This window comes from Sinohyriopsis cumingii, chromosome 1 (assembly GCF_028554795.1).
Source record: "Sinohyriopsis cumingii isolate HCF-2022 chromosome 1, ASM2855479v2, whole genome shotgun sequence".
Lineage (NCBI taxonomy): Eukaryota > Metazoa > Mollusca > Bivalvia > Unionida > Unionidae > Sinohyriopsis > Sinohyriopsis cumingii.
The window spans coordinates 100,986,998-101,059,086 of NC_142961.1; the positions used below are offsets into that span (position 1 = coordinate 100,986,998).

Below are 72,089 nucleotides of genomic sequence, written 5' to 3' on the forward strand. Positions count from 1 at the left end.
ATCATGCTTTCCAGTCTGTAAGTATCCTACACGTACTATATCATGCTTTCCAGTCTGTAAGTATCCTACATGTACTATATCATGCCTTCCAGTCTGTAAGTATCCTACATCTACTAAATCATGCTTTCCAATCTCTAAGTATCCTACATCCACTATAACAGGCTTTCCAGACTGTAAGTATCCTACAGTTTGTATGTATCTTACATCCACTATAACATGCTTTACACTTTGCAAGTATTCTACATCCACTATAACATACTTTCCAGTCTGTATGTATCAATCATCCACTATACAAACTTTCCAGTCTGCAAGTATCCTACATAGACTATAACAAGCTTTCCAGTCTGAGTATCTTACATCAACTATAACATGCTTTCCAAACTGAAAGTATCCTACATCCAATATGACCAGCTTTCCAGTCTGTATGTATTCTACATCTAATATAACATGCTTTCCAAACTGTAAGTATCCTACATCCACTATAACATGCTTTCCAGTCTGTAAGTATCCTACATCCACTATAACAAGCTTTCCTGTCTGTAAGTGTCCTATATCCACTATAACAAGCTTTCCAGTCTGTAATTATCTTCCATCCACTATAACTAGCTTTCCAATCTGTAAGTATTCTACATCCATAATAACAAGCTTGCTAGTGCGCAAGTATCCTACATCCATTATAACATGCTTTCCAAACTGTAATTATCCTAAATCCAATATAACATGCTTTCCAGTCTGTATGTTTCCTACATCCACTATAACATGCTTTCCAAACTCTAAGTTTTCTACATCCACTGTAACAAGCTTTGAAAATTGTATTCACTATGAAAACCTTTCCAGTCTGAGTATCATACATCCACTATGACAAGCTTTGCAATCTGTAAGTATCCTACATCCACTATAACAAGCTTTCCAGTCAGTAAGTATCCTACATGTACAATAAAATGCTCTCCAAACTATGAGTATCCTACTTCCATCATGACATACTTTCCACACTGTTAGTATCCAGCATCCACTATAACCAGCTTTCCAATATGTAAGAATCCTACATCCACTATAACAAGCTTTCCTAACTGTAAGTATCCTACATCCACTATAACAAGATTTCCAATCTGTAAGTATTGTACATCCATTATAACATGCTTTCCAGTCTGTATGTATTCTACATCCACCTCAACATGCTTTAGAAACTGTAATTATCCTAAATCAACTATAACATGCTTTCCAATCTGTATGTATCCTACATCCACTATAACAAGCTTTCCAAACTGTAAGTATCCGACATTCACTAGAACATGCTTCCCAATCTGTAAGTATCCTGTATCCACTATAACATGCTTTCCAGTTTCTATGTATCCGAGATCCATTATAACATGCTTTCCAATCTGTATGTATCCTACATCCACTATAACATTCTTTCCGAACTGTAATTATTCTAAATCCACTTTAACATGCTTTCCAGTCTGTATGTATCCTACATCCACCATAACATGCTTTCCAAACTCTAAGTATTCTACATCCACTATAACAAGGTTTCCAAAGTGTAAGTATCATACATTCACTATAACAACCTTTCCAGTCAGAGTCATACATCCACTATAACAAGTTTCCAGTCTGTAAGTATCCTACATCCACTATAACAAGCTTTCCAGAATGTAAGTATCCTACATTCACTTTAACATACTTTCCAATCTGTAAGTATCCTACATCCACTATAACATGCTTTCAAGTTTATGTGTATCCTAGATCCACTATAACATGCTTTCCACCTTGTAAGTATTCTACATCCTCTATAAAATGCTTTCCAGCATGTATGCATCTTACATCCATTATACAAGCATTCCAGTCTGTAAGTATCCTACATGTACACTAAAATGCTTTCCAAACTGTAAGTAACCTAATTCCACTATAACATGCTTTCCAAACCGTAAATGTCCCACATCCACTATAACAAGCTTTCCAAACTGTAAGTATCCTACATTCACTATAAAAAGCTTTCCAAACTGTAAGTATCCTACATTCACTATAAAAAACGTTCAAACCTGTAAGTATCCTACATTCACTATAACAAGCTTTCCAAAATGTAAGTATCCTACATCCACTATAACAAGCTTTCCAAACTGTAAGTATACTACATCCACTATAACAAGCTTTCCAGTCTGAGTATCCTACATCCACTATCACAAGCTTTCCAGTCTGCAAGTATCCGACATCCACTATAACACGCTTTCCATTCTGTAAGTATCCTACATCCACTATAACATGCTTTCCAAACTGTAAGTATCTAACATCCATTATAACAAGCCTTCCTGTCTGTAAGTATCCTACATCCACTATAACAAGCTTTCCAGTCTGTAATTATCCTAAATCCACAATAATAAGCTTTCCAATCTATTAGTATTCTACATCCACAATAACAGCCTTTCCAGTCTGTAAATATCCTAAATCCACTATAACATTCTTTCCAGTCTGTATGTATCCTACATCCACTATAACATCAGTTCCAAACTGTAAGCATACTACATTAACTATAACATACTTTCCAGTCTGTATGTATCTTACGTCCACTATAACATGCTTTCCAAACTCTAACTATTCTATATCCACAATAACAAGCTTTCCAAAGTGTAAGTATCCTACATCCACTATAACAAGCTTTCCCGTCTGTAATTATCCTACGCTCACTATGACAAGCTTTCCAGTCTTTAAGTATTCTACATCCACTATAACAAGCTTTCCAGTCCGTAAGTATCCTACATGTATTGTAAAATATTTTCCAAACTGTAAGTATCCTACTTCCACCATAACACGCTTTCCAAACTATAAGTATCCTACATTAAATCTAACAAGCTTTCCAATCTGTATGAATTATACATCTACTATAACAGGTTTTCCAAACTGCAAGTATCCTACATCCACTATAACAAGCTTTCCAAACTGTAAATATCCGACATTCACTATAACATACTTTCCAATCTGTAAGTATCCTGTATCCACTATAACATGCTTTCCAGTTTCTATGTATCCTACATCCACTATAACATGCTTTCCAGTTTGTAAGTATTCTACATCCACTATAACATACTTTCCAGTCTGTATGTATCTTACAACCACTATACAAACATTCCAGTCTGTAAGTATCCTACATCCACAATAACAAGCTTTCAAATCTGTAAGTATACTACATGTACTATAAAATGCTTTCCAAGCTGTAACTTTCCTACTTCCACTGTAACATGCTTTCCAAACTGTAAGTATCCTACATCCACTATAACAAGCTCTCCAAACTGTAAGTATCATATTTCCACTATAAGATGCTTTCCAACCTGTAAATATCCTACATTGACTGTAACATGCATTCCAAACTGTAGGTATTCTACATTACTATCACAAGCTTTCCAGTCTGTAAGTATCCTACATCCACTATAAACTGCTTTCCAGTCTGTATGTATCCTACATCAACTATAACATGGTTTCCAAACTGTAAGTATCCTACATCCACTATAACATGCTTTCCAGTCTGTATGTATCCTACATCCACTATATAACATGCTTTCCAAACTCTAATTATTCTACATCCTCTATAACAAGCTTTCCAAACTGTAAGTATCCTACATCCACTATAACAAGCTTTCCAAACTGTAAGTATCATACATTCACTACAACGTGCTTTTCAAACTGTAAGTATCCTACATCCACTATAGCAAGCTTTCCAGTCTGAGTATCATACATCCACTATAACAACCTTTCCAGTCTCTAAATATCCTACATCCATTATAAGAAGCTTTCCAGTCTGTAAGTATCCTACATCCCTATAACAAGCTTTCCAGTCTGTAAATATCCTACATCCACTATAACATGCTTTCCAATCTGTAAATATCCTACATCCACTATGACAAGCTTTCCAGTCTGAGTATCCTACATCCACTATTATGTGCTTTCCAGCCTGTAAATATCCTACATCCACTATAATATGCTTTCCAATCTGGAACTATCCTACATACACTATCACAAGCTTTCCGGTCTGTAAATATCCTACATCCACTATCACAAGCTTTCCAGTCTGTAAATATCATACATCCACTATAACAAGCTTTCCAATCTGTGAATATTTTGCATCTACTATAACAAGCTTTCCAGTCTGAGAATCATACATCCACCATAACAATCTTTCCTGTCTGTAAATGTCCTGCATCCACTATAACAAGCTTTCCAGTCTGTAAGTATCCTACATCCTCTACAACAAGCTTTCCAATCCGTAAATATCCTACATCCAATATAACAAGCTTTCTAGTCTGTAAGTATCATACATCCAATATAACAAGCTTTCCAGTCTGTATCCTACATCCACTATAACAATCTTTCCAATCTGTAAGTATCCTACATCCACTATAACAAGTATTCCAGTCTGTAAGTATCCTACATCCATTATAACAAGCTTTCCAGTCTGTAAGTATCCTACATCCTCTACAACAAGCTTTCCAATCTGTAAGTATCCTACATCCTCTATAACAAGCTTTCTAATCTGTAAGTATCCTACATCCACTATAACAAGCTTTCCATTCTGTAAGTATCCTACGTTTACTATAAAATGCTTTTCAAACTGTCAGTATCCTACTTCCACTATAACATGCTTTCCAAACTGTAAGTATCCTACATCTACTGTAACAAGCTTTCCAATCTGTAAGTATCCAACATCCACTATAACATGCTTTCCAGTTTGTATGTATCCTACATCCACTATAACATGCTTTCCAGTTTGTAAGTATCCTACATCCAGTATAACAAATTTTCCAATCTGTAAGTATCCTACATCCACTATAACAAGCTTTCCAATTTGTGAGTATCCTTCATCCACTGTAACAAGCTTTACAGTCTGTAATTATCCTATATCCACTATGACAAGCTTTACGATCTGTAAGTATTCTGCATCCACTGTAACAAGCTTTCCACTCAGTAAGTATCGTACATCCACTATAACACACTTTTCAGTCTGTATGTATCCTACATCCACTATAACATGCTTTCCAGTCTGAGTAACATACATCCACTATAACAAGCTTTCCAGTCTGTAAGTATCCAACATCCACTATAACAAGCTTTCCAAACTGTAAGCATCCTACATCAACTATAACATGCTTTCAGTCTGTATATAGCCTACATCCACTATAACATGCTTTCCAGTCTGTAAATATCCTTCTTCCACTATAACAAGCTTTCCAGTCTGTAATTATCCTACATCCACTATAACAAGCTTTCCAGTCTGTAATTATCCTACATCCACTATAACAAGCTTTCCAGTCTGTAAGTATTCTACATCTACTATAACAAGCTTTCCAGTCTGTAATTATCCTACATCCACTGTAACATGCTTTCCATTCTGTTAGTATCCTACATCCACTATAACTTGCTTTCCAATCTGTAAGTATCCTACATCCACTATAACATGCTTTCCAAACTGTAAGGATCCTACATCAACTATAACATGCTTTCCATTCCGTTAGTATCCTACATCCACTATAACATGCTTTCAGTCTCTATGTATCGTACATCCACTATAACACGCTTTCCAGTCTGTAATTATTCTACATCTACTATAACAAGCTTTCCAGTCTGTAATTATCCTACATCCACTATAACATGCTTTCCAATCTGTAAGTATCCTACATCCACTATAACATGCTTTCCAAACTGTAAGGATCCTACATCAACTATAACATGCTTTCCAGTCTGTAAGTATCCTACATCCACTATAACAAGCTTTCCAGTCTGTTAGTATCCAACATCCACTATAACAAGGTTTCCAAACTGTAAGCATCCTACATCAACTATAACATGCTTTCACTCTGTATGTATCTTGCATCTACTATAACAAGCTTTCCAGTCTGTAATTATCCTACATCCACTATAACATGCTTTCAGTCTGCATGTATCCTACATCCACTATAACAAGCTTTCCAAACTGTAAGCATCCTGCATCAACTATAACATGCTTTCAGTCTGTATGTATCCTACATCAACTATAACTTGCTTCCAGTCTGTATGTATCCTACATCCACTATAACAAGCTTTCCAGTCTGTAAGTATCCTACATCAACTATAACAAGATTTCAGTCTGTATGTATCCTACATCCGCTATAACATGCTTTCAGTCTGTATGTATCCTACATCCACTATAACAAGCTTTCCAGTCTGTAAGTATCCTACATCCAGTATAACAAGCTTTTCAGTCTGTAAGTATCCTACATCCACTATAACAATCTTTTCAGTCTGTAAGTATCCTACATCCACTCTAACATGCTTTTCAGTCTGTAAGTATCCTACATCCACTATAACATGCTTTTCAGTCTGTATGTATCCTAGATCCACTATAACATGCTTTCCAGACTGTATGTATCCTACATCCTTTATAACATGCTCTTCAGCCTGTAAGTATCCTACATCCACTATAACATTCTTTCCAGTCTGTATGTATCCTACATCCACTATAACATGCTTTTCAGTCTGTAAGTATCCTACGTCCACTATAACATGCTTTCCAGGCTATAAGTATGCAATAACCACTATTATAATAACTTACTTTATAAAATGAATTAAATATAAAATGAAAGCCATCTCAGAAACTTCAAAGATACATTAAACATGTTTCTGGATATGTTCGTTTAAGTTTGGCCAACAGGATGTAGATGTTCCCTATAATTTGTGTCTGCTTCACACCCACCCATGCAAATTCTTTCTATCACTTTATCTTACTTGATGTTAAAACAACACCTTCATTTCTCCTTTACACTCTTAAATGGTTATATTAAACAACATGACTAAACATTCAAAGATTCATTAAAAGAGTACTGTGACAAAACGAGCTATTTAATATTATTAACAAGCATTAGTCCCTTTTCTACAAGTATAACTACCATCTTTGTTCAAACTTAAGCACATTTCTCAACCTGTTTGAAATTAAGGACCACATGTATCAAGCAAATGCTAGCGTATTTAAATGTAAGGGGTGCCAATTTAAGAGATTTCAGCATTTTACAGATCAAAATGCCATGCATATGACTTGAACAATATTATGAATAGTTACATTTATTACTTAATAACTTTTAAACACATGGGTTGACGTTTGTAATTTTTCAGTTTGTTTCTTGCATATATTAAATCTACACAAAACAATGCAATTCATAATTTTGTGCCAATATATCATCATGAGAACACCCATTTCCCTTGCTGTGAACAACTTAAAATCCCATGCCAGTACAATGACATGTGTACTGAATTTATATTGTGTACCTGACTTTTGTCATTGCAAGTTGCAAACAAGATGTTTACTAGATTATATTATGATTCTATTTTGTAATTCATCCCCACAAGATGTGACATAATGCATCTTCTCATGCCACATTACATCCCCTACCTGACATAGCTTGTAACACTTCAACCATCGGATCAGAAAAGTACTTCCAACTGTACACATGTTCATTTTCTGTAACTCAGATCCAAGTAAACAACCTATGCATATCTCAATATCTTGTTTTTAATCTACCGTCATGGACCAACTGTTATTCATACAATATAGATAAATGTAATAGTATGAAGTTAAAACATACTTTATCTGCTGTGAAGAACTTATAATAACATGTCAGTATACTATTGTGACAACGCCTATTCCACATGCTGTGAAAAACATATAATACCATGTCAGTATACTCGTGTGACAACACCTATTTCACATGCTGTGGACAAATTATAGTAATATGTCAGTATGCTCTCTTGACAACACCTATTCCACATGCTGTGGACAACTTATAATAGCATATCAGTATACTCTTGTGACAACGCCTATTCCACATGCTGTGAACAACTAATAACATGTCAGTATACTCTTGTGACAATACCTATTTCACATGCTGTGGACATCTTATAATAACATGTCAGTATCCACTCGTGACAACACCTATTCCACACGCTACAGACAACTTATAACAGCATATCAGAACAATATCATGGCAATACATGTTTCACCTGTTTCAGCTAACACATGTAACTGGTTATCTCAGCTTAATTTGAAGGATACTCAGGATACTTTGTTGTTCTATGAAGTGACATGGGTGGTAATGTCAATCACTAAATGAGGAAAACACTTGGACAAAGCATGCATTGGAACAGTTACTACGTTTCCAGTCAGTCTATATACTAGTTACATTAAATTTTAACAAGTATTACTGCAGGTGTTTACTGTGAAATATATACATTTTTTTGTTGTTGTGGGGTTTAACACCATTTTTCAGTACACGATAGGCTATACATGGTGGTCAGTATTAATGGTGGAGGAAGAACCCGGGAAAAACCCTGGAAAGAACCACCAACCCATGAGAAGCTACTGGCAGGCTTTCTTACATACCCACATTGGCCGAATCCTAGACTCGAACTCATGCAGACAGAGGTGAGATGGCAGTGATCCATAACGGAGAGCGCTTTAGACCACTTGACCACTCGGGGCCCCCGAAATATATACAACCTAACTGCTTAGGAGAACTCTGAGATGTCATAATGTCTTTCATATACTTTTAAAGACAATCTTTATAATACATCTGTAGTGAATTCATAAAATACCATATTAAGCAAATCTTAGCTAAATGTTATTTTAAATGAAATCATTAAATTGTTTGAATAATATCAAGTATTGTTAAGCAGATGATTGAAGTCATACAAGGTTTATCTAGTTTAGCTGAATTAAATATGCAAAAATGTGCGATTATATATGCCACACGATTAAAAACTGACCGAGTTAATCAAATCTCAAAATAGCCAAATGATTGAAATGACTTAGTGGTAAATCTGAATATCATGGACCTGACATTAAATGACTTTGAAGGACCTTTGATGTTATGGACTCTAAATGACTTTGAAATACATTTTGATGCTTTGGACTTTAAATGACTGAAGTATATTTAGATGCCATGGACTTTAAATGGCTTTGAATTACATTTGGATGTTATTGACTCTAAATTACTTTGAGGTACATTTGAATGCTTAATGGACTCTAAATGACTTTAAGTACATTTGGATGCATTGGACTCTAAATGGCTTTGACGTACATTTAGATGTTATGGACTCTTAATGACTTTGAGGTACATTTGGATGCCTTGGACTCTAAATGGCTTTTAAGTACATTTGGATGTTATGGACTCTAAATTACTTTGAGGTACATTTGAATGTCTAATGGAGTCTAAATGATTCTGAAGTACATCTGTATGCCTTAGACTCTAAATGACATTTAGATCCCTTGGATTCTACAATACTTTCAAGTACGTATAGATACATATACTGATAAACTGTGGATTCAACTGACATTGAAGTATATTCCTATGCCATGTCTTTTAAGTACGTTTGGATTCCTTGGCCTCTAAATGACTTTGAAGTACATTTTGATTCCTTTGACTCTAAATGACCTTTAAGTACGCTTGGATTCATTAAATTCTAAATGACTTTGAAGTATGTTTAGATGACTCTGACATTAAATAACTATCAAGTAAATGTGGATGTCTTGGACTCAGAATGACTTTAAAGCATATGTTGATGCCCTAGACTCATAAACTTCTATGTCTTTGATGACATGACAATGTCATTTCTGTACTCAAGAGGTGTTATGAAAGATTTGTAATGTGGAACAATATCTATTCACTTAAACACTAAAGTAGTTATGAAATAAATATTTTTATGATATAATTCTCTATCCTTTAAGACTTTTCAGCTACCTTAAAATTTTTTATATATACATTGTAATTATTATTATCATTATCCTCCTTTCTGATTTTCAGTTTTCTGATTTCATTATTATATTGTTTTATAAACTGACCAGTTATATCATATATTTATATTTTACAAACTCATAAAATATTTTATAAATATATGAATGGTGCAAAAATGCTACACAAACCTCTAGGACTTTTTTCAATGATCTTACAAACAAAATATTAATTTAACCACCCTGTATGTATGCTTCTTGCAACTGCACTGAATTCCATAATATTATAATGTTATAAACTCTATATGAATATGTTCTGGTGAATAAATACTGTTCAAACAAAACTGTTTTCAATGGATGATTGACAGAGGAAATCATCTTGAATGAACACAGTTAAGGCTCTGCCACCAGCTTTGAAGTGGAACAACATTAAATTCAGAGAAAGCACAATATTTTCATTTCAGCATAATAGGCTGTCAGGTATTTATGTGTCCTGCGTCATTCATCTTAAATTAAGATGTGACACAAAGTCCATTTAAAACCTCTTTACATACTGAAAATTATTCAATTCTGCAATTTATTATTTTCATGTCATCCGTGTATAATTAAGTTTTCATATTTAAAATTCTGAGGTCCACTCTAAAGAACACACAAATTCGTAGATACAGAATGGAAATTCTATTTTCAGAGTGTGTCTTTAAGGAATACTGATTCTTGGGTACAAAGTAGGACTGCTAAGTTCAGAGTGTGTATCTAATGAATACTGATTGAGTACAAAGTAGGACTGCTAAATTCAGAGTCTGTATCTAATGCATACTGACTCTCATGGGTATAAAATATAACTACTATGTTCATTCAGAGAACAACAGCTCCACAAATACCATTTCGATAAACTAATAACTGGGAGCTAAGCTCACTTATCATAACAAGGGATTTCATTAAAAATAACATTAAGATCATATTTCGTAATTTACTTACAGATGGTTCTGCCATGACACTACTAGTGCTTGCTGTTCCTGAAATATATATTACAGGAAACAGTTAAAGATATATGCATACAACATGCAGACATGTTTTGAAATGTGTTACATTATATGAATATTAAATATTTTTAAAAGAAAGTAGTCATATCTATTTCAGAAAATAATATGGAAAATGGCAATTTAACAGGCAATTTGGCAAGGAACTAGATCTGCATTGATTAATCAAATACATCAAGAGAAATTAAAATTAAATCATATGTTTATATGTTGATGATGTATACCTATAGCAATATCCATTACTATTAAAAACAACATTAATGTTGATGATGTTTACCTATAGCAATACCCATTACTATTATAAACAATATTAATGTTGATAATGTTTACCTATAGCAATATCCATTACTATTATAAACAATATTAATGTTGATGATGTATACCTATAGCAATATCCATTACTATTATAAACAATATTAATGTTGATGATGTATACCTATAGCAATATCCATTACTATTATAAACAATATTAATGTTGATAATGTTTACCTATAGCAATATCCATTACTATTATAAACAATATTAATGTTGATGATGTTTACCTATAGCAATATCCATTACTATTATAAACAATATTAATGTTGATGATGTATACCTATAGCAATATCCATTACTATTATAAACAATATTAATGTTGATAATGTTTACCTATAGCAATATCCATTACTATTATAAACAATATTAATGTTGATGATGTATACCTATAGCAATATCCATTACTATTATAAACAATATTAATGTTGATAATGTTTACCTATAGCAATATCCATTACTATTATAAACAATATTAATGTTGATGATGTATACCTATAGCAATATCCATTACTATTATAAACAATATTAATGTTGATGATGTATACCTATAGCAATATCCATTACTATTATAAACAATATTAATGTTGATGATGTATACCTATAGCAATATCCATTACTATTATAAACAATATTAATGTTGATAATGTTTACCTATAGCAATATCCATTACTATTATAAACAATATTAATGTTGATAATGTTTACCTATAGCAATATCCATTACTATTATAAACAATATTAATGTTGATGATGTATACCTATAGCAATATCCATTACTATTAAAAACAACATTAATGTTGATAATGTTTACCTATAGCAATATCCATTACTATTATAAACAATATTAATGTTGATGATGTATACCTATAGCAATATCCATTACTATTATAAACAATATTAATGTTGATAATGTTTGTCTATAGCAATATCCATTACTATTATAAACAATATTAATGTTGATAATGTTTACCTATAGCAATATCCATTACTATTATAAACAATATTAATGTTGATGATGTATACCTATAGCAATATCCATTACTATTATAAACAATATTAATGTTGATAATGTTTACCTATAGCAATATCCATTACTATTATAAACAATATTAATGTTGATGATGTATACCTATAGCAATACCCATTACTATTATAAACAATATTAATGTTGATAATGTTTACCTATAGCAATATCCATTACTATTATTAACAATATTAATGTTGATAATGTATACCTATAGCAATATCCATTACTATTATAAACAATATTAATGTTGATGATGTATACCTATAGCAATATCCATTACTATTATAAACAATATTAATGTTGATAATGTTTACCTATAGCAATATCCATTACTATTATAAACAATATTAATGTTGATGATGTATACCTATAGCAATATCCATTACTATTATAAACAATATTAATGTTGATAATGTTTACCTATAGCAATATCCATTACTATTATAAACAATATTAATGTTGATAATGTTTACCTATAGCAATATCCATTACTATTATTAACAATATTAATGTTGATAATGTTTACCTATAGCAATATCCATTACTATTATAAACAATATTAATGTTGATGATGTATACCTATAGCAATATCCATTACTATTATAAACAATATTAATGTTGATGATGTATACCTATAGCAATATCCATTACTATTATAAACAATATTAATGTTGATAATGTTTACCTATAGCAATATCCATTACTATTATTAACAATATTAATGTTGATAATGTATACCTATAGCAATATCCATTACTATTATAAACAATATTAATGTTGATAATGTTTACCTATAGCAATATCCATTACTATTATAAACAATATTAATGTTGATAATGTTTACCTATAGCAATATCCATTACTATTATAAACAATATTAATGTTGATGATGTATACCTATAGCAATATCCATTACTATTATAAACAATATTAATGTTGATGATGTATACCTATAGCAATATCCATTACTATTATAAACAATATTAATGTTGATAATGTTTACCTATAGCAATATCCATTACTATTATAAACAATATTAATGTTGATAATGTTTACCTATAGCAATATCCATTACTATTATAAACAATATTAATGTTGATAATGTTTACCTATAGCAATATCCATTACTATTATTAACAATATTAATGTTGATAATGTATACCTATAGCAATATCCATTACTATTATAAACAATATTAATGTTGATGATGTATACCTATAGCAATATCCATTACTATTATAAACAATATTAATGTTGATAATGTTTACCTATAGCAATATCCATTACTATTATAAACAATATTAATGTTGATAATGTTTACCTATAGCAATATCCATTACTATTATAAACAATATTAATGTTGATGATGTATACCTATAGCAATATCCATTACTATTATAAACAATATTAATGTTGATGATGTTTACCTATAGCAATACCCATTACTATCACAAACAATATTAATGTTGATAATGTTTACCTATAGCAATATCCATTACTATTATAAACAATATTAATGTTGATGATGTATACCTATAGCAATATCCATTACTATTATAAACAATATTAATGTTGATAATGTTTGTCTATAGCAATATCCATTACTATTATAAACAATATTAATGTTGATAATGTTTGTCTATAGCAATATCCATTACTATTATAAACAACATTAATGTTGATGATGTTTGCTATAGCAATATCCATTACTATTAAAAACAACATTAATGTTGATGATGTATACCTATAGCAATATCCATTACTATTATAAACAATATTAATGTTGATGATGTTTACCTATAGCAATACCCATTACTATCACAAACAACATTAATGTTGATAATGTATACCTATAGCAATACCCATTACTATCACAAACAACATTAATGTTGATAATGTTTACCTATAGCAATATCCATTACTATTATAAACAATATTAATGTTGATAATGTTTACCTATAGCAATATCCATTACTATTATAAACAATATTAATGTTGATGATGTATACCTATAGCAATATCCATTACTATTATAAACAATATTAATGTTGATAATGTTTACCTATAGCAATATCCATTACTATTATAAACAATATTAATGTTGATAATGTTTACCTATAGCAATATCCATTACTATTATAAACAATATTAATGTTGATAATGTTTACCTATAGCAATATCCATTACTATTATAAACAATATTAATGTTGATAATGTATACCTATAGCAATATCCATTACTATTATAAACAATATTAATGTTGATGATGTATACCTATAGCAATATCCATTACTATTATAAACAATATTAATGTTGATAATGTTTACCTATAGCAATATCCATTACTATTATAAACAATATTAATGTTGATGATGTATACCTATAGCAATATCCATTACTATTATAAACAATATTAATGTTGATGATGTATACCTATAGCAATATCCATTACTATTATAAACAATATTAATGTTGATAATGTTTGTCTATAGCAATATCCATTACTATTATAAACAACATTAATGTTGATGATGTTTGCTATAGCAATATCCATTACTATTAAAAACAACATTAATGTTGATGATGTATACCTATAGCAATATCCATTACTATTATAAACAATATTAATGTTGATGATGTTTACCTATAGCAATACCCATTACTATCACAAACAACATTAATGTTGATAATGTATACCTATAGCAATACCCATTACTATCACAAACAACATTAATGTTGATAATGTTTACCTATAGCAATATCCATTACTATTATAAACAATATTAATGTTGATGATGTATACCTATAGCAATATCCATTACTATTATAAACAATATTAATGTTGATAATGTTTACCTATAGCAATATCCATTACTATTATAAACAATATTAATGTTGATAATGTTTACCTATAGCAATATCCATTACTATTATAAACAATATTAATGTTGATAATGTTTACCTATAGCAATATCCATTACTATTATAAACAATATTAATGTTGATAATGTTTACCTATAGCAATATCCATTACTATTATAAACAATATTAATGTTGATAATGTTTACCTATAGCAATATCCATTACTATTATAAACAATATTAATGTTGATAATGTTTACCTATAGCAATATCCATTACTATTATAAACAATATTAATGTTGACGATGTTTACCAATAGCAATATCCATTACTATTATAAACAACATTAATGTTGATGATGTTTGCTATAGCAATATCCATTACTATTAAAAACAATATTAATGCTGATGATGTTTAGCTATAGCAATATCCATTGCTATTATAAACAACATTAATGTTGATAATGTTTACCTATAGCAATACCCATTACTATCACAAACAATATTAATGTTGATAATGTTTACCTATAACAATATCCATTACTATTATAAACAATATTATGTATCAGAAAAGTATATAGGTATGTTTACAAGTTATGAAGGAAAAGGTATTTCTAAACATTAGGCCCAAACTGCTGTGAGCAAAATGACAAAAAAGAATCTTGAGTTTCATGATTCTAATACAATTATGAAAAATAAAGACACTTATCCTTACAACAGAAATCTAGAGATGGGATATTCGCTTGGTCCATTGCTTATGTAAAGACTCCTACAATTCTCCATATTCTCAATTTGCATATAACTTACACTAGTATGTTATGGTGCAATACTCACATTAAATACTTCCTTCCATTACCACAAGGGCACTGTCAGCATCAGAGGAAGAACAATGACCATCCTTCACTTTGCAGATGATATTAATGGTTTAGCAGGGGATGAAAAAGAACTGGCTGACTTGGTTGAGCGCCTTGACACAACTTCCATGCATACAGTATGGAGATTAGCACCGAAAGAAAAACAACTGATGACAAACAAAACCAATGGCATCAGTGCAGAAATAAGGGTCCGTGGAAAGAAGCTGGAAAGAGTCACGAGCTTCAAGTACTTCGGATCAATAATCACTGATGAGGGCTCCAGAACTACTTTGCAAGATTGCCCAGACAACAGCAGCAATAACATGGGTGAGACTAATATGGAAAGATACCAACATTGCTTTTGGTTCCAAGATAAGGCTGATGTGCTCAATTGTCATATTAATCTTTCTGTATGCTTGTGAAACATGGACGCTCACATCAGATCTACAAAGAAGGATTCAAACCTTCGAAATGAGACGCTACCGCAAGATCTTGGGCATCTCATACATTGACCATGTAACCAACGACGAAGTCCTCATCAGGATCCAAGGAACCATAGGAGCCTATGAAATACACTTGACCACTGTATAAAAGCACAAACTGAAGTGGTATGGTCATGTCTCAACATCATCTGTAATGGCAAAACAATCTTGCAAGGCACAGTGCGAAGGTGCGGAAGTAGAGGCAGACAAAAAAAAGAGGTGGGAAGACAACATTAAAAAGTGGACAGGCATGGGATTTGGAGATTCCCAAAGGGCACTAGAGAACAGGGAAAGATGGGGAGAATTGGTTATAAGGTCAACTGTGGTGCCCCAACGACCTCTTGGTTAAGGGATTGATGATGATGACTCTCAACATATATACATCTGGATGATACAATTTGCTTCAATATGTAATAATAAATACAGACTGAAAATAAATTCTAATTATTTGAAGCAGAAATGTACTCTAGTCTGCCTTTGGTCCATTATGAATAACACAATAATTGCTAACAATTTATTTTTCCAAATTTATAAAACCTTCCACTGATAGGATACGGTCTGGTTTTAAATTTGTAGGTGTGACAGGACTCAACAATCCTCAACTCAACTGTAACTGTGCCAAGCATATGTGCATAAGTTTAAAGACAGGAGTTGAGGTATGATTTATAATGGACCCAAGGCAAACTAGAAAACTGGATGAAATACCTTGAACAAGTTGTGAGCTTTGCTGCAGATATGAGACAGACATACATATGAACTCAAGGATAACTAGCTCCCTAAACATATAAGAAAGTTTGACAAGAATGCGAAGTGGGTCTGACACTACTCATCTCAGAAAATGGCATGCATTTGGTTGTGAAAGACAATTAATACAAAAGCTCAAAAGCTCAAGTGGAAAGAATAGTATGGAACATGTTCTTACCTTGCTTTTTTGACAGGAATTGCTTGGATTCATCTTGGTCATCACTTAATCTCTTCTTCTGTGCCTTGGTACCTGAAAGGTCATATATAATCATGAGCAACATGATAAAATATAATACAGGACACAAGAAAAAGCATAAACCTTATGAACAATAATGCTAAAGGAAGTAAAGATCTCCTGAAACTCATCTTTTCTTTTTATTTCGAGATCCTATGTCAAATAAAATAATAGGCAAAAGTAGGCAGATGATACCAAAGTTGCATGATTCAAATAAACCCACCATCTGTTCTTATAAATATTTAACCAAGAAGAGCTATAACATATTTATTGTGACTAATAATTACATGAGGTAGACTTGAAAGGATTTTCCGATAGATTTTCCATTATAGCCGTTAATTACAAGTTTGAGATATACTCTGTCAATCGGTATGTGCAAAACAAACATATGATCCAAAATGCTGATCAAGGACCCTAACCTGACTTCTAAAACCCTATGTATCAAGGACGTTCTTAAACATGATAATGGGCTTATAACTAGTATTGTTACCATTATTGTTGTTACCACTACCGGCAATGAAGATTTCTATACTCTTTGATAATTTAGTTGTTAGATTATTCACATTTGAATCAGTTACAAGTATTACTTTCTATAGGTACAACCTTAGGTAATCAGTTACAAGTATTACTGGTTATAGGTACAACCTTAGGTAATCAGTTACAATATTACTTTATATTGGTACAACCCTAGGTAATCAGTTACAAGTATTACTTTTTGTAGGTACAACTTCAGGTAATCAGTTACAGGTATTACTTGTTATAGGTACAACCTTAGGTATTGATTAAGTCATCACTAATAGTTTTGGGTGGTAAATCTTCATCCAGTATATTAATCATCTTTACAGTTACATTTTTCATGCTCTCTTAAGCATATTTTTGGCTAATCTATGCAATTATATTACACATATTACATTTAATACCTGTACATACCTCCATAATACTCATAGAGAAGGGTATACAGAGAGTATGGTGTCATGTAAACAGGGATTTGATATTTCAAGTATATTTAGTTTAGTTCATCATGCTTTCCATGAGCTAGTATGAGTGCAATGCTAAGTGCAATACTAAATGTTATAATCCAAAGTAACATAGATTAGTGAATCAGTATCATGTTTACTATAACATGGATGTTAATTTCTTCTAGCTTGACTGACCATTTGTGATTTTTGTCATGTTTGATAGAAGGGTGGTCTGCTTTATGGCTTCCGCAGGCTCACGGTCTTCAGCACATAGCATCATACATCTTCCAGAAGAAGACCCTTACTCCCTCAGGCTTTCAGTTTCTGTTTTTTTTTTCTCTTGGCATTTTTGTACCAAGTTGGGTTTTACAGGGTCGGGTTGCTAGCCCTATGCCTAACCATCCTCCTTTTACACCCGGGCTTGGGCGGAGTTCTCAAGATCATCTGGACTGGCTAAAACAATCTTGCAAGGCACAGTGAAAACGTACAGAAGTAGAGGCAGACAAAAAAAGAGGTGGGAAGACAACATTAAGGAGTGGAAAGGCATGGGATTTGGAGGTTCCCAAAGGGCACTAGAGAACAGGGAGAGATGGGGAGAATTGGTTGTGAAGTCATCTGTGGTGCTCAAATGACAAGTTGGGTTAAGGGATTGATGATGACGTATCTCAACATGTATACATCTGGATGCTACAATTTGTTTCAATATTTGATAATAAATACAGACTGGAAATAAATTCTAATTATTTAAAAGGAGAAATGTACCCTGGTCTGCCTTTGGTCCATTATGAATAAAACAATAATTGCTAACAATTTATTTTTCCAAATTTATAAAACCTTCCACTGATAGGATACGGTCTGGTTTTAAACTTGTACGTGTGATGGGACTCAACAATCCTCAACTAAACTGTAACTGTATCAAGTATATGTGCATAATTTTAAAGACAGGAGTTGAGGTATGATTTATAATGCACCCAAGACAGACTAGAAAACTGGATGAACTACCTTGAACAAGGTGCGAGCTTTGCTGCAGATATGAGACAGACATACAGATGAACTCAGGGATAACTAGGACCCTCAACATATAAGAAAGTTTAACAAGAAGGCCGAGTGAGTCTGACACTACTCATCTCAGAAAATGGCATGCATTTGGTTGTGAAAGAATATTAATACAAAAGCTCAAGTGGAAAGAAATGTACGGAACATATTCTTACTTCGCTTTTTTGACAGAAGTTGCTTGGATTCATCTTGGTCATCACTTAATGTCTTCTTCTGTGCCTTGGCACCTAAAAGGTCATGTATAATCATGAGCGACATCATTAAATATAATACATGACACAACAAAATGCATAAATCTTATGAACAATACTGCTAAAGGCTGTAAAGATCTGCTGAAACTCATGTTTTCTTTTTAATTTGAGATCCTATGTCAAATAAAATAATAGGCAACAGTAGGCAGATTATATTAAAGTTGCATGATTCAAATAAACCCACCATCTGTTCTTATAAATATTTAATCAAGAAGCAGCTATAACATATTTATAGTGACGAACAATTACACGAGGTAGACTGGAAAGGATTTTCTGACAGATTTTCCTTTATAGCCGTTAATTACAAGATTGAGATATCCCCTGTCAATCGGTATGTGCAAAACAAACATATGATCCAAAATACTGATCAAGGACCCTAACCTGACTTCTAAAACCCTATGTATCAAGGACGTTCTTAAACATGCTTATTACATACATATATGTAACTATCGATGTTGTCCAAGGCATATACACATGTAGGAAAATTATAGAAAGTAACCATCTTGGAAAAACAATGGCAAAATGATTTTCCATAACTTTCCAAACAGTTTAGCTGTGTGCAAAACTTAGGTGTTGGTGATAGAGTTTTCACAACAGAGGTCAACATTCATTGGTTCCAAGAAAGACTTAATAATACCAATGAATACCAGAAAAACAAACAAAAATAATGTAATACCCAAATGTGTCATCTCTATTATTCTTTATTAAATTCACATACTGAGGGGTTATTCTGAGTCATGACTAAAAATAAAAATAGTAATGTTGCACACAAATATGAACGTGCACACACAAGTAACAAACAAAGTATCCACTTTATCTACCAAAAGATCTACTTTATCTGCCAAAGTATCAGTTACCAAAACATAAAATGTATATATTTTGAGAAAGAAACTATGGCACACTATACGAGCAGACAAAAGAGTATATGCCATTATAGAGATAAAAGTGATAGTGGTAAAAGTGGTAATTCTAAATCCATATCCTTACTAGCAATCCTATCTCTAATCCTGATTTGGTTGATACATACCGATGATTATCAGGATCATACCAATATGACACAGTGGTTCATTTAGGCTAAAATAGGATCATGATGATGACATCACAAAATGGTTCAATCAGCCTACCATACCTAATATGTTGAAATGGTACATTCAGGCTACCATATTTAGTACCAAGATGATAACATGATATAGTCATTCATTCAGGCTACCTTTGTTAGTACCATGATAATAACATGACACAGTGGTTCATTCAGGCTACCATAGTTACTATCATGATAATAGCATACCATACTTAGTATCATGATAACATGATGATATAGTGTCTTGTTCAGGCTATCATAGTACTATGATGATAACATGACATATTGGTTTATTCAGGCTACCATAGTTAGTACTACAATCATCTCAACATAATCATGATTAAAGATAGGAATATTAACCAAGTTAATGGGTTTATAACTAGTATTTTAACTACTATTGTTGTTACCACTACCGGTATTTCACATTTCTATCTCTTTGATAATTTGGTTGTTAGATTATTCACATTTGAATCAGTTACAAGTATTACTTTCCATAGGTACAACCTTAGGTAATCAGTTACAAGAATTACTGGTTATAGGTACAACCTTAGGTAATCAGTTACAAGTATTACTTTTTGTAGGTACAACTTCGGGTAATCAATTACAGGTATTACTTGTTATAGGTACAACCTTAGGAATTGGTTAAGTTATCAATAATAGTTTGGGTGGTAAATATCTTCATCCAGTATATTAATCATCTTTACAGTTACATTTTTCACGCTCTCTTAAGCATATTTTTGGCTAATCTATGCAATTATATTACACATATTAGTTTAAATACCTGTACATACCACCATAATACTCATCGAGAAGGGTATACAGAGAGTATAGTGTCATGCAAACAGGGATTTGGTATTTCAAATATATTTAGTTTAGTTCATCATGCTTTCCATGAGCTAGTATGTGTGCAAAGCTAAGTGCAATACTAAATGTTATAATCCAAAGTAACATAGATTAGTGAATCAGTATCACTGTTGACTATACTATGAATGTTAATTTCTTCTAGCTTGACTTGCCAATTGTGATTTTTGTGAGACTCTTTCACCATAATTGATGTAATGCTCAGTCAGTCATGACATGAATTATTAAATCAGACATTTATCTACCATTTACTAATAAAAGAGTTTGCTACCTTCAAGGCATTACATAGAACTGTAGCATGGTCTATACTTAGACTACTGGCATAGTCAGCATGGAATATACTAATATTTAGTTATATCAAGGCAGTTTCAATATCTTTTGATAATTATAGATTAATATATCACGGAGTTTATAATACTTGTTTTGCTTCCAAAGTGTGTGTATTATTGAGTCTATTACACTCGTTTTTACTCACAAGTTTGTGTATCAGTGTGTCTATAGCACGTTGTGTGCAAAGTCTCTATATCAATATTACAGCAATTAATATCTGCAAGTATCATCTATGTCCAGACACAACTCTAGGATTTTTAAACTTCTCATATTATCCTTAGGTGCATGCAAAACGATGTGCATTTCCAGACTATTTAAGGATTATAAGTATCATTCAACAACCGGGGTGATGAATTTGAAAAAAATTGGTCTTTTTTTCTTTGTTTTAAATATTTAATTATTATACCATAATTTAAGATGATGTTTACTATTAAAATTTTATACTTTTAGAAATATATGATAATTTGCTTACTCTTACCAAAGAAGCTTTTTTAAGTATTGAAAGTGAGTAACTGCATTTGAATTGTACATTTTATCATTGGTGGTAAATGCTCCACTTCGATCAGTGCCATCTAAGTTGAGCATTCATCAAGAAAATCAGAACTGGCTGAACTTCATGCAATTTGCTGGCATTCAACCAGTACAAAAACCAAGACTAGACACTGATCAAGCTAAAACTCTAACAAATTGCATCTGTACAAAAGTGTGTCAAGCATGCATATTCTTTGGGTAGGCTTAAGTCATGATTTCCTTGTCCTCATTAGAATCAAGCTTGGTTTGAAAGCTGAGAAATAAGTTACTCCTAAATCCTTTAAGCATTAATTATTTTGACCTTCTGATTAGATCAAAAGTCTTAAAGGATCTTGGTAATTCTCCATGGAATTGTTGCATAAATGCCTGATGATGCTGATGATGATCTTGATATATAAACTCACCTTTTCATGGTAGTTGTGTATAAATGCGTATCACATAAAATATGAAGACATAGAACATTACAAAACCCAGAAAATCAGAACGGCCAAGTAAAAAACAGTAGTAAGACTAATTCTGTCTGGAAATTGTTCAATCTAATAATGGCAGGGAAAAGTATTGACATCAATCATTCAACAACTAAATCATGAATGTTCTTGCACAGGAGAAGGACACATACATATATACTAGGTGTAGTAATACTCAGTTAAGGAACAGATAGTAGGTGGAACTAATTGAATCATTAGACATTGACTAGCTTGCAAATGAACCTAAAATGGTAACATAAATATTAGCACTCTAACTGACCACATTTATACCAACCTGCTAGACAATGTGGCAAATGTTAAATACTGAATTATGGTCTTAGTGGCCACTCTTTTTATTTTACTCATAAGAAAAGTAGAATGCAGTGAAAATTGGAACAATGCAAACAAAACTATCGCGTACAGACTGTTCAAAAACTGTAAAAAGAACTGTATCTTGATGACATAAATGAAATTACCCAGAATACAATCCAAAACTTGAAGGCATAAATCAAGCTTTGTGGTGTAGACTGACTTGTTTTAGGATACAGTGGAACAAATTATTAACTTATACAGCTTTAAATCCTTCTCAAAATTTGTAAGTCAACTATAATTACATCATTATATCTCTGTATTGATAAACTGAAAGCTATCGAGGATTAATAAACATTGAAGAATCCAATGAAACAGTATGAACTTCTCATGTTCCTTGTACAACATTGTACTAAAATTTACTTTAATATTCTGTTTTGTGTTAAATCAATTTTCAAGTACAAATTACATTCACAAAAATTGCTGATAATATTAAACTGATTTTATGACAAGTACATAGAGGGCCATGATTCTATTTTGTTTCATCACTGCTTGTATCCCATCCTCATTTTTATATTTAAGTTTTCATGGGGAACATTATTTTGCCACCAAGTTTCTTGTATTGGAAAGACATTGCATAGCTGGTATTTTAAACAATTAAAATATGTAAACTACCTTGGTCACTCTGTTTTGGACTTATAAAATTTGTAGTTAACTGAGAAATTTATAATCATGTACGAAGGGTGAAACTTTATTTCATTATAAATGATCTCATGTGGCTCAAAATATCTAAATGTTTCTGAAACAATCTTAGACAGATAACATTTGGCAGTTCTTTTCAAAGCTATGAGATAAAATTAAGTGCATTGTATTCGTAAGCAATTGTTCACAAGAGAAGTTTCATTACTTGTAGATTTTTCTGACAAGCATGAATAAGTGCATAGTAAGAGTATATTTTATAATTCAAGTAAATATTGTATAAATTACTATTGAAAGAAAATATTCAAGCTGGATAATTACAACAATTTTCATTCTCCATGTATTCAGTGTTACATCGAGAATCAGAAATCTGCGGGACCATTACAGAATTTGATTTTTCTGACAAGCACAGATAAGTACATTTTTTAAAAATGATAATTTATTAGATTTTAGTTTATGCACAACTTGATGATCTCAAGTTATTTTAGGTACATGTTGCTGGTTTAATAATGGGGTTTCTCAGATAATGACATTAAGGGAGGAATTGGTGGTGTGGTAAGGTGATGTATGTCAGATGATAAGGCATAGTCAGTGGCTAACACTAGGATACAGGTGTTGTACATGTACCTTGAAATTGAGAGGCAGACAGTGAATTATGCAAGAGTTTGTTATTAGCCTCTTACTAACTGTCTTCATGGGGCTTTTGCCAGCTGAATTCAAAGAGCCAACTACATTACATAATCTTACGTAACATTGCATCACATATAGTACCAGATGATCAGTCAGTTCTCTGGTTTTGAAAATGTACAGACAATGAACGTAGGGTTCATATCACTGGCTTTTCAAGGTTCATACAATGGATTTTGAGTCTCTGCATCAAACTTTTCTTAGGGATTTTTGCTGGCCCGCCACCACCCCCATCATGACCGAGCAATGGATACATCGTTGGGTTGTGTCTTTATGCTATTCATGCACATGGGCCTGCCATGGGTTGGAATATTGTTCCCCAATTGGACATTCATATGCTATACTAATAATGTAAATGATCAGCCTACCATTGCTTTGCTTAAAGATGGGATCAGCCCAGACTATACTTGAAAACTGGGATCAGCCTAGCACAAATTTTACTTGAGCTGGGATCAGCCCATAATACTGTAATGCTGGGATCAGCCTAGCACCGATCGAAAATTAAGTCTTTCACACTGAGTTGGGATCAGCATGGCACCAATTTTAGTTGAGCTGGCTTCAGCCCTCAACCCAGAATACACTGTAATGCTGGGATTAGCCTAGCACCCATTAGGAATTAGTCTTTCAAATTGAGCTAGGATCAGCCTAACACCAATTCTAGTTGAGCTGGCTTCAGCACTCAACCCAGAATACACTGTAATGCTGGGATCAGCTAGTACCAATTGGGAATCAGTCTTTCACACTCAGCTGGGATCAGCCTGGCACCAATTCTAGTTGAGCTGGCTTCAGCCCTCAGCCCATGATATACTGTCATGCTGTTATAAGCCTAGCACTGATTGGAAATTTGTCTTTCACACTGAGCTGGAATCAGCCTAGCACCAATTCAAGTTGAGCTGGCTTCAGCCCTCAACCTAGAATACACTGTCATGCTGGGATCAGCCTAACACCGATTGGGAATCAGTCTTTCATATTGAGCTGGGATCAGCCTAGCATTTTTCCCCCAATTGGACACTCATAAGCTATCAGCCTAACATATATTTAGTTAAGATGGGATCAGCCCATAATACACTACCATGCTGGGATCAACCTAGCACATAGTTTACCTAAGCTGGGATCAGCCCAGAGTAAACTTGAATGCTGGGATCAGCCTAGCACAGATTTTACTAGAGCTGGGATCAGCCCAGGATACACAATCATGCTGGCATCAGCCTAGCATAGATTTTATTGCAGATGGAATCAGCCCAGAGATGCATCAGCTCAATTTGCAAATACTTTCAGTTGATGCCACTAAAACACTTGTGTGTTCAATATTTGTTTATATCTCTTCCTGATCCATTATGTCAGAGCTCTATTGAAAACAATTTTTTAGACATGTTGCATCTAGTTGTATAAGCATGAATATGTTGCTTCTGAGCTTAATTGTTGTTTTATCTGTGTGAGATGTCAAACTTTTACAGTTTGGTGTTTGAAGGGTCATTTTTATAGCTACCTAAGCAAGCTTGAACCTATTGGGAAATTGTTCTTTTTGGTTGCTATATACCATTTTTCACAGCTCATATATATAAATATATTTTTGGCCACTTCTACTCTACCATAAGATTTATAACTAATGTAAGCTCTGCCAATGTTTCACTTTCTTAAATCGGTGCTTTACTTTTATGATAGATTTCTTATTTGCTCCATAATGCCATACTAGGGTTGCAAGTCCATTAATACTACAGTGTTATGTATAATTAATTTTCATTGTATGACTGATCTTTTTCCATAACTGATTGTAGGAGTTTGGGCCCACCTGACTTATGTCTTTGTTTTTGTTGTTACGACTCTATGCCCTTAACAAAAGGTAAAACTAACAAGTTTTGTGACATTGAAAACACAAATGTATTTCCCTATAATACAAAGTGAAGGAATAAAAAATAACCTACAGTATGGTGAATGGAATCCTAAAATTCTAATTGTTCTATCAATTCCTAAAGTTCCAAAGATATTCCAAATGGTAGTCAGTAATATTCTGATGGTTCAACAATGCAGAATAAGTCACTGATATAATCTCAAAATATCTTTAGATGGATGCACGGTAATTCCAATACAGCTATAAATCCAAATAGTCTGGAAATGAATTCACATACATTTTGTACTACTATTATCAGATTATATATCCAAATAGTCTTTAAATGAGTGTTAGAGCACTATAATTCCACAGATTGACTAAATGAAATAAATAATTTCTTCTCTATCAATAACTCTTCTAAGACTAATAACATACTAAGAATGCTTAATTCTAAGCATTAAATTTTATGCAGAATTCTATTGCACAATAGCAATACGAGGCTGACTTAATAATTTTGACTTTTTGAAATCACTTTACAAGTAAATAAGGATCGCATGGGTTACATGTACAAATCAGAACACATGTACTTGTCAGATCACCAAATGTTTACTTGCACCTATAGCTTGACCTTGGAACCTATGAATGAATCAATTTTTTCATTAGATACATAATTCATCTTACAGTACAAACCTATTTATAGGATATTAGCATTAAAATGTCATTAACTAACTGATCCCTACAAACATTATTATTATGAAAATAATATTCAAAATATAGATATTCATAACATTCTAAACAACATATTATATTTGAAAATTTTTTTAGCTTCAGAAGAAATTATGCAATTGCAGAAAGAGGAAAAAGAAAGACAAATACTAATCTTAAAAGATAACAGATATCTGCAACTGCAGCAAGAAGAACTACAAAGACAAAAGCAATAATAACGGCTTTCAGAGCAGTGACAAGTCCAGTCAAAAAGATCAAAGATTACATCATTCATATGACATTGTGTGAATCTCACTCATTATTGAACTCATCCAAAATTTTGATGCTACAAGCCCACATTTTAAGTTAGATCAAATTGGTATCAGAGATATAGTTCCAAGAGTGGCCATACATACAAATAAAGTGATAATATAAATCCATCTTTCCAACATTATTATGTCAATTGCATACATACAAATAATGTGAAATGTATGTAAATTACTAAAATAATACAAGCTTTACTTGACTTGCCTTTGCAGGCCTGTACAAAGCGTGTTGTTCCATGCACACTAGTTTATCTTCATTCCAAAAGATATCCACTATTCTGTTTTGCTACTGTCACCCTTAGCAACCCATTTCAATTTCTGTCACAAACTGACATAAACTTATTTCGTTCATTCATTTATGCATGAAATAAGTTTAGATTCACAGTATAATAAAGACCTGAACATATATTATCTGAAGTCAACTGTACTAAAACGCATTATCCAAAGTCCACTATAGAACACAAACTAGTAGATTGTTTTCACTACTTACATGTGTAATGTTATGTCATTGTTTAAAACCTACAGACTATTATGTCAAATATACTGATTATAATTCATATCCAACTATACAATGGTAGTACGTTGAACATATTATGATTTGTCAGCAGCAATGCAAATATTTCATATTTTCATTGTCATTCGTAAAATGTTAGGTTTGTTTTCATTTAGTTGCGGAGATAAAAGTAATTGATACATGACATAAAAAGAGCAGTGAAATAAAACAGAGCATGATGGCACTGTATACAAGTCACTCTATGTAATGTACACATTAACACTATAATATATGATTGAAAACAACTTTCTTTTTGTAGCTGCTTCCAACCTGGGCAGATCAGGCCAGGTTGAGAATGCTAATGGAAGATTGTGCTAGCCAGGCAAATCTTGCCACAAGGGCAGACAAATCAGGACATCCTATGAACGTCGGGACATGGAAGCCCCAGTCACATGAATGGTTTAGTTAGGACTAGTTTGAGAGACAGCTGAAGGGAGGAAGTGTGCTTGCCAGGGAATCCTGCCACAATGGTGGACAAACCTGGGATATCCTAAAAACATCGGGACACAGGAACCCCAGTCATTGGAATTACCCTATCATTCGCTACAGTGGAGAAGTCATTGAAAGGCACACCTACACAATGAAGGAGCCATTGGAGGGTGTACCTATGCAGTAAAGCCATTGGAGGGCGTACCTATACAGTAAAGCCATTGGAGGGCATACCTATGCAGTAAATCCATTGGAGGGCGTACCTATGCAGTAAAGCCATTGGAGGGCATACCTAAGCAGTAAAAAAGCCATTGGATGGCGTATATAATCACTGAAAATAATTCAGTGCGGAAATACCAGTGAACATCAAATGCTCTTTAGAACTTTAAAAACAGAATACTTAAGGATGGTTTAACTGCATTTTTTTTTTGTTTTTTTACTGTTGTGCAATATATTTTTTTTTCTATTCATCATAATCATCTAATTAAAAGATCTTAATTTTGTGTGCATGTTGTATCTATATTCTTCATAAGCAGCATTCCAACCACACATTTGTCCATTCTGTGACAGTCTCAATGGGAAATGATTGGCATTGCTACACAATTCATCTACTGGGCAAACGTTACAAACATTGTTCTATTGTATTTAAATATGAAGAAAAAATAGTCATTTTTTATTTTATACATATGAAATTCATAGATATATACATGATCATTTAGGAAATGTATATTAAGTATAATATGACTTTACTTATGATGCCAAAATTTCAATTGACTCGTCATCACCATACAGTTGGGATACAGAATTTGAGCGGCAGCCATTAGCAGCATTTGAACCTGTCTCTATGGACTTTGTACGTACAATCGTGTTGAAGAGTGCACCAAAGTCATGTGAACTTGATCCAATTCCAACATCACTGCTGCTTGAGTTCTTAGACCCAATATTGCCTTCACTGACTGATGTTATTAATACCTCTCTCTCATCTGGGGAATTCCCATCATTTGTCAAAACTGCCATTGTAAAGCCTCGACTGAAGAAACCAACACTAGACCATAACGATTTAAAGAACTACTGCCCAGTTTCTAATCTCCCATTCATTTCAAAAATCTTAGAAAAGATTGTTCTATCCCAGCATGTATCTCATCTAAATTCAAACAGTCTTTTTAGCAATGTACAATCTGCATATTGCCTTTGCCACAGTACTGAAACTACTCTTTTAAAAGTAGTTAATGACATTCTCTCTGCATTGGATAATGGAAAGATTACAGTCCTCACCCTCTTTGAGTTGTCTGCAGCATTTGACACAATAGACCATGATATATTACTTCACCATCTCCAGCATGTATTTGGCATTCATGATACAGCCTTACAGTGGTTCAAGTCATACTTGGTCAACAGGACACAAATTGTATCTGCAAATGGAATACACTCCAACCCAGTTGATCTATGTTATGGTGTTCCACGGGTCTGTTCTTGGACCTGTTCTCTTCATTCTAGACACACAGTCGCTCTCAAGTGTCATAGATCATCATCCAGTGTCTCATCAATTGTACGCTGATGACACGCAAATATACAAAATTAGCCACCCAACTGAAGTTGATGCTACCATCCAAGGTGTAAAGAGGTGCATTTCTGATGTGAAATCATGGATGACTTGTAACAAGCTGTAGATGAATGATGATAAAACTGAAGTCATTCTGATCACAACACAAAGACTTTCTCATTCACATCCTTTACCTAAAACAATAAATATCAGCAACGCCAACATTAGAGTCACACGATCAGTATGAAACCTAGGTGTTACTCTGGACAGTACTCTCACAATGAACGAACATGTCATGAACATAAGCAAGGCTGCATATCTTGAGCTGAGATGCATCAGCTCAATTCGCAAATATCTTTCAGTTGATGCCACTAAAACACTTGTGTGTTCATTAGTACTTTCAAGACTGGACTATTGTAACTCAATTATGTCTGGTTCATCTCAATATCTACTCCAGAAACTTCAAAGAGTTCAAAACACAGCTGCTCGGATCATACTTAGAGTACCACTATCAGAGCACACCATTTGATCCAGAATCAAACACAAAATATGTTCTCTGTGCAACATTTCACTGTCGGACTCTAGTCCAACATACCTATCTGACCTCACTCATCTGACAATCGTATACTCATTATTCCCACTATGAAAACAAAGTCATATGGACAGCGTTCTTTTGCATACCAGGGCCCAGCAAAGTGGAATGAATTGCCCACTGACCTTAGACACAAAGACACAGTGAGCCAATTCAAGAGTGCTCTCAAAACTCACTTATTTCGACAGCAAGAACAAAGTTAAAGACCTAATAATGTTTCCTACCTAAAATATTCTCAGCATGTTTTTTATTTTTTTAATGTTTTTCTGTTGTTTGTTGTTTGTCTCTGTAATAATATTATTATGTTTCTTATCTTATAGGTGTTGTCTAATGTTGTAAAGCGCTTAGAGCTTCTTAAGATTAGGCGCTATACAAAGTCCTCATTATTATTATTTTTATAAATGACCTTAACTGACTTGGGATAACCATACATTTCTGACAGAAGTTGAAAACAGTCAAAGAGGTTCTACACTGATATTAAGTGATATTGGTTGAGTTTCTTGGATTATAAGACAATGTGTCTTGTGAACAAGAGGATAGAAAATCAGTTGTATAATCTAGAGTCTATTTATTGATAATATTATAAAAAGTGCAGAGATTGTTTATCTTCCACCTTTTCTGGTACACCGTGAATGGGTTAATTTGAGTTTTAATGCATAGACTACTTCAGATGTGCACCTATAACAGAAATGCTAGCTCTGTCTGATCATGTTCACTTTCTGGACTTCAAAGTTAAATTGTAAAGAAAGGAACTGATAACTTATTTTTAATATAACTTATTTTTTATCTATTATATATTTTGTAATTAATCATTGCACATTTGAAATATAGTATTATCTACTTTTCCAAAATTATTTACCCTATTTTAATCATTGTTAAAGACGAGACACAGTACTTTAGATTAATTCCAAGTGATGTTTTGAATGTATCGGAGCAGATAGATTGGTTGGATGCGTGCTTAGGTAATCTACAATGCCCATAAGAGTAATATGTAAAGAAATGTGGGCCACAATACACTGAAGTAGAATAGTGATATGCCATCATTCTCTCCATGTTGCATGTTGCAAAATATTTCACATTACACCTGTCATACTTTCCGAAATTTGTAATATTTGTAGAGTGCTCCCTAAATAGTGTTTAGGTTGTGCTTGAATAATACATTCCTAAACTTCCACAGCTGTAAAATTTGCACCATGATTCAAAATGGTTGTTGTGATAGCCATTGCATAATACAATAGTTTCTAGATGTTGATATGATGTAACAAACCGAATCTTTTCACCCTAAAATTCAAGGTCTGGTATATATTATAATTACCTAAAATGGACAGGAAACCCTTCCCTCTGGATGAATTCAAATAAAGAAGCGCTCTGTATTTTTATAGACTTATTTGGCCATGAACTTTACAAATCAGAAAAAAGGATTAAGCAAAGAGATACATAAACATATGATTTATTTTTGTTCCATGATGACTAGGGTTACAACTGCATACTGTACCACACCATACACTATCCCAGAAGTCTCATTAGCAAGCTAGTTAATTATGTTTTGACCTGTATTCATACTTGTGATCTTCAAGGTAATACAATATGATTAAAATATTATTAAACTGTGTTCCAGGGATGAAAATTAAGCAATGCAGCTGAATGTTACCAAGACTATGGATAGTTCCAACATGTTTTGGAGTAAATCAGAATAACATCCTGACAATTTTATTATTACAGAGTGTTTATATTTCTGTTAATATGCAAACTTTCATACTTCGTTCACAGATCCAGGCCCTAAGTATATTTATAAGTGTTAGTTTCAAGATTTAGTTCCACTTCTTTAAATTGTAATTGGAAACCTCTCAGCAGATCGACACTGTTTATGAATAATGCATAACCTATACAGGTTATGGACATGGTTTCCATACTTAGTACTTCTTCACAATGTTTCATAACTTAAAAAGGTGATACAAATGGCAAATGGATTAATTACACCTTCAAAATAATTTCAAATTCAGCATATGATTTCTAACCTACACTGATGATGGACATGGTCTATGATCTAAGTGCATCTTCAAAACAATATATAACCAAAAGAAGGTGATGGACATGATTCACAAACTAGGTACATACTTGAAATGATTTTTTAACCTACAGTGGTGATATACATAGTTTATGGACCTATTTCCCATTTGACTGATATCTCACCTGCACAGGTCATGAAAACTGTTTATAGACAAAGTGGATATCTGAAATGATATATAAGCTACAAAGGAAGTGGACAAGGTTTATATACTAAGTACATCTCTGAAATAATGTGTTATGTCAGCATGTGATGACAATAGTGTATGGACTAAGTACATCTCTGACATAATGTGTTATCTCAGCATGTGATGGCCATAGTGTATGGGCTAGGTACATCTCTGAAATAATGTGTTATCTCAGCATGTAAAGGCAATAGTGTATGGACTAAGTACAAATCAGTTAGTGACTCCTATATTTAACCCAATATCTGCATTTTCTACTTTGTACACAATAGTGCAGACATGCTGATGGTCAGAACTGTACTATTTACATTCAAGACTGATCACGTGCATAGTGCAAAAGGTGTTTCAATGAACACCAAATGACAATGCCACCATTCTTCAAAGAGCAGTAGTGAGAGTTCGATTCTTTAAATGGCCACAATAGCTGCTGTCACAATTTTTATTTAGCCCTGATACATAGTGTGAAAGACTTTAAGGGAAAATCCCATGTTCCCACTAAAGACGGTTTACAATATGTCAATGAAGCAGACATTTTAGAGTTTTCAAAAGTATCAATTTAATCTAGGACGTGAATGCAAAATAGCGATTTAGTGAAAATTCCAAGTTATTACAAACAATAACAATAAAGAGTTGTGATAATAAGGCTAAGAAGATTGCCACCATGGCAGCCATGTTGTTTGTAAGAGCAGCAATAACAAGGTTTAAACAACTGCAACCAAAACTGCCATTACAAGGTTTAGATGTCTTTGACAATGGCAGCCATGCTGGTTTTACAAGTAGCAAGAACAATGTTTAGAGGATTGCAATCATGGCAGCCATGCTGATTTTCTGTGTAGCAATAAGAAGGTTTAGAAGAGTGTTACCATAGCAGCCAGGCTGGTTGTAAGGTTAGCAATAACAAAATTTAGAGGACCGCCAATACATCACCATTTGGGGGCCCCGAGTGGCTGAGTGGTCTAAAGCGCTCATCGTTTCGGATCACTGCCATCTCACCTGTCTGCGTGGGTTCGAGTCTCAGGGTGGGCTAATGTGGGTAAGTAAGAACGCCTGCCAGTAGCCTCTCGTGGGTCAGTGGTTCTTCCCAGGGTTTTCCAGGGTTCTTCCTCCAGCAGTTATACTGGCCACCATGTATAGCCTATCATGTGCTAAAAATGGCATTAAACCCTACAAAACAACAACAACAACAACAACAACAACAGCACCATTTGCATTTAACATCATTTGCTAGTCATAAGAAGTTTTTAATTGAAAACAAACATGTTGATCAATATGGGTAGTGATAACAAGATTTTCAAGTTGGGTGGCATGGCAGCCATGTTTGATGTGCAAGCCAAGGTAAGCCTCTTGTTGTTATGCCCATACACTTAGCAATCAGATATTTAAGATGGCAAACATGGGGGCCATATTGGACGCCTGAAACATATAAATTTCATTTTAAACTAACTGGACCCAAAGAGTAAATTACATGCCAAGTTCCATGACTTTCCTCCATGCAGTTTACAATGTGTAGTGATCACAGATACCTGTTAATAGATGACAGATGCAGGCCCATCACATAGGCTCTTTTGGCCAAAACAGTTCTGATGTTGATCACCTGACACATATAACTGTAGAAAAGTTAAATAAACACGGTTACCAAATTCTGTAAGAAAATACCCCAGTAAGCTACCTCCCATCTTGATACATTGTCATTGTACTAGAAAAGTTCTTTTCAAGGATTAAATGCATAATTATATACATGTATAGTTTCCTGCTCAATAATGATTCAGTCATTCAACACCTTTAACAATGACATTTGCAGACAAAGCACTGTTTTTGTAACATGAATCAGAATTGTTGTTGTTTCAAATGTTTTTTTTAAGGTAACGGGTATCTTTGCTTTGTTTAATGAAATAACTCCTCAGCATATTCAGGTATATTTTATTAAACAGAGCTAAAGGCACAAAACAAAATACTTCAAGTAATTTCCAAGTCATGGCATAGAAGATATGAAATGACCTCAAATATGGCACAGATCAAATTCATTCTGCACTAACCAGACACAAGGATGAAACTGCAAACCAAGTTTCATGACTTTATTTTCAAAGACTTGGGGTGTTCTGGTGGCACCATTTTCAGTTCAGTCCAATAAGAAGTATCTTGGTGAAAACCTGATGATGGCATGACTTTCCATTCAGGCAGATTAGCTTTAGGAAGGCTTTCATAGTGGCTGCTAATGTGGCCATATTGCAAATCAGATTGGCAGAATTTGTTATTAAGACAAAGTTAAAATGTGAAAAACCTATGTTCAAGTTTCATTCATTCAGAAGGAATAGCAATAACAATTTAAGTTATGCAAAATGTTTCTGGTTTAGTTGAGCTAAGCCCACTTTAGGATGTTTTGCCAAGTGTCTTTGGGTACTAAAAGTAAAGTCTCTTACCTAGTGCCTTTGAGGTATAACGGTACCAATTGCGCAAGTCCAGGTGGGCGGAGCTTAAGGTGTATGGAACATTGTATTCAGAATTAAAGAACAACACTAGCTGTGATTGGTGCATTATGTAAGAGCTGTACTTTCTGTTTGGCTTAAAAGAAAGTTGAGCCTCTTGGCAACATGTGAGTTTGTGTTAATTTCTATCTAGATCATATTTTGTATTTTTTATATTTTTAAAATATGGTACACATGGCTGAAAATGTGCTTGTTGTGATTAGATAACTCTTACCCCTGTCTAGTTCCAGTAGAGTTATCTCTCTTAAATGCAATGGAGTACCTGGTTATGTCATTGTCAAATTGAAAACTAGCATTGTTCTATATGACAGTGTGTGACATGCATGCCCAAGTAGGACAGAAAGTATATTTATTTCACAAAACATTAGCATTGAGGTATATGGAAAAACAATTGGTACCATGATACCTAAAGGAAAGAATAGCCTCACAGTGTATCCATAGAAATGCATACATGTGGGCGGCATTTATGAACTATACTAGTCTGATGTAGGAAAACAAATGTGTGCTGAACAGTTTTGGTCAAATATTGAAAGTTTTTTAAGAATAAAATGTATGAAATCTTCAGAAAATAGCACAAGATGGCTTTGGATGGGGACTTTTGATAACTGTAGCTATGATAGATATAGACTTGTGTTACCTAATGCCTTTATGTATGTGCTGTTACCTCCTAAATTGGAATGCATGCAACAAAATAAGTTATGTAAACATAATATAGTTGATTTTGGCCAAATATTGGCTATTTTACCTGCAAAAGATGAAAAATCATGTGTACAAAAACAGCTATCTTGTTCTTGTAAGGCATGCCATAAACAGGGATAGAGAACACTCTAAGTACACTTGTAGATAGATCACTTGTACCATGTGGGATGTTTGTTCTGGCATAAGTAATTTTTAGGTAATTTATTAAGGATATGGTATCCCTTCCCACTTTGATTTGAATTGTCCTGCTCTAATTGTCGTTTTTTTATTATACACTTTCCTGCTTTGAAATTGTTCATGTAGTTAGTTCAGTTCTCTTGCATTCCCTTTTGTTGAAGTAGCAGTGAACACCAACAAACAAGAACAGTTTCCTTAAGTCAGCATTTCCCATTGGCACTTGTATAAGCCCAATTATAATCTACTATTGACTTTCAATTAATCCTATTTCTTTCTGTCAAGCTGCTCTTGTGGAATTTCCATGTTTGGTCCAACATTACAGAATGATAACCATTTTAGTCACACAGTGTGTATTCATTCCATTAAAATCCACAGTTCTTGAAACTTTGCATCCCATCGCAAGAATCCAAATTGGCATGAGATGATACCTGCATGGTTATGGAAGGCTGAATTCTACATGCCAGCATTGTAGAAAATATGAACTATGTGATATGAAAGAGCTGCATTATCTTAGAAATTAAAATTACATGACTCTTGAGGTCTCCACTAAATATAGGAGTCTAAATGTTAGGTTCTCACTTTATCAGTAATGTATTTTGAGATAATTTAATTGCAATGAAGTTAATACAGGTTGTTGATGAACTCATCTATATTACATGGATAATGTATTAGAGGTTACCACACCTTATGTATATCATTCAGTTATCTCCCTTACACCAGTCATAACATTTCAAGGAAATAAAATCCACAGTTCTTGAAACTTTGCATCCCATCGCAAGAATCCAAATTGGCATGAGATGATACCTGCATGGTTATGGAAGGCTGAATTCTACATGCCAGCATTGTAGAAAATATGAACTATGTGATATGAAAGAGCTGCATCATCTTAGAAATTAAAATTACATGACTCTTGAGGTCTCCACTAAATATAGGAGTCTAAATGTTAGGTTCTCACTTTATCAGTAATGTATTTTGAGATAATTTAATTGCAATGAAGTTAATACAGGTTGTTGATGAACTCATCTATATTACATGGATAATGTATTAGAGGTTACCACACCTTATGTATATCATTCAGCTATCTCCCTTACACCAGTCATAACATTTCAAGGAAATAAAATTTCACATTTTCGGTGACTGGTTATGAAAATAAAGAGAAGATTTGTGAAGTATTATATTAGCCCTCAATCTTGATGCAAATGTAAGTAGAATCAATTTAATAGTTTCTCACAGTAAAGTTTACAAGTTTAAAAACTGATAAGGTATGTACTGCTTGGATCTGAGATAAGTTTCTCTCTATCTTATGCCAATTATTATTAAATTCTTATGTAGAAGAAATATACTTTATATGTATCTATATTATCAAAATTATTCACCCTTTTATATTAGATGGAAATGAACACAACTTCACTTGAAATTTGGGTACCTGTAAGGGATGTTATAGCACAGTTGCCTTTGGGCTGTCCTTGGACCTGTTGGGCCCTGCCCCATATATTTGTCCAAGGTAAGGTCATCAAACTTTCACTTCTGATTTTTTGCATTGCTGATTTTGCCTCCTTTAATTCCTTTATCATAAGCTACCTCTCCCTTTTAGATAAACACTTTCCTCCTGTTTTTAACTCTATTTGATATGCTATACTTCGTGTTTATATTTGGCATTTTTCTGTATTTTATTCCCCTAATTTCACCCCCCCCCCCAATCCAACATAACCACTTAGAAGCTGTGATTTACTATATTTGGTGACTGATTGGCTTATTGAAACAATTTTATTCACATTACAAAGGAGGAAAGCTTACTATTTGTGTTACAAAGAGGATGGGTAGGTGGACCTTTGTGTGAGGACTGGTGGTTAGTGACCTCTTGTATCTGCAGATAGTGTAAAGTGGTCAAAGCTTATACTTTATAATAAGATTGGGTCATGTCCACCTGTCTCTGATGTTAAGTTCTGCACCTACCAAACAAATATAAATTCCTTTCTTTTAGGTGAATTGTACATTTTGAAGTAGGACAGGTACATACTATTTGGTACATTGACCTTTGACCTAGTTATTACATAATATGACATAATGTGATTTATCCCATATCACCTATGTGAAGTTCAATAAGTGCTGATATGAATAAGATACAGCTCATAGTTGAAAGAATTCATTTTATTTCAAAAGATGATTTTGATGGTGAAGCAAAAGTTAGAATACAATAGTTCAAACAGCTCAATGACATTTCTATACACATTCATATAAGACATAGGTTAGTACCTCATCAAATTGTTTTTCACAAGTGAGACTAAGTATATTTGTTACTTATGCAGTCCCGAACTATTTCACAGATTATTGGAAAAATTAAGGTTTGCTATAGGTATAACGGTACCAATTGCGCAAGTCCAGGTGGGCGGAGCTTAAGGTGTATGGAACATTGTATTCAGAATTAAAGAACAACACTAGCTGTGATTGGTGCATTATGTAAGTGCTGTACTTTCTGTTTGGCTTAAAAAAAAGTTGAGCCTCTTGGCAACATGTGAGTTTGTGTTAATTTCTATCTAGATCATATTTTGTATATTGTATGATTTTTTTAAAATATGGTACACATGGCTGAAAATGTGCTTGTTGTGACTAGATAACTCTTACCACTGTCTAGTTCCAGTAGAGTTATCTCTCTTAAATGCAATGGAGTACCTGGTTATGTCATTGTCAAATTGACAATCTAGCATTGTTCTATATGACAGTGTGTGACATGCATGCCCAAGTAGGACAGAAAGTATATTTATTTCACAAAACATCAGCATTGAGGTATATGGAAAAACAATTGGTACCGTGATACCTTGAGCAATGAAAGTATAATATATTGTCTAGTGTCTCTGGGCAATGGAACTTCAGTCTCCTGTCTACGTATGCAATAGGGAAATTTACCCAGCCTGAGCCAGGAATGAAGTCCACTACTCCTGCAATGGAATATAGCAAACTAACCAATATGTTACTAGTCCTAATGATGCCTTGATCTCAAGATTATAATGGTTCATCAGTTTTACAAATTATCTTTTGGCCAAATTATTTTATCTACTTAGATTGTTTTTTCTTAAGTTACACATTAAAAATTACTCATTTTAATCCTTGTTGAGTATTAATTAGTTACCTGTATAAATTGCCTAATTAATGTACACATTCTATATTCAAAAGTTTATTTATATCTGGTTTAAAGAGCTCTGATTTGCAAAACTTTTCTTAGTAGTTCATATCATGGGATACTTCCCTTTTCTTTCCAGACAGAGTGAAGAAATGGTTACAGAACATAAAAAATTGATAACTATTTCTAGCTGTGCTAATTTTGATTACTATTGCATATTATGCTTATCATAAAAGACAAGCAGCTTAGCCGGCTATGAGATATGGTGCTCTCTAAAGTTATGTGACACAGTAAGTGGGGCCTTCTAAAGCTATTTGATAAGTCAGCTACCCATCTCATCAACATGCTGATCTTGCTCAAACCTGTGTCATACATCTGGATAATTTAAGACAATTTTACCACATTTGCTCGAAGTTTTGGCTCAAAAATATGGTACTTTCTAAGTTGGTAACAAGTCCATCCAATCAGATGCAATACCACATCATTAATATTAGTTGATTGTATTCATGTGCTCATTATCAAACATATAACTTGATCCTATAACCATATTCCATGTACAATCTATCTTTTTCAGGTAAAAAATATGGCTTCTAGACTGATAATAAACTCAGCCAACCAGATCAAAGAACACTTCATGTAATATCTGTATGTAATACACTATAAAGCTAATGCAAGATCTTGATCATCACAAGTCTACAGTCCAAGTTTGATCATAATCATATTAGAAATATGGATTACAGATTGATAAAACGCTCAGCCACTCAGATGAAAGATCAACACATTAATAGGAATGAAAACATTGGCTGCTTAAATATACACAGAAAGTGTAATGACTAATGAGACATAGGATACAAATTCGTCATGATACAAAGTTAGCAAAATCTTGCAAGTTTTTGAACTTTTTAGCTCTTACATTCTATGTCCATTTTATCAATAAGCAGAGTGAAACATATTTCTTGATTTAAAGGAAAGCTGTCTTTGAATTAATGCAAACAACCAAAAGTTGGCAAGATTTATTCAAAATAGTTCATACTGAAGCAAATTTGACGTTATGCAACCCATTTCCTCGCATGCTCATTAATAGTAAAATTTCTCTGAGTTTACAAAATTCCCTGAATATATCCTGAATTTGTACCAAATTTTCATTTCCCTGACTTAACAATTTTAGTATGGCTTTTCCCATTTTTCCTAATAATTGAAAAATGTCCCGACTTCTCTATGACCCATGAAACCCATCAAAAGCCAAATGGGCCACAAGACAGCCTAGTATGTGTACCAAATTTAAAATACATTGAACAAGTCACATGGGCCACAAGACAATCTTAAATATGTGTACCAAATTTAAAATACATTGAACAAGTCATATGGGCCACAAGATAATCTAGTATGTGTACCAAATTTAAAATACATTAAACAAGTCACATGGGCCACAAGACAGTCTAATATGTGTACCAAATTTAAAATACATTAAACAAGTCACATGGGCCACAAGACAGTCTAATATGTGTACCAAATTTAAAATACATTAAACAAGTCACATGGGCCACGAGACAGTCTAATATGTGTACCAAATTTAAAATACATTGAACAAGTCACATGGGCCACAAGATAATCTAATATGTGTACCAAATATAAAATACATTGAACAAGTAACATGGGCCACAAGACAATCTAATATGTGTACCAAATTTAAAATACGTTAAACAAGTCACATGGGCCATGAGACAGTCTAATATGTGTACCAAATTTAAAATACATTGAACAAGTCACATGGGCCACAAGACAAGTGGCAATCTAATATGTGTACCAAATTTAAAATACACTAAACAAGTCACATGGGCCACGAGACAGTCTAATATGTGTACCAAATTTAAAATACATTGAACAAGTCACATGGGCATCAAGACAATCTAATATGTGTACCAAATTTAAAATACACTGAAAAAGTCACATGCGCCATAAGACAATCTAATATGTGTACCAAATTTAAAATACATTGAACAGGTCACATGGGCCACGAGACAGTCTAATATGTGTACCAAATATAAAATACATTGAACAAGTCACATGGGCCACAAGACAATCTAGCATGTGTACCAATATAAAATATATTGAACAAGTAACATGGGCCACAAGACAGTCTAATATGTGTACCAAATTTAAAATATATTGAACAATTCACATGGGCCAGAAGACAATCTAGTTTGTGTACTAAATTTAAAATACATTGAACAAGTCACATGGGCCACAAGACAATCTAGTATGTGTACCAAATATAAAATACATTGAATAAGTCACATGGGCCACAAGACAATCTAGTATGTGTACCAAATATAAAATACATTGAACAAGTAACATGGGCCACAAGACAATCTAGTATGTGTACCAAATATAAAATACATTGAACAAGTCACATGGGCCACGAGACAGTCTAATATGTGTACCAAATTTAAAATACATTGAACAAGTCACATGGGCCACAAGACAGTCTAATATGTGTATCATGCTTAAAATATCCTCAATAAAGCCACACTGGACATAAGACAGTCTAATGTGTGTACCAAACTTAAAAAAGCGACATGAGCCACAAGACAGACCAAAATGTCTAGCAAGCTTAGAAAGCTATATGGGCCCAAGACAGTCTAATATATTTACAAAGCTTAAATATGCCATATGTGCCACAAGGCACTCTAATATGTGTAGCAAGCTTAAAAAGTTTTATTGGCCATATCACAATCTAATGTGTTTAGCAAACTTAAAAAGCTATATGCACCCCAAGACAGTCTAATATGTTTACAAAGCTCAAAAATATCATATGGGCCACACAACAGTCTAATATGTGTACCAAGCTTAAAATATCCTTACCACTTGTGGACGTGCACTTCAGAAACAACATTGTTCATTTATTGAACTGTATATGTACCAAATTTAAAATAGCATTCACACGTCATATGGACCACAAGAGTCTGATATGTGTACGGTGTTTAAAATATCTTAAATAAAGCCATATGGGCCACAAAACAGTCTAATGTGTGTTCAAAGCTTAAAGTACTTATGGGCCACAAGACAGTCTAATGTGTTTAGCAAACTTAAAATGCTATATTGGCCCCAAGACAGACTATTATGTTTATGAAGTTTAAAAATATCATATGGGCCAAAAAACTGTCTAAAATGTGTATCAAACTTAAAAAGACATACAGGCCACAAGACAGTCTAATATGATTGACCAGCCAAAATGAGCCATATAGGCCACAAGACAGTCTAATATGTGTACAAAACTTAATAAATCTGTATGGACCACAAGACAATCTAATATGTGTACCAAACTTAAAAATACCATATGGGAAACAAGACAGTCTAATATGTGTACCAAATTTAAAAAGACATATGGGTCACAAGACAGTCTAATATGACTGACAAGCAAAAATGAGCCAAGCTTAATAATTCTGTATGGGCCACAAAACAATTTTAAAAGATAAGCATTAACTGCAAAGAAATAAAACTGTAGTGCAAATACACTGGCAGTGAACTAAACATCCCACAAGAACAATGTTTATAATTTTAAGCAGTCTCTTATACCAATGCCAGGTGCACAACAAAACAGCATTTAAAATAAAATGCATGGTGATCAATTAAACTTGTGTGGCTATTTCTAACATAAATAATTCAAATAAGCACATTATTAACTTCCATTAGTTTTGCTTTTTTACTTGTGTCTTGTAAATGCTGTATCACTTTAATGTGTACTGCTTATCAGAGCTATACAAAAGACTCAAATGAATTTCCTTTCTAAAGCAAAACATGTCTCCTTCCTTCCATAATAAATATGTCAGTTTGATGCTCTGGTATTTGAAAGAAGGCAATGTATTAAACTGAGGAATGTGTATGAAAGTAATGTGCAATGTTTACCAAACTAGATATGTCAACTTGAAGTTGTTTTTGCTGCATTGTGCAAAACCTATGTTAAAAAAAGAAGTTAAACAATTTGCCAAAACAAGAGACCAAAGTGAGCCTGATATGGCTCATTACTCAAATGTTAGTCATAATCTCTATGATGATAACCAAACAGATTAAACATATGGCCTCAAGACTTCAAGAGTGGTAACAAGTTCAGTTGAACAGATACAAGGTCAATTCATTAATACAGATACAAGGTCAATTCATTAATATATGGATAAGGTCTAATTACAAAACTGCTCATGATCCTGAAAATATAATCCCACATTTCAAGTTTGATGCATGGATCTCAGCTATTACTGAATCAACCCAAGATCATGCTGATATAAGCATGTATCTCAAGTTCTATCAATATTTTATAACAAAATAGTGCTTCCAGAGTAGCAACAAGTACAACCGATCAGATGCAAGATAACATCAATGATATGGATCTCAATGAGTTTTTAATGATATGAGTACTTATTCCAAGTTTGCTAAATATAATTCATAGATTCAGTCTCAAGAGCAGATACACATCCTTATAACCTAACATGAGAAAAGTCTTTGTGTGGTATGACCAAAGAAATTCTTAATACATATGACCAAAGGAATTCTTAATACATATGACCAATGGGATTCTTAATACATATGACTAAAGGGATTCTTAATACATATGACTAAAGGGATTCTTAATGCATATGACCAAAGGGATTCTTAATACATATGACCAAAGGAATTCTTAATACATATGACCAAAGGGATTCTTAATGCATATGACCAAAGGGATTCTTAATGCATATGACCAAAGGGATTCTTAATACATATGACCAAAGGAATTCTTAATACATATGACCAAAGGGATTCTTAATACATATGACCAAAGGGATTCTTAATACATATGACCAAAGGGATTCTTAATACATATGACTAAAGGGATTCTTAATACATATGACCAAAGGGATTCTTAATACATATGACCAAAGGGATTCTTAATACATATGACCGAAGGGATTTTAGTGTGGGTAAAAAGTAAAACACAAAACGCAAACCACCTAATTAGTGAAAGAATGAAATACTACCATTTTACACATGCATGACTGTAGATTCCAATGCACACTAAAATGCAAGTAAGGTAGGTCTTACATGACAGAGACAATATGGTCAATGATATTTCGAAAATCATTACAATTCAAAATAAGAACGACCCTTATAAACAATTTTGTCTCATCTGGTCACATGGAATGCTTCATGTGTCACATCTGCACCCATAAACCACATCTTTATTTCTGTTAAACATCTGAATTCTCAGATTATCACTATAACAATCTACTCCATCCTATTTGGCTCTCCTACCATGAACTTCACGAAAATGAACACCCTTTCCCAGAATGTATATACCATACACATTTTTTCTATTACTTAATTTCTTGATGCAGTTTAAAAATACTGCTTCACCCTTTTCCTCCTAACCTGTGTCAGCAATTTTTTTCAAATTCCGCTCATTCTACTAGTGACAAATCCTGCACATTCAAAGGCCTAACTGTCAATTATTCTATAAGAGGGAAATCTGAACATTACAAACCTAAGCCAATCTTGTAATGGAAAAAAATTTAAAACCAAATATCCTAATGAACTGGCCTAATTTTGACAATTTTGACAAGAATTGACTCTTGGCTTGCATTAAGCTGGCCTCACAAATATAAGAACAAAGACTTAGAAAGCCAAATAGGAAATAGTTTGGTTCCCTTTGTTGTTAATTTTTGCTTTATTTTGTTATTTTCTCACTCCATGCATGTAATTAGATGGTATTCCATTCTTTTACTAATAACATGGTTTGCCTTTTAGGTTTTACTTTTTCCACACTAAAATCCATGTAATCTACTCTTTATATCCAATATACACACTAGTTCTGTTCACCCTCTCCAAATTCTACACTAATGTTTATCTACATTATTTCACACTATATTTGTCCACTCAGAATATCTATCACTCCATTATGTCTATCAGGTATTCATTCTCTTTACTCCCCATCTTGTATATCTCTGATTCTTATTTCCAACAACATCTTATCTCTGCCATTCCTTTTTTCTTTCTCTGCCTCTGCTTTTCTTTTTGCTTTGTGTCCTTATGCCTTCTGCTGTCTCTTCCACACTATATCTTGCCTCTATCTATATGCCCATTTTGTAATCCCAGACCCTTTCCGCACATTCAGAATATGATTGGCTAACTAGATGAATGACAGCTCCCTTTCCCCATATCATACTATAACTATAACTGAATGGCGCTGAGACAGATGGTATGTGACCCAGTTATCCAGATATGTCATGATGCTGACCTGTTTACCCAGATTTGTCAAAGCCTTCCTAAAACCCTAAACTTTAATTGCTATTGGAATGTTCTCACACCCAACTTACATTAGTTTATATAATGCTGACCTAGTTACCCAGATTTATCATTGCTTCCCTCACATCTGTCTGTGAAATTCCCATATTCACACACCCCACATAATGCTAGTTATTAACCTGATATTGGTACTGCTACATATTTTACTTTTTCCCCACACTAAAATCCCTTTTGTCATATGTACTAAGAATCACTTTGGTCATAGTGGCATAACAATCAAAATCAGTTTATGAAAGAAAAACTAAAGTTCAGACTTTGAAAATCAGACTGCAGTTCAATATCAGTGGTATGGGATGAAAAATGCAGTCCAGACCTTCATCATCATTTGTATTTGATGACGTTTGCAATCTAGACCTTCAATATCAGTTGCATGGTATGAAGACTGCAGTTCAGACCTTCATTAACAGTTGTACACGATGATAACTGCAGCAAATGCCTTAAAATCAGATGTGCAAGATGAATACTGCAATCCAGACCTGCGAGGATACGTTGTTGAAAGATTTACATATAGTAAAGCCTGTGTGGATATAATGTTGAAAGATTTGCATGTATCATAGCATGTGGGGAGGGGTTGTAGAATCATCTACATAAATTATAGCCTGCCCAAACAACATTTTTAGGCAGATTCTGCCTAAATTTTATGTGGATTTGGGGTGTAATTAACCTTAAAAAAAACAAATTCATATGGACTTTAGGCGGACTGGGAATATGGCTAAGGTGAACGACTGAATCCATTGATTAGTTAAGCATATTATTTCTCATATTCCTCCTAAAGGATAACTGTTACATGAAAAAGTTATGATTGTCGAGTTCAATTTCCTACTTAAGACGTATTTTTAACTTAGACTGACTTTAGCAGAAATGTAAGGCATAATTTTGAACTTTATCAAAAGAACTACAAGCCCAGATGAATCTTTGGAAAATTGGTGCAAGGTGGATTTTGGACTTGATCTGATGTTTACTCTGAAAAATAAGCTTTTTTGCTTCCTATTAAAATATGGTCTTCAAATAACACACCCTAGTGAAAATGTGACTGAAATTTGAGTGAAATCACAGTGAAAATTTTGTGACATTCATTCAAATGTCCTTTTTTCACTAAAATTATGGTATTTTGCCAAATTTCAGTGAAATTTCATTGAGATATTACGAAATGTTCTGAAAATATCATTGAAATTTTGTGATTGAAATTTCTTTTACTCTGCCAACATTTCTGAAAATATCAGTGAGAATTTGATTGAAATTTCACTGAGAGTTTGCCAACAATTCTTAAAATATAGTGATAATTTGTGATTGTAATATCAATGACATTTCAATTTTAAAAAACAATAACATATAATAGAATTAAGTTTTTGTTTTCTTGTACAATTTGAATGATTTTCAGCAGCATTTATATTTTCTGTTTCTAATAGCTGTTAATTTTTTGTTCCTTTTGGGAATCAAAACTTTTTTCCGCATCTTTCCTTGTTATGTTTCTCTTTCAAAGTTTTGTTGCATTTTTTGTTTACCTTCAACTGCATTTCACTGTCCTCATGCAAGATCATTTTCTTGTTTTCCGTTTTAAACCAGAATTTTGCTTTTCTCCTGACCTGAATCTGATTTTCCTCGATATGAACACTTTTTTAAATATCATCTCTGAAACTGTTTGTTTTGTTTTTTATAATGTTCTGTCCCATCTCATTCTGCAATGAGCTTTCGAATAAGTATTTTTTCTGTATTTTATTTAACAGATGATTGCTGTAAAGAGCTTTCTGATTGGTCAAAAGTTTGTACTTGCCAATGAATTGTCACGTAATGGAAACTGATGGGAATGAGCATGCTTGCCAAACATGGCGATTCGAATTGTTGTAAAGGATATGAATCTGAATAACCATTTGAAAAATGTGCAGCAATGAGAACAGCTTGATTGCAAAGTCGATGGGAATGTAATTTGTCAATCTGTATGAAAACTGAACACCAGGACTAGCATTCTGTTTTTTGTGCCACAAAGAGCTTTAGAGTAGCAGCTCACATGCTAAATATGACACGGAATTGAATCAGGATGATTTGGAACTTATGTAACTCCAAACTGATTAATTTCCAGAATTTAAGGAGGTATAACGTATAGATCACTGGTGGGAATTGTTGATATTGTTTCCAGATACCCATATCTATCAAAGATAGTCATATCTTTGCAGAGTTTTCTTGGCCCAAAATTAGAATCATCCGTTAATATCGTTAGTGGTATTATTGTGTATATTTTCAAAATATTCTAGTGTTGTGTTTGAATTGAATGTAAAATAAGAGTAATTATACCATGATAAACGTTTGTCAAGGATGCTTATGGAACAAGGACTAATTCAAGAGACCACAACAGCATCATAGTTTGTACATAATAAAAACTCAAGTCTGCAGTATAACTCCCATATCTCATGCCTTGGATGTCATATAATTACAACATCTGTATAATTTTGTTTCATATACAATGAAATATTACCTTATTTAATAAAGTCCGGTTGAATTCATATCCATTATTTATGTGAAACCTTTCGAAATGTTTAAAATTACTTCAAGTTCAGCAAAATATTATATAATGGCCCAAATTTTAGTAAACTTTCACAAAACTTTCAATGAAATCTCACCAGAATGTCAGTGAAAGTTTTGGTCAGAATTTTGTGAAATCTCGCTAAAATTTCAATGAAAGTTTATTACAAATTTGTATGAAATCTCACCAAACTTTCTTTGAAATGAATGCCCTAAATAATGCCATCACAGATTAGGTTTTGTATGCAAGAAAGAAAATGAGGACAAGAAAACCCTAAATCTTATTTGATAATGTCTGTCTAATATAAAATGTATGATCCATTTAAAAATGATTGTGAATAGTATCATTGATACCCAATAATGTCTAAGCATCATTAGACAGTTTAACAGAAATCTGAATCAGATTTTTTATTGGATGATATTTACGTAGACATTTTAGGCAGTCTTTTTTAGACGGACACATAAGGCAGATTTTTATTTCAGAAATCCACCTAAAGTCCACTTGGAATTCGCCTAAGCTTCTTTCAGTTTATGGTTAGGCAGAAAACTCTTAAGAAACCTGTCTGAAATCAGCCTTAAGTCCGCCTGGAAAATTTTGAACCAGGATTTCAGGCGGATTTTTATTTCAGGCAGAAATCTAAGATGGATTCCTTTTATTTAAATGGAATATTTGAACAACTGATTTGCATATTTCGCCTAAATTCTGCCCTGAATTCCACCTGAAGTTTTGCCTAAGCTCCCTTATGGGCAATAATCATTTACGCAGAAAGTGCTTAAAAAACCCATCTGAAATTCACCTTAAGTCAGCCTGGAAAATTCTGTATGGATGTGGAGATACGATGTTGAAAGACGTACATGTATTATAGCCTCATTAATATATAAAACTATTTTTGTGTATCAATCATATTTACTCAAAAGATATATTTCATGAGCTTTCCAACAAAGTTTTCCGGTAGTTTGTCAGGGTTAGGTTTATTTTTTCCTTCATTTTCTTTTTCTCCTCTGCTTTTCAAATATTAACTTTTTGATTACTCATTTTTTTGTTTTACCTTTGAACTGTACAAAATTAGAGCTCTCTTTTGAGCTCCTACTCCATCTTGTGTTGTCGTTAATGTCTGATATGCAGTCTGTAAAGCAATCTGTCTTTCACACATAAAAGCTATATATAAACTGAGTGGACAATAAGGAAAACCATATTTAATACCCACCTGCAGAAAAAAATAATCCTGACTAGGTGGCTGTAATAAAAATGCATGCATACTTACGCAAAGAAAATGAAACATCTTAAACTTTCTGTTCCTTACCTGGCTTTCCTTGGATCTCCTGAAATGTATGAAAAAGATCAATATAGCTTCAAAGAATGTCATAAAATAACTGTATACATAATTACTTAGTATGTAATATGTAATGGACTGTATACTTAATTAACTACTATTTACTATGTAACTGACTATACTTAATTACCTAGTATGTAATACGTAATGGACTGTATAATTAATTACCATGTATGTAATACATAATGGACTGTACACTCAATTACGAAGTATGTAAAATGTAATGAAGTGCATCCTTAATTACCAAGTATATACTATATAATCCATTGCATACTTAATTACCTAGTGTGTAATATGGAATGGACCATATACTTAATTGTCATGTATGTAATACATAATGGACTGTATACTTAATTATCAAGAATGCAACATGTCATGAACTGCATCTTTAATTACCAAGTATGTACTCTTTAATCGACTGCATACTTAATTGCTTTGTATGTAATATTTAATAGTCTGCATACATAATTACCATGTATGAATACATAATAGACTGTATACTTAATTACCAAGTATCTAACATGTAATGAACTGCATCCTTAAATACCAAGTATGTACTATATCATTGACTGCATACTTAATTACCTGGTGTGTAATATGTAAAAGACTGTATACTAAATTACCTAGTATGTAATATGCAATGGACTGTTTGCTTAATTACCACGAATGTAATATCTAATGGACTGTACACTCAATTACCTAGTATGTACTATGTAATGGACTGTATGCTTAATTACCTAGTGTGTAATATGTAATGGACTCTATACTTAATTAACTAGTATGTAATATGTAGTGGACTGTATACAATACTTAATTACTAGTACGTAATATGTAATGGACTGTATACTTAATTACCATGTATGTAATACATAATGGACTGTATACTCAATTACCAAGTATGTAAAATGTAATGACATGCATCCTTAATTACCAGGTATATACTATGTAATCCACTGCATACTTAATTACCTAGTGCGTAATATGGAATGGAGTGTATACTTAATTGCCATGTATGTAATACATGATGGACTGTATACTTAATTATCAAGAATGTAACATGTCATGAACTGCATCTTTAAATACCAAGCATGTACTCTATAATCGACTGCATACTTAATTGCTTTGTATGTAATATGTAATGGTCTCTATACTTAATTATCAGGAATGTAACATGTCATGAACTGCATCTTTAAATACCAATAATGTACTATATAATCGACTGCATACTTAATTGCCTAGTATGTAACATGTAACGGAGTGTACACTTAATTACCATGTATGAATACATAATAGATAGTATACTTAATTACCAAGTATGTAACATGTAATGAATTGTATCCTTTATTACCAAGTATGTACTATATGATCGACTGCATAGTTAATTACCTAGTGCGTAATATGTAATTGACTGTATACTTAATTACCTAGTATGTAATATGTAATGGACTGTATACTTAATTATATAGTATGCAATATGTAATGGACTCTATATTTAACTACCTATTATGTAATATGTAATGGACTGTATAATATACCTAATTACCTAGTATGTAATATGTAATGGACTATATACTTAATTACTATATATGTAATACATAATGGACTGAATACTCAATTACCAAGTATGTAAATTTAATGAAGTGCATCCTTAATTACCAAGTATGTACTATATAATCCACTGCATACTTATTTACCTAGTGTGTAATATGGAATGGACTGTAGACTTAATTGCCATGTACGTAATACATAATGGACTGTATACTTAATTATCAAGAATGTAACATGTAATGAAGTTCATCCTTAATTACCAAGTATGTACTATATAATCGACTTCATACTTAATTACCTAGCGTGTAATATGTAATAGACTGTATACATAATTACCTAGTATGTAATATGTAATGGACTGTATACTTAATTACCTAGTCTGTAATATGTAATGGACTGTATATTTAATTACCTAATATGTAATATGTAATGGACTCTATACATAACTACCTAGTATGTAATATGTAATGGCCTGTGTACTTAATTGCCATGTTTGTAACATCTCATCGACTGTATACTTAAATACGAGGTATGTAAAATGTGATGGACCGTAAAGTCTGATTACCTAGTATGTAATATGTAATAGACTGCATACTTAATTACCTAGTATATAATATGTAATGGACTGCATACTTAATTACCTAGTATGTATTATGTAATGGACTGTATACTTAATTACCATGTATGTAATATCTCATTGACTGTATACTTAAATACAAGGTATGTCAAATGTAATGGACCATATAGTCTGATTGCCTAATATGTAATGGACTGTAACCTTAATTATCTAATATGTGATATCTAATCAACTGTATACTTAGTTACCTAATATGTAATATTTAATGGACTTTACAGTATAATTGCTTAGTATGTGATATGTAATCACCTGAATAGTCCAATTGACTAGTATGTAATATGTACTCAGCTGTATACTTAATTACCTAAGATACAATCAGCCATTGACTATACTTAATTACATGCTATGCATTATGTAATTTCTTGTATATTTAATATCCTATACAATATGTAATGGACTGTGTACTTAATTAGCTACGGTGTAATATGCAATGGACTTTTGAATTTAGTTATCTAGAATGTAATATGTAATGGATAGAATAATTATCACCAGGTATTAAATGCTTTTCATGTGTATTACAAAACCAAATCAGGCTTTGAGAGTAAACAATTAAATAAGACTGAAATGTGATGCAGTTTTTAGTTATTTAATTCAAGATATAGAAATTTTTCAATAATGTAAATCAGATCTTGCGGAGTACAAAAATAAATTTAAATTTAATGCATTCTTATTTATTATGTTGGTGATCAGCTGTTAAAAGGAGAAAGAAGCTAAAATTATGTAAAATAAAATAACTGAAAAATATATCGCGTAAGCTGTTAAGGAGTGGATGAATGTAGCAATAACATATCAATCTTAAAGGTCAAATAAGAATGCCTGTTTTCAAAATTATTTTTTTTTAATTTTCCATACTTGAAAGGTCCATATTTATTATTATAAACCTTTAATGCAGTCATTTATGAATACCTGCATTTAAAGGATGACCCTCACAAAACTTGGATCATGTATTGCCTAACCCTGATATATGCGTAGAAGTAACAGACAATTATTTAACATTGAGATTACAGTGTTCTGAATTTGAAATATGTATGCAGAAGCATTGCATCAGTGTAACAAAAAATTCACTAAAATTCAGATTACAATGTTAGGAATTTATGTTATATACAGGTATGTCCGATTGTTGCATCATCATAACAAACAAGTCATTAACACTGAAATGAAGTGACAATGTTTGTCTAATGGGATAATTGCTATAAAATACATTAAAAAACATATCAGCAGTGATGTGAGAACAGAACAAAAGCTGTAGAAATGAAAGAAAATCGCAACCATATATAGGTGGCATATGAAAATCCATTAATTATTAAAATTTTATAAGGTGACGCGATTAATTTATGAAGATACAAATCACATCACTGGTCAACATTTACTATCAAAGCAAGAATAAATATTCCATTTTATTGTAACGTTCAGTGTTGTGGGAGGTGCATATTCATCACAAATTTATTTCATGACCTATGTACAAAAAGGTTCACCATAAGTTCTATGACAGTAAAAAAATTATTTGTTTTATCATGCCCCAAGATATATGACAAATACAACATGTATATTTGGTTTGTATTGTGTTTTTGGCTTTTGTCCTTGATTGTTTGTATTATGCATGTCTCATTTGTGATGTGTGATTGACCAATGTACATGACTGTAAGTAGGTGTTTGTGCTTGCATACATAATTTCATGTAGGGTAAACATGTGAACTAGGTTCTAGACCAGGTCTTGATTATGACCTTAGAATATTTTTTTTTAATTGTTTACTGTTTGATTAAAATTTCCCTTAAGATGACCCTCATCCTGGTCCTCAAATTGTCTCTTAGGGTTTTAATCTTAAGGTTTTTTATCTTAGAATTACTAATTGTACATATTAACATCAGTCTTGGTTAAATCAATTTAAGGTGCACTTCAGTTACGATTTGAGAGGATTTATGTCTTTAATTATTCATCAGAACTACAATGTGTTCACTGATACTATTTGGACTACAGGTAAATCAAAATTTCAGGATTATCGTGAATTCATTCAAGGACATTTCGGATTATACCATTGTGATACATCAAACATGTTGGCACACTGCCTTATTCCAGGCTACTGGTATATCAACACATTCAAACTGGAATTAATTCGGAACACCAAAGAAATCCATTCTGAATAATCTAAAGTTTCGGACTTTTGATATAAGTTTTGGAACTATTTGGGACTTAATTCACAATACTGTTCTTTTTAAATTTTAACCAGGGTTCATACAAAATTCTGAATGATAAATTCAAAGATTTTTCCCAAACTTTCAAACACCACAGATTTCCAAGACATATTTTCACTAGCATTTTAGAAACAAGCTATGTTATATGAGAAAACAACGAATACTACAAAACTGTTTAATGATGAAATGAAACTGAACAGATCATCAAAAGAAAGAAACCAGGAAAACTCGACCACATCTGAATCTAACAACCTTGGACAATTTTATTTGTGATTATGGAAAGAAATTAAAATGTTTGTGTTTATTTCAATTTTTAAAGACTTCTAAAGACTTTGTGGTAATCTGCTAGATTTTCCCAAACTTTCAAGGTCTTGAAAATGCTACCTCATTTTCCCAAACTGTCAAAGACCTTCAAAGACCATATGAACCCTGTTAACACTGCATAGTGGGAAAATAAATTAACTGTTGAAAATTCTTTTTTAATTGGTATCTTTTTTTTGGACGAGAAATACATTATTTGTTGAATTTTAAAAATATTTTGGTTTCGTTCTTTTATGTTGCTTAGTTTAAGACCAAACTTTCTTAACAGTAGGTGATACAACCTCATCAAGTGCCAACAAGATTATACTTTACAAAGGTGTAATGAAAACTGACTAATACATTTGGATAAACCAAAGATTTAATTCTCACTACCAAAAAGAAGCAAAATTTGTACCTTTTACCTATGACTAAGTTGTAGATTAAGAAAAAGACATTCTTCTGAGATATCACACTGAATATGCTTTGTTCAGGCATATATTTTTAAATTTTCCAATATTTTATGGGGTAATTCTACTGCTAGAAACCGTAAAAAATATGTTCAAGTTACATAAAATAGCTTGCAAAATCATTCTTGAGGACTCCATTCATAAACATTTCTGGAACAATGAATGGCTGAAAATTGTATGTGTGTGTTTGTCAGAAAAGTTAAAATGAATAAAGTATTTAAGACATGAGCTCCCAAGTGTCTGCATTATCTATTTAACTAACCATAACATCAATACGTATTCTCCTAATCTAAGGTCTACTATGTCAAATAACAACAAACTGTACACACAGAAAAAGAATATGAAAGAAGCTTTCAGTATTCAGACGTTTATGTATGGAGTAATATTAAATAGACTCAAATTACACGATCCTTATATAAACGGATTATCGCGTGGATGAAACATAACAGTTAAATATATTCACTGACAAGCTCAAATTACACAATCCTCCAATGAATGGATGTCAGCACGGGTGAAACGCATCATTTAAATATTCACTGAAGTTCATGATCCTTTCATGAAAGGACGAAGGATGACTGTGTGGGTAAACCATAACAATTAAAAATCCATCACTTCCTACACTTTCTTGTAAATTCCTTCCGAGATTAAGGGTGTTTCCATCCCTACCATCACTTACTGAAATCTCCTACATAGTCCAAATTATTAACTGTTTTAAAAAAAATAAAACAGAACATCAAGGTTTCCATTTTGCCGTGGTTAAGTCTACTTGTGATCATGTCAATGCTGACAAGCTTACGCAAGCATGACACTTTACTTGCTAATCAATAGACAATACCCTAAGCATAATCATAAAAGTATGTGTGATCAATAGCAATTCTGACAGGACTTTAATGTACAGTATCATGGTTAGAATACTAAAAAGCTCAAGCAGCATAAAACAATTAACATTTATTATCAGAAGAAACTCTTCAAATATTCCTTCAAATCATTTCTGTAATAATAATAATAATAATAATAATGACCTTATTTAAAGAGGGTAACACAATTAGCTAAACACTAATCTACCTTGAGGCCCTCATACAAAGGAATTTATCTATTTTAACTGCATCTCTGAAGCCACCGGATATATTGGGTTTGGAAGAAGGAAATAGAGTAGGCATTTCTAATCTCAACTGGAATACTATTCCAGAGCAGAGTTCCAGATTATTTGAAACTTTTTTTAAATAACTCCTTATTTGGTTTGGGAATTTTATACTGTTTGGTAGACATGGACCGCAGATGGGGAGTATTACCAGGTAGCCTACACTGGAATAGTGATTGTAAATATTCAGGAGCACTATTATGAGATATCCTGTACATTAATTTGGCTTTTCTCAAACAGATTCGGTCTTTAATAGGTAATATTTTTAACCTACCAGCTAAACTTTCCTAGGTTTCTTTCTGGATTGATATTAGCCCAAATGCTCTTTTTTGAAGATGTGCCAGCTTTGCTATGTTTTTATCATCTGAATTACCCCATACTTTACTACAGTAGTCCGAATAGGGTTGTATGTAACTGTTATAAAATAGTTTTCTGTGCCTTTCAGGTAGAAAATGTCTTATCCTACTGAGAAGCCATAAACTTGAATTGACCTTTTTACTGATATGTTTGATATGTTCAGTCCATGATATGTTATTATCCACCAAAACACCAAGTAGTCTATCATGACAGACCATTTGCAGATTTGTATCCTTCCATGTCAGACATCTGTAACACTTCAACATTGACCGTGAGTAGGCGTTTGTGCATACATGCCTAATTTCATATAGGTTAAACAAATGTACTAGGTTTGAGTTCTAGACCTGGTCTTGATTATGACTTTAGAATTTTTTTTAAAAATTGTTTACTCTTTGATGAAAATTTCCCTTAAGATGACCCTCATCCTGGTCCTCAAACTTTGTCTCACATTTTCATCTTAAGGTTGATTATCTTATAATTACTAACTGCATATATTAACATCAGTATCAGTCAAATCAATTTAAGATTTACTTCAGTTACTATTTGAGAGGATTTATGTCTTTAAATTATTCATCGGAACTATGCTGTTGAAATAAAAGTAACAGAAAAGAGTGAAGACAACAAGTTTTGTAAAATTAAACAAATAATTTATTTCCCTAAAATACTAAATGAAAAATATAAGAAGAGGAACTTAACTGTATTGCAAATTAAGTCCAAAAATAACCCAAGAATTAAAAAACACAAGTCCTATCAATGAAAATTTCTAAGTGAATCAGAGTCCAAATCTCGATGGAATCCAATATGGAAAGCAATAACATCTGTAATAGTCAGCGCTGTACTGATGTGTCAACAGCCTCTTGTTGAATCACGGAAAATATTATTACAGTTAATTTCCAAGGAATGTCTTTGTTTAAGAATTATCAGAGCACTTATATTTTTCCAAGGAAAAGAATCACTTGAACTTCAATAATTTGAAGAAAATAAAAAACTCAGCCCAAACTGGACACAACATAAAGCAACTTGACTTTTCAAGTCTTAAGGCACAACAACTAGAATTCATATCATAACATCAGCTATAAAACTAACTAAATCGCAAAACAGATTCCTGGATCGGGGTCAAGCGTTCAACCTTCTATAAGGAATGCAAGCTTGTTACATGATAAATATCACGTCGACCAGCTGTGACATTGACTCAACTTAATGATTCTTACTCTGAGAAAGAATATTTTAAAAGTTGTTTACCAAAAATGTCAATGATTGTGAATCAAGGTCAGCAACTGAATACAATGTTTCATTTATTAGTTGTTTACATAAAAAATAAATCTTTTTTTAAAAAAAATCAGTCAGAAATGAACTCTATTCAAATCCAGTAAACAAAATTACATTACAGAAGCATGTAATGGAATAAAAAAAAATTAAATCTAACAGACCAACAATTAAAGTAAATATACATAACACTACAATGTGTTCACTGATACTATTTGGACTACAGGTAAATCACACTTATAGGATTATTGTGAATTCATTCAAGGACATTTCAGATTGTAACATTGTGATACATACAAAGTTTTGGCACATTGTTATATTCCGGGTTATTGGTACATCAATACATTCAAAACTGGAATTCATTCAGAACACTACTAAAATTCATTTGAATCATCTAAAGTTTTGGACTTTTGATATAAGTTTTGGGACTATTTCAGATTTAATTCACAATACTGTTGTTTTTAAATTTTAACATTGTATTTTATGGAAATAAATTATTTGTTGAAAATTCTTTATAAATGTTCTCTTTGTTTTTTTGGGGGAAAAACATTATTTGCTGAATTTTACAAATCTTGTTGGTTTCACTCTTTTATGTTACTTAGTTTAAGACCAAAGGTTCTTAACAGTAGGTGATACAACCTTATCAAGTGCCAACAAGATCATACTCGACAAAGGTGTAGCGAAAATTCAGTGTTACTAAATTTGGATAAAACCAAAGATTTACTTCTCACTACCAGAATGAAGCAATCTTTTGAATGATAATCAAACATTGTCAGTTACAGATGTTGATGAATGAATGTCTTGATATGATTCTTGGCGTGAAAGCGGATAATAGATATCAATCCATTTTTTTACCCTTGACTAATTGTAGATTAAGAAAAAGACATTCTTCTGAAATATTACACTGTATATGCTTTGTTCAGGTATATATTTTTAACTATTCAAAATATTATATGGGGTAATTCTACTGGTATAAACCGTAAAGACCTGTTAAAGTTACATAAAAAAGCTTGCAAAATCATGCTTGAGACTCCATTCATAAACGTTTCTGGAACAATGATTGGCTGTAAATTGTATGTGTGGATTTAACAGAAAGGTTAAAATAAATAAATACATAACACATGAGATCCCAAGTGTGTGCATTATGTTTTTAACTGACCAAGTGTCTGTATTGTCATTATAACTGACCATAACAGAGCAATATGTATACCCCTAATCTAAGGTCCACTATGTGAAATAACCACATACTGTACTAAAAGAAAAATGATTTGAAATAAGCTTTCAGTATTCAAGCATTATTGTATGGAATGATATTAAACAGGCTCACAATTACACAATCCTTCCATGAAAGGATGACCGCTGGGATGAAACATAACAGTTAAATATTCACCGACGGGCTAAAATTACACAATGCTACCATGAATGGATGTCTGCCTGTGTAAAACAGAACATTTAAATATTCACCGACAGGCTCAAAGTTTATGATCCTTTCATGAAAGGACTGCATGAGTAAACCATAACAATAAAAATCCATCACTTCCTATATTTTCATGTAAATTCCTTCCGATATTAAGAGTGTTTCCATCCCTACCATCACTTACTGAAATCTCTCACATAGCTTAGTTCCTCAGACACTGCGAGTGCATAGTCATGCATTTTGATAAAAATTTTCAAGTTAGTGATATAAACCATCGCAAATAACTACTGTTAAGGTCACATAGAATACAATGAGCTCACTTCCTTGCTTTTCTGACAATGGAAATTTATCATGCACATGTTGACAAGATCCAGATATTTAAAGGAAATCTCTGAACTCTGAGACTGCAAAGTTTACAAAAATGTCTAAACACAGGTTTCCAATAACTACAGCGATGGCATTTAATTGAAATGACTAGAAACTCAACAAGTGGTTAGATTGTCCACCTTGGATCTGGGAGGTCATGGGTTTGAACCCCCGCCGAATCATATCAAAGACTTATACAAATAGTACTAACAGCTGCCTCACTAGACACTTAGCATTAAGAGGTCAGTGTTAGGACTGGTTGGCCTGATGTCAGGATAATGTGACTGGGTGGGACATGAAGCTACAAGTCTGCGGCATGATTCCCCAGTTCTAGACATCAGTATAAGAGCTGCCACAGTGCAGACATCATAACATTATTACTGCAAAAGTGTTAATGCCAAGTTAAAAATAAAAATCACTCACACAGAAACTCCACATTTTTCCATCTCTACACGCTAATCTTGCTGAACAGCTGACAGCAATATACATGCTGCACCTTGCTGAATTTGAGACTTTTTTATTTGCTGTATGTCCTTCATTTTATATTATGACAGGTTCCATTTTTCTAACAGATCTTTGCTGAATATATCAGGCAATTTAAGTAAAATATGATTACTGGTATATTGATGTTCTTTCCTACTCTTACATAAATGTGCATGGTGCAAAATTTGATAATGGGTACAGTGATACTGCCTAGACATTCACATGGGATGTTCTTGTAGGGTCAACAGTGATCAAAACACAATAAAACAAACTTGAAACGGGTTTTATTTTTCTTTTGACACAAAAGATTCCACTGATCCAAGGCTGATAATTAACACACTGTCTGAAGGTAAATACTGTAGCTTAAAGAACATTTTATAAGCATTAACAACAAATGAACCTGACGAGTAATGTTCAGTCATTTGCCCTAATAATTCTCATTAATCTGTGATCTTTCCATAACGAGGTCACAATGGATGTGAAAATCATAGGTACATGCTTTCAGAAAAATATTAAACAATTCCCATGAGGGATCCGATGCTCTACTTGGGTAAAAGGATCTCCAGGAATTCAATATAAGGCCATTTCTTTCTTTTAACTGCAGAAACTGCTTAAACCAAATCTCAGATATTCTTCAGCGATAACAAGATTTTCAATCTAACTAATATTGTGAATATAATGGATATCAAGATTAGAACAATTTTCATTCAGAACAAAGTAAACATATCAAGCGTTCTTTGGTCAAAAGCCAACATCATATGAAGGATCCATTCCGAATTGTGACAAGATTTGAAAGACAGCTGTCATGACAGTCAAACTAGATTTACAACTGGTACCATTTAGGATCAACTAAGCATCATAAGTAGTGTACTGGTTAAGCCCCATGATGGTATAGCTGTCCATGTGTCAAAAGCCCCATGATGGTATAGCTGTCCATGTGTCAAAAGCCCCATGATGGTATAGCTGTCCATGTGTCAAAAGCCCCATGATGGTATAGCTGTTCATGTGTCAAAAGCCCCATGATGATATAGCTGTTCATCTGGGAGGAGTACAAATAGCGATATTTTAATGGCTGCCATTTTATGGGTAATTCATTTCCATTTAGGGCCAACTCGACATCATAAGACCTCTTCCGATGAAAACTGCATCTCAACATGAAGTTCCCTTCCCTTTTATCTGAGTAGCAAATACAAGTATGTCATGATGACCACATATTAGACATCAAATCAGCGCCACTTTAACTTAAGATCAACAAAATATTGACAACACACATATACAGATACATATACATATGTCCAAACATATGTACAAAGACATAAACATATGTACAAACACATGTACACAAACATATGTATATACACATATACATATACAAACACATCTGCAAAAACATGTACACAGACATATACACATATACACATATCTATGTACATACGTACAAACTTATGTACAAACACATGTATAGATGTACACATATACATACAAATGTGCAAAAACACAGGTACAGTTACCCAACACATCTTCATAATATGTACAAATACATAGACATGTGCACAAACACATGCACACAGATACAAACACATATGCACAGATTCACACACATGCACAAATGTTTGCAAACATGTACATACATACACAAATGCATGTACACATATATACAGTGTGACCCCGCTATAGCGAACTCCATCATAACACAAATTCGGATATAACACAGTTGTGGTGTGGATCCCGAAATTTCATATACTTGTATATTTCTTGTGCACAAAAAAATTTCTTTCTTAAAAAGTACCAAAATCATCAATATTGTTTTCAGATTTTTGATATCTTTATGTTGACTAAAAGAAAGCAAATCTACTGACTCGTGTAGTAAACTAAACTTAAGAAAGAATACTGGCTCTGTCATGTGGTAAACAAAGCTGCATGAATCAGATATGGACTACTTACAGCTTTCTGTTCTCTTTTTGTAGCTGTCTCCTCCTTGACAGGCTGTTTCCCTTCATGACTCTGCTGGACTTCATGGGCTTCGTCATCTGGATAGAAAACAACATGATTTATAGTTTCCACACTCCCCAGCACTTCTGGCGTTTTATTATCTCCTGCACAGGAAACACATTAATCTTAGCTTGCACTAATCCCCAGGACTTCTGGCGTTTTATTATCTCCTGCACAGGAAACACATTAATCTTAGCTTGCACTGCTCCCCAGCACTTCTGGCATTTTGTTATCTCCTGCACAGGAAACACATTAATCTTAGCTTACACTAATCCCAAGGACTTCTAGTGTTTTATTATTTCCTTCACAGGAAACACATTAATCTTAGCTTGCACTACTCCCCAGGACTTCTGGCGTTTTATTATCTCCTGCACAGGAAACACATTAATCTTAGCTTACACTACTCCCCAGGACTTCTGGCGTTTTATTAGCTCCTATACAGGAAATACATTAATCTTAGCTTACACTACTCCCCAACACTTCTGGCGTTTTATTAGCTCCTGCACAGGAAACACATTAATCTTAGCTTACACTAATCCCCAGGACTTCTGGTGTTTTATTATCTCCTGCACAGGAAACACATTAATCTTAGCTTACACTAATCCCCAGGACTTCTGGCATTTTATTATCTCCTGCACAGGAAACACATTAATCTTAGCTTACACTACTCCCCAAGACTTCTGGGGCTTTGTGAACTGACTATCCACTCTAAAAGTTTAATCAGGTAGAGAAGGATGTTCATTATCATTAACCAAAACTAAACTTAGTGAATAGTGTTTTTAATATATCAACCAGGTACACTGCCACTTAGTGAATATTGTCTTCAATATATCAACCAGGTACACTGCCACTTAGTGAATATTGTCTTCAATATATCAACCAGACATCCTGCCACTTAGTGAATATTGTCTTCAATATATCAACCAGGTACACTGCCACTTAGTGAATATTGTCTTCAATACATCAACCAGACATCCTGCCACTTAGTGAATATTGTCTTCAATATATCAACCAGACATCCTGCCACTTAGTGAATAGTGTCTTCAATATATCAACCAGGTACACTGCCACTTAGTGAATATTGTCTTCAATATATCAACCAGACATCCTGCCACTTAGTGAATATTGTCTTCAATATATCAACCAGACATCCTGCCACTTAGTGAATAGTGTCTTCAATATATCAACCAGGTACACTGCCACATAGTGAATAATGTCTTCAATATATCAACCAGACATCCTGCCACTTAGTGAATAGTGTCTTCAATATATCAACCAGACATCCTGCCACTTAGTGAATAGTGTCTTCAATATATCAACCAGGTACACTGCCACTTAGTGAATATTGTCTTCAACATATCAACCAGATACACTGCCATCGCTGTGGAGAAAAGCATCCTAAAGTGGAATTTGGTGGTGCCCACCATCTTGATGAACATTTAAAGTGCTGAGATTAAAGTTGAATATAAAGGTGCAGAAATTTTTTACTACCCCGTTGTAGATGAAGTGAAAGTATTTGCATGATGTGTGAATAGGAATAAGTGTCAGACAGATCAAGAACGGTTTCCATGCATTTCATGGAGAGACCTCGCTGTCTCCATCTTGAATGATGGGCAGTAATAAAGTGATCTGAGTCTGTTAAAGTCTGTAGCACAACTGGAGATTACCCAATAGACAGGAAGGAAAGCAAGTCATTAACAGTTGCCAACAGGCTTGGGGAGATTACTCAATAGACAGGAAGGAAAGCAAGTTATTAACAGTTGGCAGCAGGTTTGGAGGAGGAGAAACACATTTATTTTGACTTTACAAGTAGAAATAGATATTATCTGGTCAAAATTAAATGTAAATTGCAATGCATTTTTGGGGCACTGTTTGTTCAATGCTTAAGTTAAATTATGTTATATAAGGGTGGCTACATATACAGAACAAGAGGAGTTAATTTGTAAGAGTTACTTCCCTTGACATATCTATATGATCCATATACATGTATATGGAATGTCCTTTTTCACAATTTAAGAAAGACATAGTCAAAAAGGTAACATAGATTAATTCCTAATATTAATGTAATTGCATGATGATTTTGATGAAGAAATATGTCTTTGGAGTGCCATTTAAAAGCGGAAATTAGGTTAGGTTATTTCTTGGGATAACAAGTCACTTATCAGACCTGTTATCTTCTTGACACACCAACATTGTGTGGTGCAGCATATTATACAGACAAACAGTGGAGTAGAATTTAAAATGCACATTTTGGATATCGAGTTGCTTGGGTTTTCAAATAATCAAATAACACTTTCAGGCTAAACTCTTAAAAAAGTTCACACTCCAAATGACATGTATTCAGAAGAATCTTATAATCTTTGGATGAAGTTTATCTGTTATTTAGTATATGTTTCTCTAGTGCCTATACCGACAATGGTCAATATAGTTTGTTTTGTCATTTTTAAACAAAAAAGATTTGAATTGGTGGCATTATACAGAAATAAGTTAAATGCAGTAAATGTTTTAAATATATAACATGATGTACGATGTTTGTGTCTGAGGCCAATTTCTTGCTAAAAAATACTGCAAGTTTTAACTCTGAAGTCCGGGGAAAGCCCATACAATCAACCCAGTAATTTTGCTTACATTATCTACCATTCGATGACATTATTTTCTCACATTATCTGAATGCAACACTCTGATGTTTATTCTTGCAGCGTTTGTAATGTTGAGAAAATCTGTCATTTTACCCACATCTCTAAAGAACTACTTAAGGTTTTACACAGCAAATACATTCATTTCAGATACAAACATATGGTCACATTCATATTTTAACAAAGAAGACTTATTGTGATGTTTATTTCCTCCCAAGCAAAAACTACCCATCTGACATTCAATATGACCACCATGGCAATCACCTTAAAATCCTTGTTATTGCTACTCCACCCAAACAAACTGGCATATAAACAATGGTTTTCTAGCATAAGAGTTCTTATTATATGCTCATTTATTTCTCTGTTAACTTTGCATTGTCAGAATTGTTCAATATTTTACGATAATTAACTCGCGCGCAACTTCATATTGCACTCATAAAGGAACTACTTTCTACTGTAAACAAACAATTGATGCAGACGCTAGCTCTTTTGATTTGTAAACAAAATATGTACACTCACATAGTAGGTGCTTTACGTTTTGTTTGATGAAATTTGTTTCTGAATGAAGTAAAGCTGACGTTACGTGGACCGCCACATACCAGCTGCTTTGGCACATTCCACGTTAAATTTTTTGATACAATGTTTCGGATTTAGGCTAGCTATACAGTAGATGCCAAAAAGGGTCTTTACAAATAACATGCAAGTGACAAGGCATAAACTGTCTTCTTTAGCTGGTAATAAGAATGGCAAATAAATATACTTACAGTTTTACATCCTGAATTTACTCAAAATGTACTTTCTTAGTTCTGCAAATTCAGATTACATGAGCAATGTCATAGGTTCTCAATCTTGATTACACATTTCGAAATCGTACTGTAATTTCGAATATAAGTGCAATTACATCCTCCTTACTGCACTCAAAATGAAAAAAGCATTAAATTCCATAGTGCCTTTTCTGATAATTGCAATTGAAAGACTTCATATTTTTTCCACATTATGATTTCAAACATTCAATGACAGAAACAGAAACACATCTGCAGATGTCAACATGCTTCTCCCTCGCTTCTTCAATCCGATATATTTTATGTGGAATTGTCACATATAAATCCAGTCCATAATCATGACATTTCGTAGAATTGACACAAGTACCAAAATCTATTTATCCCAGATAGAATGGAAAAGTTGTTGCAATGCCCATTCATTCACAATATGACTCCAAATTTGAATTTTTACTAGACATGCCATTTTCTTCTGAAAGTTCTGCAGAGCACGCAACTAAGTTTAAATTTATCTGGACGGAGTTATGTGCGCAGTAATAATGTTGTTGTGTAATGATGTATTGGCACTTGTGTATTTAGTTTCAATATGGCATACATTCAGTTACTTTGTTTCTTGTAGTGTATTTTCTTAATATAATTAGGCATTAGGTAGAATGAGAAAATGAGCATATAATAAAAAGGTTACTGCATTTGTATGTGAAAAAATGAACTCGTTTTGTCGGATGAATATACTGCACTCCCAAGGTCGTGCAATATTTCATCCGAAAAATTTGTTCATATTTTCCCATGCAAATGCATTAACCTATAAACATCATGTCTGGATGGTCCACCTTAAAAGTTAATATCATGTCTGGATGGTCCACCTTAAGAGTTCATATATCTGGTTGTTGTTGTTGTTGTGGGGTTTAACGCCATTTTTCAGCACACGATAGGCTATGCATGGCGGCCAGTATTAATGGTGGAGGAAGAACCCGGGAAAACCTCGATAAGAACCACTGACCCACGAGAAGCTACTGGCAAGCTTTCTTACATACCCACATTAGCCGAATCCTAGACTCGAACCCATGTACACAGTCATATGTCTGGATGGTCCACCTTAAGAGTTCATATCTTGTCTGGATGGTCTACCTTAACAGTTCATACTGTATCTGCATGGTCCTTGATACAAATGAAGGTAATCTGATGTTTAATATAACCACAATAGCAATCTTTAAATCTGTCACTACGTCATACTGGACGATCATATCAACATTGATGATATATTGAAGGTCTCGAATACAGAAGGTGCCAATATTACATCATAGAGTTATAAAAATAGCCTTTAACTGTATACTAGTACATCATAGAATTATAACAATAGCCTTTAATTGTATACTGGTACATGATATAATTATAACAATAGCCTTTAACTGTATACCGGTACATCATAGAATTATAACAATAGCCTTTAATTGTATACCAGTATATAATATAATTATAACAACAACCTTTAATTGTATACTGGTTGTATACTGGCATAACATAGCATTATAACAACAGTCTTTTTATACAGTATGGAAGTATGACCAATATGACGTCCTTGGGTCATCTGTATAGAAATTGATGATATCAGTACGCCATACCAAGTTTACCATAGGCTATATAGAGGATCATGTTAAAGTTATCCCATGGGACCAATTCCATAATCCACAACACCATACTCCATAACTTAGGGTCTTATCTTAGTAACGCTAGAGAACTCATTTAATGTTCCAAACCACCATACTCCACAATTTAGGGGTTTATCTTAGTGACCCTAGGGGACCCATCAATATTCCTAACCAGAATACTCCACAATGTTGGGGCTTATCTTAGTGACCCTAGTTGATCTATTCAGTATTCCACACCATCATACTCTATAATTTAGGGGCTTATTTTAGTGACCCTAGGGGACCTATTCTGTATTCCAAACCACCATACTCTACAACTTACGGGCTTATCTTAGTGACCCTAGGGAACCTATTCAATGTTCCAAACCACCATACTCCAAAACTTAGTGGCTATACCTTAGTGACCCTTGGGGAGCTATTCAAGATTCCAAACTGACATATTCCACAACTTAGGGGCTTTATTCTAGTGATCCAGGGCACCTATAAATTCTTGCAGAGCTATCACAGACCATATAAACATTTGAAGCTTGTGACTATGGACACCTTATAGACCATATGAAGGAGTGTACTCTTGTGAATATGGACACGTTATAGACCATAACTAGTCTTGTATAGTTGTGAATATGGACACCTTATACGCATGTTTCCTTGTGAATATGGACACCTTATAGGGAAAGTTAGATAATGCTCTACTCCAGCGCTCTATTCTGGTTACCTCATGACACCTAACATGAAATTAATATACGATGGCTTTGGGAAGGGTTTTAATCTGACTGAGATATGTTCCAAAATGAAAACTCTACATCAACGTAACTTGGCTTAAATGTCCACTGGTTTGAAATATCACCTGTCTTGAAAGACCACATTTTAAGGCATGAATTGACATTGTTATATAAAGTATATCTAACATGAGATGACCACAATAAGCCACTTTGTGTTGGCAGATTGGAGTTCTCTCCCCTCAAAACCAGTATAATGACTTTAAAGTGTGACTCTACAATCATTACTATCCTAATCAAATAAATTAAAATTGCAAAATTCATCTCAGTACTATTAATCATTGCACTTAAGAACATCATTATTTAAATACCAGTAAATTTCAAGAATTTCACAATACTATTTCCACTGTACTTATGGGTATAATTGTTTAAACATAATTAAATGTCAAGAAACTAAATTTTTTATATAATCTTACCCATGGGTTGTAGTGACTGGTAGTGACTCTCCCATATGTGTCCCAGAAGAATTGGCTGCCCACTAAAACTGGTCTGGCCGACAACCCATGCGATGATGTTATCAGGTCCTGAATAAGGTGCACTGGTCACGATCATGATATCCGTCTGTAACATCCGGGCCATCCCAACGACGACAACATGATCTGCCCATTCCCCGTCCTGGGCCATCCATTCACAGTAGTCATTAAAGTTGCCAACTGATATGAATTCAGCCAAGTTTATGGTACCTTCAGCTCCCTGAGTAGTGGAGAAGCATTGTATAGTCTACAGGGTTATGTCACATAATCATTATTAGCATTCCTCATACTAAATCATGGATGATGATGGTACATTACACTACATCTGATAAGTGTTTTCATTGTTCAACCTCACTCTCAAGAAAACGATGTTTTTCTGTCATGATGTCATTTAATCTTTCCTAGTTTTGCTTCCACTAGAGAAGTGTATGAAAATAATCTTACAGACTGTCATGGTCATCGATGAGGTAAACTGACTACATGACTTGTTACTTCATCTCAATGCAAGCGCATCACTGAAAGTTTTTTCTGACACATATAAGCGTGTAAGGGTGTAAGTCATTACAATGAAGGCCTGAAATTATGTAATTGCAGTAAGTGTGTAAGTTCAGCAAAATGAAGACCTAGCATGAATCTAATGAACTGTGTAATTGTGCAAGTTCAGCAAGTACAATGAAGGCCTGGTATGAAGTTGTTGCAGTGTGTAGAGTGTAAGCGAAGCAAGTAAAACAAAGATGTATGAATGAAGTCTGTAAGCATGTAATTACAGCAAGTAAAATCAAGACATGGTATGAAACCATGGAAGTGTGTAAGTAAGTTCAGCAAGTGAAAAGAAGACCTCTTTATGAAACCACTGAAGTAAAGTTCAACAAGTAAAATGGAGACATGACCCTTGATAAACACTATAATGTCTATTGGTGACCTGATTATGAAGTAACACTTAGTCCATAATAAACGTAAAGGCACACTGCCAGCGCCTGTCCCACTAAGTTTTCTACTGACTCAGTATTATCCCATACCCCATCTCCACACAAGCCATATATCTATTTGAACTGTGGTGTATCTGACTGTGTACTACCCCATACCCAGTCTCCACACAATCCATATATCTATTTTAACTCTAGTGTCCGATCCACTAAGTTTTCTACTGACTCAGTAGTATCCCATACCCCATCTCCACACAAGCCATATATCTATTTGAACTGTGGTGTATCTGACTGTGTACTACCCCATACCCAGTCTCCACACAATCCATATATCTATTTTAACTCTAGTGTCCGATCCACTAAGTTTTCTACTGACTCAGTAGTATCCCATACCCCATCTCCACACAAGCCATATATCTATTTGAACTGTGGTGCATCTGACTGTGTACTACCCCATACCCAGTCTCCACACAATCCATATATCTATTTTAACTCTAGTGTCCGATCCACTAAGTTTTCTACTGACTCAGTAGTATCCCATACCCCATCTCCACACAAGCCATATACCTATTTGAACTGTGGTGTATTTGACTGTGTACTACCCCATACCCAGTCTCCACACACTCCATATATCTATTTTAACTCTAGTGTCCGATCCACTAAGTTTTCTACTGACTCAGTAGTATCCCATACCCCATCTCCACACAAGCCATATACCTATTTGAACTGTGGTGTATCTGACTGTGTACTACCCCATACCCAGTCTCCACACAATCCATATATCTATTTTAACTCTAGTGTCCAATCCACTAAGTTTTCTACTGAGACTCAGTAGTAACCCATACCCACTCTCCACACAAACCACATACATATTTAAACTCTAGTGTCTGACCCACTAAGTTTTCTACTGAGACTCAGTAGTAGCCAATACCCAATCTCCACACAAATAACATACATATTTAAACTCTAGTGTCTGACCCACTAAGTTTCTACTGAGACTCAGTAGTAGCCCATACCCAGTCTCCACACAAACCACATACATATTTAAACTCTAGTGTCTGACCCAATAAGTTTTTCACTGACTCATTAATATCCCATATCCCTCACCAAACAAACCATACCAGAACAGATTACAATTTTGTTTATTCAAGTCTTTTCAACATAAAATTGTTTTATATGTGTCTTTTCTACATAAAATTGTTCGGCAAGTCCCCCTCCCTACCTCACCCAATGTCATCAAGTAGAATAACAGATTTTCTTCCTAAAAAATATGTCTCCATTTACATTACGACATGTTAATGTTTGCGATTTAATTATGCAGATGAAACGCGTGTCGAGTGGATGAAATACCTTCTTCATAAAGGAAGCGATAAATGTGTTGTCACATGATTTTTTGGTCATTGTCTGGTACCCTGATCTGTTAAAGGTTAATTTCACTGTGTGTTTGTAATAATGCTCAAAATCTACTTTTAGCCTATGCTGACCCTGTTATGATCTTGACAATTATATCCAATTGTTATTATCAAAGAGAAGAACTCGACAGAAGTGTGAAGCCCAAACTCTATCACACCACTGTTGAAACCATTTCCTGTAAACATCGACTTTTATAGATTATGATATAAAATGTATGCGTGCATGTATGTATAAACACATGCAAGCACACACACATGAACCATAGATAAATTTTGTACAAGATGACTGATGAATATGGAATTAACTGTCTTGTAAACATTTGTTTTACGCTTGCGAGCCATCCCATAATGTCTACACATTTGCTTATGATTTACCAGCCATCCCATAATGTCTACACATATGCTTATGGAATTGGGTCACAATTAGTACTTCCAGTTCAGTACCCACAAATGTAGTTGAAGTCTATTTTTAGAACATTTTGTCCTCACTCATTTTGGTGGTGATATAAGAGCTTTATTTATGCATGTTTGGTAGAGATTTAAAGGTAATTGTTTATTCTTGATAATATGAGTTCAGGGTGTTGTTGTCTGTGTGTATTTTGGTGACAGTGCACAGTGAGTAATAAGGCCTTGGTGATGATCTGGAAGTGAAATCTGTGTTCTGTTTACATGTTGCTCTGTTGACAGTCCAGCATCTCAAAAAAGAGCAGGTCAATGTTTGATGAGAACTTCACCGTGAAGTCATCTTTGAAGGTATTTTTGATTAATATATTATTTGCATTGATTGTCGCACAGTGAGTACTGAAAAGCAAATGTAGAGAACATATAGTAAAATTAATTGTGTACTTTGTCCTTATGATTTACCAGCCATCCCATAATGCTTACATATTTGCTTAAGACTCACCAATCATCCCATACAGTCTACACACATATTCAAGACTTACCAGCCATCCTATAATATCTGCACATTTGCTTAACATTTAGCAGCCATCTGATAATGTCTACACATCTGTTTAAGACTTACCAGCCAGACCATAATGTCTACACATTTGCTTAAGACTTAGCAGCCATCTGATAATGTCAACACATATGTTTAAGACTTACCATCCAGCCCATAATGTCTACACATTTGCTTAAGACTTAGCAGCCATCTGATAATGTCTACACATCTGTTTAAGACTTACCAGCCATTGTATAATATCTGCACATTTGCTTAACACTTAGCATCCATCTGATTATGTCTACACATCTGTTTAAGACTTACCAGCCAGACCATAATGTGTACACATTTGCTTAAGACTTACCAGCCATCCCATAATAATAATAATAATAATAATAATGACCTTATTTAAAGAGGGTAACACAATTAGCTAAGAACTAATCTACCTTGAGGCTCTCATACAAAGGAATTTATCTGTTTTAGCTGCATCTCTGAAGCCACCGGATATATTGAGTTTGGAAGAAGGAAATAGAGTGGGCATTTCTAATTTCAACTGGAATACTATTCCAGAGCAGAGTTCCAGAGTATTGGAAACTTTTTTAAATAACTCTTTATTTGATTTGGGAATTTTATACTGTTTGGTAGACATGGATCGCTGGTGGGGAGTATTACCAGGTAGCCTATACTGGAATAGTGATTGTAAATATTCAGGAACAATATTATGGGATATTCTGTACATTAATTTGGCCTTTCTCAAACAGATTCGGTCTTTAACAGGTAATAACTTTAACCTACCAGCTAAATTTTCCTTGCTTTCTTTCTCAATTGATATTTGCCCAAATGCTCCTTTTTGAAGATATGCCAGCTTTGTTATGTTTTTATAATTTGA

At 33.4% G+C, this 72,089-nt stretch overlaps 1 long non-coding RNA gene across 1 annotated transcript; it reads right to left on the reverse strand.

Annotated features, from left to right (window-relative positions):
* Positions 1-17,243: 17,243 nt before the first annotated feature.
* On the reverse strand, positions 17,244-49,428 carry LOC149807442 (uncharacterized). Its single transcript, XR_016415438.1, has 3 exons — positions 49,410-49,428; positions 19,472-19,543; positions 17,244-17,316 (listed from the first exon to the last, which is right to left on the reverse strand). It is a non-coding gene; the product is annotated as an uncharacterized LOC149807442 (long non-coding RNA).
* Positions 49,429-72,089: the final 22,661 nt, after the last annotated feature.